We start from the raw sequence: 72,089 nt of genomic DNA, 5'->3' as shown, positions 1-72,089 counted from the left end.
TCCAGAACATGAAATAACATCAGATTGGTAGACAAAATACCCAGCTTCAGATTACAAAATGGGTCTGTTTTGATTGGAAAATTAGTTGTTTGTAAAAAGAAAAAAGAACCAGAAAGCAACAAAAACAAATACAGTAAAATAAAGCTGTTAGTTGATGTCTCTTACATAACAAAAGTTGCATTCATAATAATTTGAATAAAATAATTTCATTTTCAATAGTTCAGCCATTCCAGAAAACATACAATGATACCTTTCTGCAGTTTTGCTCAAATCTGATGTAAGCCACAGTTTAAATCATATTTAATATGTAATAACAAATTGATCTTCAGTTGAATAATTGCATGTGAAACCCAGTTGATTATTTATTTATTTATTTATCTATTTATTTATTGAATTGTGATATAATGAAGGAAAAATCAGGCTTCACTTAGAAATATATGATCTTATATTCAGCAACAAGGGACACATTTGTTCCCTGGAATCATCATTCCTTTTCTCAAGTACTGATATTATAACTCAGTTCTGGAGACAGTTTATGATATTAGCAGAACCCTCTGGTGGAATCAAGTTACATGTATTATTGGACATGCTAACATTAGGGTTACTATTGTCTATATATTTTCCACATTAGGTTTTGTTCGGTTTACTAATCAGTATTAGTTCCTGAGAGTCTGGACTCGCAGAGCTCTGAGGGTCAAAGCTAGCCATATTCTATTACAAGCACCATTACTGAGATTATTGATTTTTGAAGTGTATTTTCGCTTTTCTTTACTATTTAAATACATTATTATTATTGATGATTATGAGAAAGGCAAAAAGTAGATGTTGATTTCCCACCTTGCTTTATTCATGCAATATAGTCAGTAGAGTTAACATTAAAATCTCCATTAACCTCAGCAGTATTACTATCGATGATTTCGTAGAATATAATGGCAATGGTGATTCACCAGGTACAAGTTTATTTATTAAAAAAAATAAATAAATATGAAAGCTTTATTATATTAAAATTTCAATACCTTATAAGTGAGCATATTTCTATGCATTCTTAAACACTAATACCCTCAAATGTTAACCACAGGAATAGGCCAATTAGAAATAGTGATACCTCTTTTACTGGAGGAATAGATATTCTTGCTTCAGTTAAGAAAAATAAATGAAAGTTGAAGACATTCCAATCCTGCAATATTAGGAGCTGGAGTACTTCTTGGACAAATCAGTTGCTAAATGCTTGTTAAATTGATAGTGTTAATCTACTTCTCTGTCTCCATTTAGAAATAACCTAGAGCTTTAAAATTCCAACTCTTAGTCTAGTAAATCACAGAATCACAGAATCACAGAATTTCTAGGTTGGAAGAGACCTCAAGATCATCGAGTCCAACCTCTGACCTAACACTAACAGTCCCCACTAAACCATATCACTAAGCTCTACATCTAAACATCTTTTAAAGACTTCCAGGGATGGTGACTCCACCACTTCCCTGGGCAGCCTGTTTCAATGTCTAACAACCCTTTCGGTAAAGAAGTTCTTCCTAACATCCAACCTAAAACTCCCCTGGTGCAACTTAAGCCCATTCCCCCTCGTCCTGTCACCAGGCACACGGGAGAACAGGCCAACCCCCACCTCGCTACAGCCTCCTTTAAGGTATCTGTAAAGAGCAATAAGGTTGCCCCTGAGCCTCCTTTTCTCCAGGCTGAACAAGCCCAGGTCCCTCAGCCGCTCCTCGTAGGACTTGTTCTCCAGGCCCCTCACCAGCTTTGTCGCCCTTCTCTGGACCTGCTCAAGCACGTCGATGTCCTTCTTGTAGCGAGGGGTCCAAAACTGAACACAGTACTCAAGGTGCGGCCTCACCAGAGCCGAGTACAGGGGGATGATCACCTCCCTAGCCCTGCTAGTCACACTGTTTCTTATGCAAGCCAGGATGCTGTTGGCCTTCTTGGCCACCTGAGCACACTGCTGGCTCATATTCAGCTGACTATCCACCATCACTCCCAGGTCCTTCTCTGCCTGGCAGCTCTCCAACCACTCATCTCTCAGCCTGTAGATCTGCTTGGGGTTATTGCACCCCAGGTGCAGGACCTGGCACTTGGCCTTGTTAAACTTCATGCAGTTGACCTCAGCCCATCGGTGCAGCCTACCCAGATCCTCCTGCAGAGCCTTCCTACCCTCAAGCAGATCGATACACGCACCTAGCTTGGTGTCATCTGCAAACTTACTGAGGGTGCACTCAATGCCCTCGTCCAGATCATTGATGAAGATATTAAAGAGGACCAGCCCCAGCACTGAGCCCTGGGGAACACCACTAGTGACTGGCCTCCAACGGACTTGACTCCATTTACCACGACTCTTTGGGCCCAGCTATCCAGCCAGTTTCTAACCCAACGAAGCGTGCGCCAGTCCAAGTCAAGAGCAGCCAGTTTCTTCAGGAGAATGCTGTGGGAGACGGTGTCAAAAGCCTTGCTGAAGTCAAGGTAGACCACATCCACAGCCTTTCCCTCATCCACCCAGCGCGTCACTTTATCATAGAAGGAGATCAGGTTCATCAAGCAGGATCTGCCTTTCATAAACCCATGCTGACTGGGCCTGATCGCCTGCTTCCCCTGCAAGTGCTGCATGATGACACTCAAGAGGATCTGCTCCATGAGCTTCCCTGGCACTGAGGTCAAACTGACAGGCCTGTAGTTTCCCGGGTCTGCCCTCCGGCCCTTCTTGTAGATGGGCGTCACGTTTGCTAGCTGCCAGTCAACTGGGACCTCCCCTGATATCCAGGACTGCTGATAAATGATGGATAGTGTCTTGGCCAGCTCCTCTTTGAGTTCACTCAGTACCCTTGGGTGGATCCCATCCGGCCCCATCGACTTGTGCACATCCAAGTGCCATACCAGGTCACCAACCAGTTCTTCGTGGATAGTGAGGGCCACATCCTGCTCCCCATCCCCTTCCACCAGCTCAGGGTACTGGGTATCCAGAGAGCAACCGGTATTGCCGCTAAAGACTGAGGCAAAGAAGGCATTAAGCACCTCCGCCTTTTCCTCATCTCTTGTAACTAAGTTTCCCCCCGCATCCAGTAAAGAATGGAGATTCTCCTTAGTCCTCCTTTTTGTGTTGATGTATTTATAGAAACGTTTTTTGTTATCTTTAACGGCAGTAGCCAGATTGAGCTCCAGATGAGCTTTGGCCTTCCTAATTTTGTCCCTGCACAGCCTCGCTGCATCCTTATAGTCCTCCCTAGTGGCCTGCCCACTTTTCCAAAGATTATAAACCCTCTTTTTTTTCCTAAGCTCAAGCCACAATTCTCTGTTGAGCCAGGCTGGTCTTTTTCCCCGCCAGCTCATCTTTGGGCACGTGGGGACAGACCGTTCCTGTGCCATTAAGATTTCCCTCTTTAAGAGTGCCCAGCCTTCCTGGACCCGTCTGCCCTTCAGAACCGCCTCCCAAGGGACTCCACCAACCAGTGTCCTGAGCAGCTCAAAGTCAGCCCTCCGAAAGTCCAATACAGTGGTTTTACTGATCTCCTTCCTTGCCTCGCCAAGAATAGTGAACTCTACCATTTCGTGGTCACTCTGCCCAAGACAGCTCCCGACAATCACATCCTCCACCAGTCTTTCTCTGTTTGTGAAGAGAAGGTCTAGCAGGGCACCACCCCTGCTAGGTTCACTAACCAGCTGCGTCAGGAAGCTATCTTCCACGCTCTCCAGAAACCTCCTAGACTGCTTTCTCTGGGCTGTGTTGTGCTTCCAGGATATGTCAGGGAAGTTGAAGTCCCCCACGAGAACAAGCGCTGAAGATTTCGCAACTTCTGTCAGTTGCCTGTAGAACTCCTCATCCGTCTCCTCATCCTGGTTTGGCAGTCTATAGCAGACCCCGACCAGGACACTAGCCTTGTTGTCCCTGCCGATCCTAACCCAAAGGGACTCGACCTTGTCATTCCCAGCCTCGAGTTCTACAACATCGAAAGATTCTCTAATATAGAGAGCCACACCACCACCCCTTCTGTGCTGCCTGTCCCTTTTGAAGAGTTTATAGCCAGGCATTGCAGCACTCCAGTCATGAGGGTGGTCCCACCACGTCTCCATGATGGCAACCAAGTCATAGCCTGCCTGCTGCACGATGGCTTCCAGCTCCTCCTGTTTGTTACCCATGCTGCGTGCATTGGTGTAGATGCACTTCAGTTGTGCCATTGCCTTATCCCCCGGCCTTGCCATTTTTCCCCCTGGCACAGCTCCAACAAGCCTTGCTTCAGCCCCATCCCCCTTCTTACCTAGTTTAAAGCCCTCTCAATGAGCCCTGCCAGCTCCTGGCCCAGGATCCCTTTTCCCCTAAGAGATAGGGACCCGTCTGCGGCCATCAGGCTGGGTGCCAAGTAAAGTGCCCCATGGTCAAAAAAAAACAAGATTTCTGTGCTGGCACCAGCCTCTGAGCCATGTGTTTATCAGGTGGGTTTTCCATGTCCTCTCTGTACCCCTCCCTGCCACCGCAGGGATGGATGAAAACACCACCTGCACTCCCGCTCCCTCCACTAATCGTCCCAGCCCCCTAAAGTCTCGTTTGATAGCCTTGAGGCTTCTCTCTTCAATGTTGTCACTACCTGCCTGGACTATCAAAAGAGGATAATAATCAGAGGGGCGTACCAGGTTGGGAAGCTTCCTGGCAACGTCCCTGACCCTGGCCCCAGGGAGGCAGCAGACTTCCCTATGGGTAGGGTCAGGCCGACAAATAGGGCCCTCTGTTCCCCTAAGAAGAGAGTCTCCCACAACAATAACCCTTCTGTCTTTCTTGATGGAGGCAGTCCTGAGGCATGGAGTTGACCTCCTCGCCCTAGGCATCCTCCTAAGAACACTTGCTACCTCTTCCTCACCCACCGGTCTGTTGAGCTCCATAACGTATTAAAAATATATATATATTAAATAACATATTAAAAAAAAAAATTGCAAAGCATTTCTGGAAAGTGCTCTAACTGAAAATGTTACATCAAAATGAACAGGTAACTCTTTATATATGTATTTATTAGGGGAAAAAAAAAAAAAAAAGAAATAAAAAAAGAAAAAAAAAGATTAAAAAGATATAAAAATTCTGCTTTCCAATCTGGAGATGAAAAAAAAAAAAAGTTTTGTAAACCATAACTAGATTCTCAGACTTCAATATCTGTATGGACTACACATGTTTAAAATTTATGCTATGATCAATCCTTCATTTCAATAAAGACCCTAAACATACAGAGGTCGTGAAGGTACTGTAAATGTACCTGTTGTCTGAAGAGTTTTCTCACTGATTTACATGTTGGGATGTATGGAATGGGCCTTCAGAATCCCTGTCTTCAAAGACACTGAAAAGTGAAGGACTTATAAAATTCTCTATCCATCTATTTATTTACTTATTATTTTTTAGCAGAAAGTCTTATATTCTTACTCTTGTATGAAAACAAAAACTTCACTAAAATTAAGATTTATTATTATTATTATTATTATTATTATTATTATTATTATTATTATTATTTTGCCTGTATGAAGATGGATACTGCAATAGTTAAACATTCAGTAGAATATACTTTTGTGACAAAGAACACTTTTACTCATGATTAACAGTTTTAGAGCAGTTTGGTAGCTTTGTCACACATACTGTGGTAATTACTGGCTTCAAGAAAATACCAAGTGCCTAAGAATATTTGAAATTTGGAGAAGGACATTTTTTCATGGATTGTAGTGATCAAGGAGTATTGGCTTTAAACTAAAAGAGGTAAGATTTAGATATTAGGAAGAAATTCTTTATTCAGAGGGTGGAGAGAGGAGCAGGTTGCCCAGAGACGTGTGTGCCTCATCCCTGAAAGTGTTCAAGGCCAGGTTGGATGGGGCTTTGAGCAACGTGGTCTAGTTGGAGGTGTCCCTGGCAGAGGGGTTTGGGGGAATTGGAGGGGGATGATGACTGGAACTAGATGATCTTCAAGGTCCCTTCCAAACCAAACCATTCTATGATTGAGTAAGAACATACAGTCATTACTATTATTTCTTTACAAATGAAATAAAGATCAGTTTGTAAGGCAGGAAAACATGAAAACTGTGAAACGGAAAGAGAGTTAAGAGAAGATGCTTTACTCGATCACTTCCCTTGGAAACACAGATGCATTATTTTATTGTTTCATGTTCAGTAAGTGATTACAATTAATGCTTTCCTAAAGATGAGCACAGTGTAGATTACAGTTACACACATACAGAACTTCTCATCAGCTTTATCTCGATGGAAATCAGGAAGCTCATAAAATCAATTACCGTAAACAAAAAATACTGTTAGTCTTCAGAAAGATGCAATAAAATCACAAACAAAGTCTATAAAATTTGTTGGTCTTGAATAGTGTATTCTTAAAAAAAAATCAGTTAGAACATTGAAATATAGTATTCTTTTCTCCTTTCAAATTGCAGTTCTATAAGTTAAACCCAGTGAATATAAAAAGGTCACACATACTATGAAAGACAAACCTGTGATCAATCATTTTGTGGACAAACAGAATTAATTTATATAATTATGGTGGCTTTAATTTATTAAGAAAACCTCATCTCCAGTTGAGGATGTCAGATCACTACCAAACTAATTTAAAAAATTGTCAAACGTACATAGGCACTTAATTAATTCTTGTCAGATACAGTAAGTGGCTTAAATAACTCCATTTTGGCTGCTGTGCCCCTCTGTGCCCTGTGGTGGGGCTGCTGGAGCTGGCTGGGATCAGTTCTATCCAATACGGGCAGCCTCATCCTCTCCTCACAGATGCCACCCTGCAGACCCCCACTGCCAATACTGCCATGGAAATACAGTGCAGAAAAAAAAAAAAGGCTACATCTATAATAGCATCTTTGTTGGTGACATGGACTGTGGGACTGAGTGTACCCTCAACAAGTTGTGGATGACACCAAACTGAGTGGTGTGGTCAGCACATTGGAGGGAAAGGATACCATCCAGAGGGACCTCAACAGATTTAAGAGGTAGGCCTATGCAAACCTCCTGAAGTTCAACAAGGCCAAGTGCAAGGGTTAACCCCAAACACCAGTACAGGCTGGGCAATGAGTGGATTGAGAGCAGCCCTGCAGAGAAGGACCTGGAGGTACTGGTGGATAAAAAAATGAACATGAACTGTGCACTTGCAGCACAGAAAGCCAATCATATCCTGGGCAGCACCAAAAGAAGAACGGCTAGCAGGTTAAGGGAGGTAATTCTCCCCCTCTGTTCTTTTCTCATGAGATCCCATCTGGAGTTCTGCATTCAGCTCTAGGACTCCCAGCATAAGAAAGACTGGTTAGAGAAGGTCCAGAGGACCATGAAGATGATCAGAGGGCTGGAACACCTCTCCTTTGAAGAGAAGCTGAGAGAGTTGGGGTTGTTCTGCTTAGAGAAGAAATGAATCCAAGGAGACCTTATAATGGCTTTCCAACACTTAAAGGGGACTACAAGAAAGGAGAGGGACTCTTTAGCAGGGAGTGTAGTGATAGGATGACGAGTAGCAACGTTAAATTAAAAGAGGCTATGTTTAGACTAGGCATTAGGAAGAATGCTTTTCCTCTGAGGGTGGCAAGTCACTGGAGCAAGTTGCCCAGAGAAGTTGTGGATGCTCCATCCCTGGAAGTGTTCAAAGCCAGGTTGGATGGGGCTTTGAGCAATGTGGTCTAGTGGAAGATGTCCCTGACCATGACAGAGGGTTTGGTAATATATGATCTTTAATGTCCCTTAAACCATCTTGATTCTATGATAGCATATTAATCAGTCTCAGGGAACTTTCTCAGGCACCAGAATTTGTTTTTGAACTCAAGTTGCTATAAGGTCAAGGTCTTGGATTATGCCTAATAACAACCTGTGAAACCATTCCTGTGTGTGACTGATAGACACACAGAATCATAGAAATATTTCATGCAAGGCATTTGTAGTCCAGCCTCATGATTAAAGCAGGACCATCACCAATACTGCATCAGGTCACACCTTTGTCTGTCTCCAAGGGTGATGCCACAAATGCTGTAGGAAACCTTCTGCATTAAATTCTTTGAGAAGCTCTTTGCTCAGCCAACTGGGACCTCTGCCAAAATTCCCAGTCATCCTGCACAGTGGGGTAGTTTGCCCCTGAATTCCCAATATATTTTATTTCAAAATCAATTACTTCTCCTCGTTGCTTTTCTCCTACTTCCTGGCAGTTTCCCCAGGGATCACTTGCTTAAATAGTGTCTGTTCTTACTGAGTACAGCGACCTATCTCTGGTGCTTATCTTCCCACCCTTCCTACAAGGAAGACCATTTAACAGCCAGTGCAGCCTAGGTTGCTGTATCTGGGTGTATTTGTCACAACATCTCCCCTGTTTGTGAGCAGAGGTCAGGAGGAGCATTATACCTTTTTGGCCCCTCTAGTGATTGCATTGTGAAGCTGTCACCCACACTGTCTGGAGACTTCCGAGACTGCTGACATAACTCTGTGCTACACTTTGAGAGCTAGCACAAACCAGGAACCATTCTGAAAAGACACTTTGGACATTAAGCTGCTTTGGTTTAGTACATAAGATAGCTTAATAGTGAGGATGTCAGCCACATCAAACAACTGACCTCATCGCCAGAAAATAAATGGTTCTGGACACATCGCTTAATTAGAACAGACTACTAAGACTAGTACATTAACTTTTAAATGAATAAATGTTAATTTTAGAATAATAATAATAATAATAGTATTTAAGATTTTTCAAAATTTTCTCTTCCTCTAAAGCTGCCTAATGAAAGGTTAATACTATATATGCTGTCTCTGAAGAATTAAATTTATACTTAGATAATAAAAGTCTTTTCAACTAAACTGAATTCCTGGAAAAGCAATTTGATCCAAAAGTAGATATTAATTTTGCTTCTGCCATATAATTCTGTGAAATGGTAAAGGCCAATGTTTTCACCACTGTACTTAGTGATATTCTTCTACTGGCAAAATCAGATCTGATTTTCTGGACCAGAAAATACACTAGATTTGTATTTCTATAAATTCTGTTATAGCTCAAATAATTAAAAAATAAAAGACTTTGAATACCATATTTAAGCCTATCACTTTCACATAAATAAACAAGTAAATAAATAAATAAAATTCAAGAGCAGTTCCTCCCAGGGAAAATATCATTCCTGGACTGTTGCCAAGGTCATTTCCTGTTTGTATTATCTACTATATATGTCTCTGTAATTCACTGTAGCCTCATGCAGGGGTTATTTTAACACGCGCATTAGTCTGGTCAAAAAATGACGATTGCTCTTGAAACAATGTTCTTTCTTTCACAGTTCATTTATACATTGCCAAGTTGTGTTCTTAACAGGGATCAATTTTGAAAATTATCTGTTGAATTTTCCGTGAGGTAATAATTATGTTTATATAGAAATAACTATTTTAGATGTACTGTCTCTATAGGTATGTGGAAAACTGGGATCAAATTAAGAAGGTGATTTTAGTCTTGTTTTTAGTTTTCAGTATCCTATTCTGTTATTAATTGGCAATAAATTAAATTAATCTTTCCCAAGTCTTTTTTTTTTTTTTTTTTCCCTGTAACAGTAATTGGTGAGTGATCTTCTCCCTGTTCCTATCTAGATACATTAGTGGATTTGATCATATTTTCTCCCCTGTCTTTCTAAGGAGAGGAAGAGAAAGCGTGGATTGGTGTGTACCTGTTGACCAGCCAAGGTTAACCTACCACAGATACCTAGTTAGTAAAGACCATGAATCTTGGAGACACAGACATATTTGAATTCCTACACTGACCCCAAGGCAAATTATACAGACGCATCTACCCCAACAAGTGTATCACTGGCACTCTGTCTTCACCACAGGGTGAAGATACCTGCCATCATACATGTATTTTCATCCTGAGATGTTCACAAGCACTCAAGTGAAGTACATACACTTTCTGAACAGATAACTAGGGATGACTTCAAGAAACAGTCCAGAAATTTGATCTGTTAGTCTGGGAACTACCTAAGGCCAGTCAATAGGAAATGAGGCATTGGCAGTATTTCTGAAATTGAATCACTTGGAAAGTAGCTACCTTAAAATTATATTGCTCTATTTTTAATTCATACTGCTGAGATTTCTTCTGAAGCTATGCATATAAGAAATCAGGGCTTCTTTTTCAAAATATCCTCACATTTCAGATCACTTTACTAGGAAGTAAAACAGGCTTTCTAAACCTTACTTATGCACAGAGCACATCTGATCAAGGAAGCATAAATAGTAAGTACAATGGAGTCCACAGACCACAGTACATACATGCAGACCACAGTATGCGTGAAGACTTTTGCTCATAGACTTTAGGCAACATTCAAGTTTAAGAATTATTTGTGTGCCAATTAATGTTTTGAGAAAGATTTTAAGTATCTGTTGTCACTCTGAAGTCTGCTGATTTCAGTCACAGCTGCATTCTCAAGTTAGCACAAAGCTAATAGTGATTAATCATTAATTTAAAGAATCCCTCTTTTCTCCCTCTGGAAACATCTGTACCACCTTCAGCCCATGCAAGGTCAAATCTCATAATCCTGTTTTTTGGACATCTGATGGAAGGAGGCTTGCCAGTCAGGTTGCAAGTTATGAACTTTCTAAGCAGCAGCATTTATATGCAGATAGTTCCAGCCATTCCTTAAGAAGTTGTCTTGCATAAGCCTACACCACAGTGTACATGACAGTATTTTATATTTGATTTGACTCAATTTGAGTTATCCTTTGGCTGAAAATTTAAGGCAGCTGCAGAGCTTCCAGAGCCCAGCTTTAATCTGCCTGATGATGCTCTGTACTGAGTCTAAGCATCACTAATGCCAACATTCGTATGTGACACTACAGTGGCAAACTGTAGACATAAAAAAACTTGTGAAACATGGACCCTTAGACTTAGCAAACGGTCTATATTTTCAATAGAAAATAAATTGACATAGAAATTTGGATGTATAAGCTCTCTCTATACATTCTGTAAGCGTAACTGTAAGTATATTGACATGAAGAACAAAGTAGTAGACTTTAAAATGTAACTGATGATTTTGAAGAAAGCAAAATCACATGGTGTGAAATATCAAAAAGGGTGTTCCATTTCAAGTATCTATCTTTATTCCTTAATAATTAATGAATATATAACTGCATTTTGGAGTTTATATTGATAAAGTTCCTGTTCTGTCTATCTTCCAAAAGTACCATTATCTTTAAAAAAGATTGGGAGTGAGGTAAACCATACATATAAAAATTTTTAGTAATATTTTTTATTAGGCTAATGGGTTTAGGAGAGTAGTTCATGACTTGCTTTTTGTCTGTTGTTTATCGTAGTTGTATCAATAATAAAACAGCAACTGTGATTCTAGGAAAGAAATTGCTCTGTTCAAATATATTGCTGTGTTAAATGCCTGTTCTTTTGACAAGAGGAATGCCCTCAGCTAGCAAGGATAGTGATATTCCTAGAAAGATGGTGAAAAAATGATTGCTTTACTCTGGATTAAGTGGTGAATCTTTTCTTATTTTCGTGATAGAAATGCATGTAAGACTCTTCACATTGATGTCCTTCAGGTGCATACTAATCTTACATAAATGGACTAAAAAAATAGTTAATGTAATAAATAAACTGAAGGTAATCACTGAATAATTGAGGAAGTTGCAAATTAATTATCTCAATGGAGTAAGTCCATTTAAACCCTGTTTGAATTTAGTCCATTTTGTTTAAAGAAATTTCACAAATAAATTGAATCCAAACCAAACCAAACAAAATGAAAAATAATAATAAAAAAAAAGCTTTAAATATATGAATAAATAAATTGACTAACTTTGATGATAATAGATATTTATGGTGAGGCCACATGTTTCCTTAATGATTACCTTTTGGTCTTAATGTTCAAGGATAATCAAATAAGTATTTTTTTTTTTTTAACAGTCTTCTGTATTTTCACTCCATACACTATCATTTTCAGAATTAATCTACTTGGATAGATCCAAGATGTTTCTGAACTTAGTTAAAGCATTTGCTTGAAAAACAGGAGAGTAAAACTTTTCATTTTACCCACTCAAAGGATTTCTTTGCTTTTTAACAAACCAAAGCAAATGTTTAAAGTAGGATCTCTGCATTCCCTTGGAGGGAAGCAACATAAAAAAGAACTACAGAAACTGAGGCACAAAGGAGAAAAACAATACACATGCAAGAGCTTTTCCTTCTCCAAGTAAATTTCACAATATTTAAATGTGCCTTTCAGCATTAGCACTAGACTAATGCTATTATCATAATTTATTAACCAGATCTTTTGTTCTATGTAGTAATACACTATGTTTCTATGCTGTGTATTTTTTATCCTGTGACCTAATTTGCGTAAAAGGAAACTCTTATAACTCCCTTGTTGTAATAAATAAAATGTTAATGAAGAACTACAGAGAAATCCCCTTTGCATTAGTTCCTTATTCCCAGGAACATCATCATAAATTTGTTTGCCTGGTTCTGACAATGGTAGTGATGTTCAAGCTGTAGGAAAGCAATAGTAACACTAAATGGTTCTGATGGAAAAGTTAAAGATATTCAAGACACTGTCATCAGGGATGGACTACGGGAAGTTATCTTTTAGAAGAGAAAGAAGAGAAACCTGATGGATTTGGCCACAATCCAATTTTTTTTTTATTTTTTTTTTTTACATTTATTATCTGCATTGATAAATACACTATGTGATGACTTTTCAGAAAATGTAAATTACGAAAAAAAAAAAGTTGCAAATAAACTTTTTTTTTTCCTTCTTCAGGCATGGTAAATTGTAGATTAGTACACCACTTCACTGCATATTGGTTATATTACTCATTAACTTTTGACAGTGACATCTTGGTAGAAGTATTAAATTTAAATAATATAAATCATTACATGTTTGCACCAATTATAGATTACTTGTTAGTATCTGTTTCATATTTACTTCATTAGAAATTACCAGGTATTGTTAGCCTTTAAACCAGGAAAAAATGGTAACCATTACCATTGTTATCCTTTAGAAACTTTAAGAACAGATGGAATGTTAAATCAATCATATGATGATGATATTCCATTTAAATAATTCACCTTTCACTACAAAAAATATATATACACCAGTTATAAATTGTATCCTGACTAGTTTGTTAATATTTGTACAGAACTGAAAATATGAAGGTTCATTATAAATTATAACAATGTATGGCCTCACTGTCTGATAAATCTTCAGGATTTGCTTTAGACAGCTCTTTGGATCTGAGGCATATTCCAGTCCTGAGGCACTCATATCAGAGAATTTGTCATTTCCTCTTCTCTGTAGATTAACAAACGCATTCTAGCACCAAAGAGTTCTTTCTTTAGAATGATCATGTCACTTCCATTTCTGATATAATTATAAAAATACATTTGCAATATTTTAGCAGATTTAAAGCCTGTTTAATCGGTAAACAATTATTCCTTCTATATTTCCAAGAGGGAGAGTTATGGTCATTAAGATCAACGGCTTAAGCAGATTAAAAAGAATGCTTATAGGAGGAAAAGTGTGTGTAGACCTCTTATCAGTTGTAAGGTAGCATTTCATGTTATTGGTCTTGGTCTTGAAGTACATGAGTAGTACTTCAAGAGTAATACGCAAAACAACTCACAAAATGGATCATCTGTTTGCCTGGTCCTGTTCTAGCACTACAACATGACTACAATGGGTAATGAGTTTTCATGAAGAGAGACAGTCAGTCCAGCTATTTTAGAACAGGACTGTTCAGTTAGTTGTGCTGAATAGGCAAAGTAGATGTAAATTTCAGCTTTTACTCTACATACTCTTTTGCTCAAGGATCTGTATTTTCTGTATGTCTGAATCAATGAATAAGTGCATGCCACATCAGATTTTTAAAATACATGTAAAAAATAGTAAAATAAATATTAAAATAAGCATTTTATTGTTATGTTGTCATGAACACTTCCTCTAATTGCATATGCTTATAGAAATAAATGATATTCCATATTTTCTCCTGATTTTCTTACAAATCATTTCCTCAGAGTGGAATCATATTGTCTAAAATACATAAAAATGCATAACAAAGAATTATATTTGTTCGGTTCTGTTAGCAATCCTGTATGTGTTTAAAAACATTTTTCAGGTGAAGAAAAGGCATTCATCATGCCAGGAAAGAAGATATCACAGAACAGATATATATTCAAAACGTCTTTGTGAATTCATATCATTTCTCCTGTAGCTCCTCAGATATCCCCTTATGAAAGTGCTTAGATTATGTGGACCAGTATGTTAAAATAAATGAATACATAAATAAATTCAGATTCCTAGCTAGGAAATTTTTATATTGAAATCAGCAAAAACTGTAGGACAAAAGTCCAAATGCTAATGTAGTTTGAAGCTTCATTTCTGCATATTTTTATATTTCAGTCCTATGGCATTTTCATTATCTTAAATACTCCAGCACTTTGAAAGGAACTTCAGAAGTCTCCTGGGTTTCCTGTCATGCTTCAGTTTATTCCCTGTTGATACTGAGACCTCAACATATTTAAGTTTAGCTTCAATTTCTGCACTCTTTATGATATAGCATCTGAGTCCACAGTTCATCAGTAGTTTTGTAGAGGAATGTTCATTTGTATCTTATGAGTTACAGGAGAAATTCACTTCTATATTTGAGGTATTCAGACCTTTATTTTCTGCCTACTCAGAGACTGACCTGTGTCTATTGTGGAATACCTGACAGATTCCCCATGAAGTAAAAATGAAAGATTAATTTTGATTATATATAAGATGTAAAGCAATCTGAGGTATAGGAAGGGTAGTTTTGTTGCTGTGGTCCATTTTTCAGCATCTGAAACACATCAGAGATGGATAATTTATGGTGGTTTAAATATACGCAAATTTAATCTTTTACTGTCCATATTAAACTTTTTTTTTTTTTTTTTTTTTTCAAGAAAGAAAGCAAAGAACTTTCAGATGTCTATAATTTCTTGCATTCTGATCTTGTTACGATTAGTTGTGCCAGAACTATCTGGAAAAAGTAATACTGTATTTATAGAATTGTACTTGATATAATGTTATTGCTGTGAAATAACTGAGGTGATAACATAGAATACATCAGTAGTATTTTATTTTTAAAAAGGAAAAACTGTCCATTAGTTTTGTTGTTGTTGTTTTGTTTTGTTTGTGAATGGAGTTAGCTATAACAAACTCACTGTAATCTGGGACTTCACCTCATTTTTTGCTGATGTGAATGCAGCCTGCATACCTTACAGGGATAGAGTTACTTCAAGGATACATAAATGTTTAAAAACAAACAAACATATTACAGTGGCATAAATTTATTACTGATTATCTGCTATGAAAATGCAAATAATCAGAGAAATTGTGTGTACAAAAATGAAAATTGTGTAGCATGCCAATAGCTTTTATTTATTCTCAATTGACAACAAAATGCCATCATATTTGATAATATGTACTTGCACATGTACTTAACAATGGAAGAGGAAAATTTGATTAATAAGCAGTTATGAAATTACTGAATATCATATTATGAAGACAGAGCAAAGGATTTGAAGTGACCTTGCAGTTACTGAACCCTTCTTTTGGTGTTATAGACATCACATCAGATAAGCTGATTTTATAAATTGATGCAATGTTTTCTCAAAATCAATGAGTGCTTTGCTTCCCACTGCCACTATTGGAAGACTATCAATTCTGATCACTAAAAATCTTTTCCTAACTCTCAAGTTAGCCTTGTTTAAAATTAAAACATAGTCACTGATTCATGAAAACAACAGTCTTTATCTTACACAACAATTTTTCCCACCATTTTTGTGTTCCATTCTATTAGCTTGCTTATATAGAATTAACACAGTTTTTTCTTTATTTATTTTTATTATACTACTGTATTTTCTTGTATTATGCTGTCAACCCAATAATAGTTCAGCTTGATTTCTCTTAAGAAATTGAGCAGATAGATACAATAGTCCAGCATAACGCTCACTAGTATCTTATAAATAAATGACTCTATTAACTGCACAGAGCCTTTCCTGATGCATCCTAAGCTTTTTTAATACACCAAGGTACCCATGGCTATGTCTGCAGCATTATAAGCATTTTCTTCAAGAAGTAAATACTTATGTCCAGTTGAATCCATTCAAGACTGTATTTCATATGTTGAACACTCCTTCTGGTCTCACTGTGGATGTGAAGAATAATCTTTTTTTTGGGGGGAAGAGAGGGGAAGGAGGAGATGGATAGATTTTTTGCAGCCCCAAACCCATGGGAATTAGGGTTATGTCATAGTAAACAAGATTAATGTTTTTAAAATGTAATATTGAAGTCTTGTTAAATTCTTGCCAACCTGATGTGAAGGCATATAGAGCTCTTGATAGTACTGCTGTGACAGCACATATAACATGGAGTAAGCACAATTTGGTAGTCTTATTCTGTAACAATTCAAAAGAATAGCCTCTGGAGTGAGCTGAAAATAACTTCACTGCCTAGGCTCTTATCCTTTTTTTTTTGGGACAAGCTAAGTATTTTTCTCCAAGACACAGCAGGATATTCCAAAAGGCAGGTGAGCTAATGAAATTACTGCTTATAGCAGTCACTCTTACTTTGAACTCTTCCATTTCATTTTTCTTGCTCCAATCTGATTCATCTTTTTTTTCCTGCTGTATCATATTCTGGTCTTATATTGGCAATATTTTCCAGCTTTATGCCATTGGCATATTTCATTAGGAAGTTCTTAATTTTTATTCCAATGAAATGTATGTCAATGTATCTGTCACACTATCTACAGTCCAGTGCTTTAAAATCTCATTCCATCTCATCACAGGAAGGATGTTCTGTTTCACTGTCAGTTTTTGAATGTCATGACTATTCCTGTAGTATTTCTGGTTTGAAAGCGTGAGGGATCCTCATGGGGACATTCATTGTGCTGGAATGTGTCCAGACAGATCTGGCACAGTTATATACCCATCTTCAACATCATCAGTTAATCATTTACCTCCACATTGAACATCACTGTAAGCTGAGGTAATGTATTTGCCTTTGTACCATGCTTAACTTGAAGATATAACTCATCTCTGCAAAGTGACCATGCGTTTTTCATTGATGTTTTATTATACAATATAATTTCTTTTTCTCAAAGGTTTAACTCAGTTTGCCTTTTGTAAATTCTTTTTATCCTTTCATATCTTGATCTCTGAAAAGTTTCTTTGTTATCTTCAAAATTTCTTTGTTATCGTCTTGTTAGAGATGGTTTATCATTTGGTTATATAAAAAGCCTTTACATAAAACTTTTTTTCACGGCATGGAGCCATCTTCACCCTAAAGAAATTTGACTGGCTGATTTATACTCCTCTAAGTCTCTCTATTATTCATCTTTGGAAATTAGAATATTAATTACAAATTTGCATTCATTTACCTTTGTAATTTAAACCAAACAAGTCTGACTGTGAATACAAAATTTTATGGCTACTTCCCTTCTATAGCCTTCCTTACTGTAAAACAAACAAACAAACAAACAAAAATCTCTAAAATAGCAACAGTATCTGTTGGTTTAGTGATTATTTACTGAAGAAATGTCAATTGTCATCTCCAGATTATCTGAACCCCCACTGTAAAGAGAATGTGTTTTAGTTCTCTCGTCATATTTTTCAGTTTATTAGACTACTGATGTACACAACTACCTCAACACTTCTACCTTTTCTGCTCTCTGATATGGACAGATAAGATTTGTGATAGCTGTGTTCTCGTTCTGCCTAATATTTTACAAAATGTTTGGTTTCACTATAGCCAAGGTTATTTTCTAGCCTTCATTTTGCAGAAATAATGTGATAATAATGAATATAGGAGAGATAGGGAATTGGATATGAGCAGTAAGTCTGATATTTATTATATTTAGTGTTTATAACAGGTACCTGCAAATAGTCCTGTAGTTGTCTTCTTCATTTTACATTACTATGCCATTCCTTTTCTGTATCTGAAAACAAAAAGAAAATAAGCTTCCTCCTCATTAAAGCTTTTCAAGTACTAGAAACTTCATGGAGCAGTTAAGGATTTTCTTTCTTTTTAATTGAAGCTTTACTTTTAAAACCATCTATGTGTTAGTTTAACCTTGATGCATATGCTTAGCTAGAGGCTAAGAAAAGAAAGGTTCACTATTAAATGACTCTTATTAATCAGCTTTAAATCTGATGAATAATACTTTACAACCTTTTTGACATATGGTAGGGTCTGCAGCAAGTTTGGCATAATGGTTTCACTTAATAAACACCTGATTAGCATTGTTTAACAGGTTTGGATTGCATGAAAACAGAAAAATGGCCACATACTGTCTACTTAATTCCTCATTAGCAGCCTTATATTCACTGTGTTTGACAGACTATACCAGCTTTGACACAAGGTGACCTCTTGCATGGGCCTGTTCATCACCTTCACTCTGTCATAAATGGAGTCAGTATAAATGTCAAAATGAATGTGCCATCAACAGAGATTTTTGAGAATTAGAATCCATCTGGTATCATAAAGGTTATTTTTTTCAACCTTATCATTATCATGATAATCATCAACCTTATCATGATGAAATTATATGGAGTAATAGGTAAAAATGTAAGGAGATAAAGCTGAAGTAAAATGTCTGGGTGTAGACTTTTATTTAACAGATATTGTACAAGCTTAAAGTTCACAGTATACAATTCATTTGAGAAATTAGAGAAAAATAATCATAGTTTCTAAATGCATTGTTCTTGAATATTAAACAAATATGAAAATATTTATTCAGTTAAAAGCTGTGGGGAGTTCTTTACCAGTATAATTTGGAAAAATATATTTCTAAAATATAATCCTTTTTGTCTTCGAACAGTGACTAGAGCTTTACAGCTTACTCATTCTACTTCCTTCCAGGAATTAATCACATCGATTCCTGGTATGGGTAAAAGAGGACAATTTTAACTTAAATGAATGGAGAATCTGGCATAGTACATCTGTTCTCCAGTATGAGCTCATCCTAACTTCTCCATCTGATAAAGCATAGTGTGATATCAGGCAGTGCAGTGATCATGGATTACAGTCACCACCAAGTGGCAAGCATTACATCAAAGCAGGAAATGTCCACTGAAGATCTGCAACTGATAGAAAATCTCGAGAATTTGTCAAAACACAAATTCTTACCCCAGTAGTAGAGTTTCATCATGAAAACTCTGATTAAAAATGGTCATCTTTGATAAGTTATCTCTGAACTCAATATAGATGTTACTGGAAATATGATGATAGAATATATATTTGCCTCTGTGATAGTGGAGCCTTTTTTTTTTTTCTCATAAGGTATTATTATATTTTAATAATTTTAAAAATATGTTATTACCCTAAGGTTTCTATTATAAGTATTGTTATACGGGTTGGTAAAACAAAACATAGAGAACGATGGTATTTGCCTACAGTCCCAGAACAAATTTGGAATGATGGTTATAAATCTTCAACTGAGGATTTGGGTGAACTTTCATGAAGGAGGACTATCCATAAAGCATAAACTGTGGTAAAGTTTAGGCATGGCAAAGATACCTGGGGAGAAATATCATTCAGGACTTTTGTTTCAAAGTTGACATATGTCTTCTCCATGACTAGGATCTTTTCTGTCTTTAACATTACAGAATAAATCCACTACCAGTTTTAGAAAATTCTGATAACAGGCCAGCTAGTTGTTTTGAATATTTGTGCTCCTGCTACAAAGGAGAAGTACAAATATAAGCAGAAGTCCTTTGGATTACAAAAACACTTTATTTAAAAAGACTAACTAAACCTCAACATATCCTGGTGTCCCTGGAAATAACCATTCCACTAACATATGTTTGATAAACTAAATAGACACTTAACTGTTCTTTTAAAATAAAGCACTAGTATGGGCTCAAGCAGTATAATTTATAAGTCACAAAGGCTCGCTCCCCATCAATTCAGATGGCAAAGATGAGAATTATTCTGTGCTTGAATCTCTCTTTGAAGTTTTGAATTCAGTATCATAAAAATAATTGATTCAGCACACAGTAAGATTGCAGACACTACTGATAGTTTTTTTCACTGAATTACCAGTTAATAGAAGGAATGAATAGATCAAGCTCCACAGAGCTTTTTTTTTTTTTTTTTTGTGAAGTTTTCTAATTCTCTTAGAGTCTCCATCTACTATGATCATAATACTGTTTCAACAACTAAAAAACATCTAGCAACAAGAAAATGGTTATTCTTGAATGATATTTTCAATGTAATATTTAATTTTTATCATGAAGTGTCATGGGCAAATTTACAGGCAAAATGCATTGTAAAGATCAATTTCAAACTCTATAAACTTTCAAACCTATTCAGAATGCTAGCAGATTTTCCTCCAGGTTGCATATTCTGTGAAGTGCTCTGGTGCTCCTGACTCTCATATCTATCCTTTTGTACAATCTTGTGTCACTTCTGATATGCATGTCTGAGTTTTCTTCCTGCAGACAAAAAAGGTGAAGGTTCATAGTGTTATGTACTCGTTCTCCAAGTTTGACAAGAGAAAATGCTCAAAACCTTGTCTCAGGCTTTCAGATGAGCTACTAGATCCATTAAGTGCGACAAAGTCTGCATAGAGCAACTCTATTCTCCAGAAATTCACTTATAGAGTTTGATGTTGTTACAGGAGTAGTCAAGTGAGCAACTTAGTCACCTCTAGAAAAAAGGGTCAGCAAAACAGATCTTGTGTTTGAAGCACCTCTAGAAGCATTTCAGCTTTGGGCTGCAATCAGTGCATACCTCTGGTTTTCTCAGCTGTTCTCTGTCAAAATAATGGAATCTTTGCAAAACTTAAGTAATATTTATTTTTTCATGTCGGTATTATTTGGCTATAGTAAGAAAGTATCACAAATAACTTTTTAGCTTTCTCAGTGAATTCATCGTATGTCCAATTACAAGAGTATCTTTTCAGTAACTTCCCAAGTCAGAAATACTTCGATATCAACTTCATTGCTAAGTGATATAAATTCTATTCCAGAATCCAGGCAGCTAAGAATGAAGAAATATCTCATTAATGTTAACAACAAGAGCTGCCATCAGTTTCCTAAAAAAATGCTAACTGACAGGTAATGAGGCAAACATATTTTTTTTATTTTAGGATGTATATTCCATATCCATATCTAATAGAGATGTAAAAGTTGCCTTGGAATCACTGCAAACAATCCCATCCAGATATATTTAAATATCAGACAACAAAACAAATTTTATTTTGTCAGTTAGCAATACATAATTTTCTTGCATTTATAGATTTACTGAACATTTATTCTACAATTCTTCTAGAAAACTTAAATAGGAAATAGGAGGAGAAAATCTTTTCAGTAAGCCACCATTCTCACCAGCAACACAGCCTTTCCTTTTGAATGCTGAGATTCTATTATTATCTTGAGAAATAGCTAATGTTTGGTCAGTGTCAGATACACACACATATATATAATAAGAAGGCTGTTTTTTTTAATCTAGTCATTCAATATGTTGTCAGACCAGTTGAATCTCTTTTTTAACAAATAATGTATCATCTATCATTTCATTACAAGGAGTTTAATATACTTTAACAACACTCAACAAGCCAAGGATTTATTTTCAATCTATTTTAAGTAGGAGCATTTTCTGAAAAATTTCTACAACTCTTTCTTTAAATTATACAATCTTACAATGAAAACACAGGAACAGTAAGCTGAGCAATGGATTTCATTTTCAGTTATTCTTTCATTTGTAATAGCAAACTAGTGAGTCAAAATAATTGTTTGAAAAATCTTTTAAATTAAATATTACAAAAAACCTGCATTTGCTTGGATCACTTGCATCATTTAATATACTGGTGGTGAAATGCTTGTTATGGTCTCTGTATTGCTTTGTATGCTTTCTGTGTAAGTCCATATATTTATACATTATGTATATTAGCTCATGATATCCTTGGTCCATGGAATGTTTCTTATTATACAGTAATTCCTCATGCACATTTTATGGTTAAATTAGCCTCTGACAAATCTTGTTGTTGTGAAATATGTGTCATATATTAATTGGTCTAACTATTAGTTAATCAAGCTCACGTTATATTGTCAATTATGTCCTTACTTCAGTAGTATAATTATTTTTTTGTTTATTTTTTATTCAAATTATAAACAAAAATGTTCTAGATTTAGCATTTGTTGTTGTTGTTTTTGTATTTGTCTCTTGGCTGACCTTCCAGAATGTCTAAACATTACTGGACTATTACTGGAATGTCTAAACATAACTGTAGTTGACACAAATACCTTTATGCTTATAACTATTATAAATAAAAATATTTTTATTATTATCAAATATATACTATATACTATATTATTATGTTGTATTTATTATTATTACTGTTATATGTCACTTTTTTAATGGTAGACATGGAATTCCACCATTTAGCTCAGCATGACTAAATTCATGCTTAGTTGGAGTTTTGATTTCTAAGTCAAAGAGGATGTTTTCATATATCACCTAAGCCTTGGAGTCTAACTGAAGTAAAAAAACTCCTTAGGCATGAAAGGGTAGCTTTGTAACTCCTTAAAATCTGTCTTTTCCTTAACTTCTAACAATATTGAAGGACCACTATTTCTTATGTATGTGGAAAGTCTTGCTCTGAATACGCAACAAGTACATTCAACCCATTCTGCCTGCAGTGCAAAGCACACCACTTTGAGTCACGTCTGTCCTGGTTTTCACTGGAAGAGTTAATTTTCTTTCTGATAGCTGGCATAGGGATGTATTTTGGATTTAGAATGATGTTGATAATACACTGATGTTTTAGTTGTTCCTGAACAGGCTTACAGCAAGTCATGGACTTGTCAGCTTCTCGTACTGCCCTGCCAGCAAGGACGTTGGGGATGTACAAGAAGCTGGTAGGGGACAGAACCTGGACTGCTGACCCAAACTGGCCAAATGGATATACCATATGGTGTCATGCAATAGAACTGCGGGGAGTTGGCTGGGTGGTCTGCTATTCCTCAGGGACTGGTTGGGCAGTTTTTGGTTGGTAGTGGGCAATTGCACTGTGAATCACTGCATCACTATCACTGCATCACTTGCTTTTATTTTCCTTCCCTCCTTCCTTCCTTCCTTTCGGGTAAGTACATGACTGGCTGTGTGGTATTCAGCTATCTGATGAGTTAAATGACAACAACTTCCTATAGAAAGTATGGTCAACTGGTAAGCTGAAAAAGAGAAGAGTCATCAAAAAATCTGATGCTAAAAACATTCACACAAGAAGGGAAAAGAATGGGTTCTGAGATCTCCTTGGCCACTAAGACTTGTACCCAAAGGAAACCCACACCTTTCTTCCTTCAGCTATCCACTCCACTGCCCCTCCGAAACAAGAGGAGAAAACAAAGACAGAGGGAGAGAAAAGAAAAAGGAAAGTTGGTACGTAAAATAGGGTGATCAAAGAGAGTTCTCTCAGAAATGAGAAAAAATATGCATAAATACAGCCTAAAAGCTTAAATCAACATTTACTTTCTCAAATCTTCAGTTCTGAAATCCTTATTGGCACTCCTCTGTGAGATGTTATAAGACCTGTATTCGAGAAAGTACAGAAATATATACTACTGTCTCATCTTACATTTCTGTGTAGAAATGTAGAACAGACAAACATAAACTGAACAGGAAGGGAAAAAAAATAAAATAAAAAATAAAATATTTAAAAAAAAATAAAATAAAATAAAAAAAACACTCCACAGCAGGAAGTGAGTATGAGCTTATTATCTTATGGGGATTTCCTTGTGGTCTCTCATAAGGTTCTGTGTGCTCCAGAAAAAGGCTTGGAGATTCAGCATGTAAGATCATGTTGTCCAAGCAGTGTATACAATTTTAATTCACACCAGTGATAATTTCAGCCCTGAGGAGCCTCAGTATCATCAATACTCTTCAGGAATTCAACCTAACTCAGAGAGACAATGTCAAGAATGGTCACTAGATCCTGCTTATCTTTGTCCACCTGATTATTTTAATTAACTTGATTGAGATTAATTGTCTTAGTAGGGCAGATATCATGGCCCAATACATATGCCAAGTTTGCACAGTCTTTTGCTTTCAAATCCGTAATATTTCTTTGTTTTGACTGTCCATACCTATCCAGAATTGCTGATTTCCTACCTATAGGTCCAATATCAGAGTTAATATGGACTAAAAGAGAAGATGGAACTCTTACAAAAGATTTTGAGACAACAGTTACCTAATAATAATCACTGGCAGAATGTACAAAATAGGATAAAGCCAAATTGAATATGTGATACAATTTTAATTATGGGATATAGTCTTGGATGCCTATTTTTTAATGCTACTTTAATTCCCCAATAAAGAGCAACATTTAAAGGAAAGGAAAATAAGTCCATTTAGACTGAATGCAATGATTTCACATTGCTAACCCTTCAATTTAGTAGTTATGCTTGCAGGATTTATGTTCAATTAATGTAATTATTCAATTAATGTGGAATTATTCACATGCACAAATATAAGCTCGTACAGAATACTTTACAAAATTTAGAACAAAATAAGTGTATTAGTATATCAAGGAATGTATGCTTTGTTTCTGACAGGTCATGGTAAAATAGAAGAGTCACTTGAGGCATTTAGTCATGTCCAGTTTATATATATCAGACGTGAAGCTGACCTACAAAAAAAAACATATTTTCAATGGGGCTTCGCTGATTTCCATTAACTGAGGACTGAACCTCTGATTTTGAAAGGTGGTTTGTGATTAAGTTTAGAAATGACAAAGGTTAACTCACACATGCAATTTTAATGGCAGATAGTTGATCTGAATATATATATATATATATATATACACGAGATACACTTTATCAAAATTACTTTATTGTCTGTGACAATCAGTGGAACCCAAGGTCCTTTTACCTACACCATCATACCTATAGCAAAGAAGCAAGATCACAGTGGACTGTTTCACTCATTGTTTAGATGAAGGGATATCGAACAATAGACACTTGTTTATTATATTAACCGTACAGTTGGTTATTTCATGTTCATCATCCAGAATTTAAATTTACCCCAAACCTCAAAATTAGATTTATAGAATTACTATGCATTTTTACAAGTTGCCAGGGTAAATTTTCATCATTCCAAGAATTCTGATAAAAAGCAATCAAATTAAGTTTCCACAAATACCACTCAGAAATTTTCATATAGTTATATTATAAATGTATTAAAATATTATCATTAAAAATTAAAATTTTTAATATTAGTATTTGTTTTTCACTTTTCTATTTCTTCTAGCTGTAGGGTAGGGATAAGCCTAACTAAAAAAAAAAGCAAAACAGAACAAAGTTCTGTTAAAGAACTCAGTTAAGGTTCCAGATGAGATACAAAAAGTTCACATTTTTCTAATGTTTTGTAACCAAAAAAAAGGAAATTATGTTTTATTTTCATTCTTTTATACCTTACATTGTACTTGTTCTGCTCATCTCTATGAGAAACCACTATCGCAGTATTATACGTGCAAATAATTTGCATTCACAAGTAACTAGAAGTGATAATATTTGCATATCTGATTAAATTATATGTATCTGCACTAATAAATCACACAATTAATTAGCAGAATTTTCCAATATACACTAACACTGACTTGTACAGTTAGATATGGAGCTGCTTTTTTGAAACTGGAGGCTATTTAAATATCTCCGTATTATATGCATGATAGTCTTAAAACCATGTGCTTATATATATGAAATATATATATATAGTCTAAAACTTGCACCAGTGACTATTACTTTAAAAGGCAGAAGAATTGAAGTAAACTCTTTGTACTTTTTAATGATTTTCCCGCAGAACATAAAGAATATTTTTTCAATTAGCAATATAAAATATTTTTAAAATATTTTATTGTGTGCATGTGCATTTAAATAGGAATTATATACATATATATATAATTATATATATAATGTATAATGTATAATGTAATATAATATTATATATTATTAATCTCAGTTTTCTACTAATCCAAGACAGAGATCTATAGCACAATGTGTAGAAAAATTTTTGGTTTAACAAGTCAGATATATTTAACATTTAAATTCATATTTGTCATACATTTTGGATTCTTGGAGATGCAGTTGCTGTGTGCAAAAAGATTTGTGAAAATGGAAATCTTCATAGTCCATTGTTTCTTCAATCAAGCATATACAGAATGTATAGAAATTATTAACAGATACAGATATGAACAAGAACTACCTGTTCTATTTCATAAAATGAAGAAGCATAGACAATATTTACATAAACTTCTTTTTTTCTATCCTGACATCTGTTTATATCAACTATTTTCCTGTCATTAGCATATGTAGTTCAACTTCTCTCTTACTGTCAAGGTAAAAGTCTATTGTACAAGTCTAGGTCTGTCATTCTTCTTTTACACATCCAAAAGGTCTTCTTTTATGTGCCCCCCAACACCCACACTCTAGCCTTGATTATTTCAGGTTCTTTCAGGTTCTTCCTCTAGAAAATTTTTATTTTAAATGTTCTTGTGTTAACCACATTCTTCAAAGGTGGCATCTTACTAAACATTCAGAAGATTTGCTGTTCTAGCACCTATCAGATTTGCTGTTCTAGCACCTATCAAGTACAATTTTTAAAGCATTTTTATTTCTTTATTATTATTTTTGCTTATTCCTCAATGTTCTGTAGAAGTGCAACAAGTAAAATAGATTGTAATATGCACAGTATTTTAAGTAAGGTAATTGTTCTGATGTTAAACTTCAAAAACAGAATAATACCCATCAATCTAGTGCTTAGAGAAAGTACGGTTAGCCAGTTTTACAAAATTTATGTCTTGTCATTTTTTTAAGTACCAGCAGTAACTTACAAAGCAGAAATTAGTTGTGTGAAACTTTTTATACTATTTTTTTCCATACAGTTTACCATTATTTTTTCTATAACTTCTTGAATAAAACATGAAATATAATCAACATTTAATAAAAATAGAATTCAAGTTCTTACTGATATCTTTTTTACGTGAAGTCTCTACTCATCCATCTTGAACCCAAAGCATGTAGGAAGACATAGGTAGAAGTATATTAAATCTGACAAATGACCTCCCATGTGCAAAGGAGGAAATAAAGATTCATTCTCCGTGTTTGTGAGATCATTTTGATGAAGGGAAGGCTAATTGAGGATGACACATATTCTAAATCTAATTCAAATCAGCATTTTTACATGAAGACTCATCACATTTCCAATGGTACACTCTACCATGAAACAGCTTAGTAAAGACATTCTGAGTTTGATTCTGGAAATTTTTTTAAATGCTTCATCAGAACTGACATTTTTAGCAGTAATGAGTTTTCAATCTTATTACAAACAAGGTATCTGTGGTATTTTCTATCTAAGAAGAAGCATTTCTTCTTAAAACCATTAAGTCTCATGTTTTAGGGAAAATTGCAACTAATATGTGATTATGTTTAGAAAACATTGGGGAAAACTGCAATCACATGATTTCTTATCATAAAAGCAAATAATCTTGATATCATTGCATTGTTAAATTATAGACTTTTTCCCTGGTGTTCACATAGTAATTATATTTAAGAACATATAGTATTACTTTTGCTTTAAAACAAGAAAGAGTATTAAGTGCTACTTCTCAACTTAAATGGCACATATTCTTTGAGATCACTGTTATCTTATTAACAGAAACTTAATTGCTCAACTCCGTCAGAAGACTTAGGTCATCTTACACTATTAGTTTTGCTTTGTTAATACCACAGATTACAGCCCGTGGATGTAATACATACTATGAAAAATCATGACCTTTCATATTTCTCAGAAAGATGAAACTGCATTTTAAAGGTACTTAAGAAAGTATAGTATAAAACTCAGTGTGTAATTTTGGGCAGTAGGTGAACAGGACAGAACAGTTATGAGATTTGCTACCTTAATGAATGGTAATATTTCTCAACCATTTTAATTAAATTTTCATGCAAACATTTCTTATGCAAGGAAGGATGCAAAGACATAGTTGATAATAAGATATTTTTATTTATTAATACTTAGTTTTCACCTACATGATGATCCTCTGTTGTGATTAAAAATAAAATAATAAAATAAAAATATTTCTACCATAGCACTACTTTAGAGGTAGCAGAGTACTGAAATACAGAAATTTTGTCATATTAATTGTGGAATTGATTGCCTTGAAAATTCTAGCACTTTATTTTATTTCTAGCACTGTCATTAAATTTGGAAAATTTACCATCCATTGCTACTAAAGTAGACAATAATATTCAGAAGCATTGACTTACCGTTTTATGCATTGTCTGAAGATCTCAGATACAACCTAAAGGTTTTGGTGCTGTAGCCAGTGTCACTTTCTACATCTCCTCATCATCCTTGTTTGAGGTCATCCCTTACTGAGAGATCCTTAAGGTCCTTTACTTCCTGAAAGTGAAAACATAGCAGAGATATGTCAGATATGCGTAAGTCAGATATGCATGTCTAAAAAGAACAAGATTATTATTTTTTTTTCAGTAAATGGACAATAGAAGTTTTTGAAAAATGTACGTTACTTCACACTTGGATATATATCCTGTCTTTGTCTAGGATTGTATAATCCAATAATGTTGAACAAATCAATATCTATCATTTAGTGGATATATAGCAATGGAAAGACTATTCAAATCGCACCAAGGTAGTTTACTTCTGTACATACTTTCTGTGTAATCTTTTGCTTTTCTCAACTTCCCAATCCATTAATAACAATTTTGGATAAAAGGAGAGTGAAAGGGCCACTTTAGTATCTAACTCGGGCTCTATTGCTTGTAATGATTGTTTTCTTCCTTTAAGACTTCATTCGTTCTTGACAGAAACTATCAGGTGGAATAATTATATCAAAAGGTCTGTGGTATGCTGTGTTCATTTTGGGAAGTAAAGAACATTGCTTAGCTATTACCTAGAACATCCCTGGTATTGAAAATGTTCATATAATCAGGCTTCATTAACTTATTGTAATTTATTATTTAATTCAGATATTATAGAAAGCACGACTTGACTAACCAATACTAAAAAATAATGCAAGTATAACTCCAAAGCTGGAAGACAATTTAGAACTAGATTGGTATCTACATAAATGAAGATATTCCCAGGCATTTCCAGTAAGGTTCTATATAGGAACCTTACTGTATCTCTACAGGCCTCCAATATCATGAATTAAATAAAAAAGAACACAGATATATAAACTGCTGATCTCATATTCCATATTTTCCATAGAAACACTGAAAACAGAGAAAAACATTGCATTATTTTACCTGTGAAAAAATGAACTAACACCCTGAAAATCAGCAGCTGTGCATACAAGTATGTTAGAGAAGTGGTTTATTAATTAAAAAAAATAAAGATAATCCAGTCTCCCGCCTTATTTTCATCCAATGTTACTTCATATTTTTTCATGTGCTTCATTTATAAGAATGGTAGGTGGAATCACTGAAGTGTTAGAACAAACAATCTTTCCACAAGAAATGCTAGTGGTAAGCAATTTGCCTTTTTGGAAATACGCAAAGAACCTAAACGAAGAAAGGCCTGCTTACATTCACTTGAACAAAGTATTAGCAATCAAATTCTTAATGTATGCGAAAAACATTCTATTTAGTCTGGCTTCATGGAAGTCATGGCAGTACAAGAAATAATTTCCTGTCTCTTATACACTGGGACTGAAGATAGAGAAAAGAGGCTGGAAATATTAACCACTTCTTAAGTTCCATCTGTAAAGCAGAAAAATGTAACTCGTTTATGAAATTCAATTTTCTTCCTTAAAAACATTCCAATAAATTTGCATATTACATATAAATTCCTGGCAAAATGTTGAGTCGTATGAGGAAACAAAATAAAAAATTTTGAGGAAATAGATTTTTAAAATACCAAATAAAAATGTATGGCTTTAATAGAGCTATCTGTAAAATCATGATAATGTCTATTTCTTGCTAATGTCTTAGTTTGAAAGATAATGATTTCTTGCTATTCAGGTGGTCTGTTTACCAAAGCTCTGCTCTCTGGGTTGGAAAGCACAATATTTAAGTTACATTTTTTCTTGCTACAGAACATCTGTTTTCTTTATAAAAAGAAAAAAAAAAAAAAAAGTTCTTTGACACTTCCTAGTAAAGACCCTTCCATTATATTTTCCTCTGCTAAAATCCTTTTTTTGATGTCATCATCAATCATTAGTTATTAACTGACTTCTCCTTTCCTATCTCACAACAAGAAAAGAATGCCAGAAATTAATATTGTCTATTTATCTACACAGCCATATCTTTAATTTCGCACAAGCCTTTTAAAAGCTAAGTAGGAAAAGTAGAAGGGTGACTTATTCTTCTATGGGGCAAAACTCGATGAAAACAGAGTCTGGGGGAAGCTGGATTTACAGCTTTGATTCTTGAAGCTATCACAGTGAGAACTGGTAACAGCTCATAGCTGCATGAGGAATTAAATAGTTTATAGGACCCTCTCTGTTCTTAGCATGAAGGAATTTCAGGCAAATTTCAGTATGCATTCTCATTTTACCTTCAATGAAATCTGAGAAGAATTATTTAGAAGTTAGCTATGTCTAGGCGTTTTTTTGACGTCACTCTTAGTCTCTTCCTTTACCTTTCAATATTTTTACCTTTTTGTTTCCTTAATATTTTGTGGCAGGTTTTTCTCATCATCGCTGCAAATGGAAATATAGTGGAAATATAGTGGATCAAAATATGTGAAAGGTCTTATTTTTAAGACCTAAATGTACAGAGTACTTATAATTATTTTTCTACCATTTTGCCAAAAACTTATTTTTAATAATACAGGTGTATACAATGCTTCTTATAGATTTGCATGTCAAATATGAGCATTGAAGTATGTTAAAGCAATCTTTCACAGTCAATTTTGACATCAATTAGTTACTTATGCATAAGTAAATCTGATGACATTTACTTTAAACATTTTGCCTGTTGGTTACAGTCCACTGTAGCTAGATCTAAAATAATTAAAGTGGTTTACACTGTGACGTCTTAGTGAATTACATAAATTTCTTTCCTGTCCTTTATTAGAGAAAACAAACAATCAAACAAAAACTAACATCCAAAAGCACTGGATATGTTTTGCACAACCAAATTACTAAGATCAAGTGATCAAGTTATTCTACATGTCCTTTTAATAATACTTTTATATACGTGTATAAACAAACAAACAAACAAACAAAACAAACACCCACCAACTTGCGGTAAAACAGCAGCTGGGACATCAAGGAGTGAAAAACAGCCCCGCAGACACCAAGGTCGATGAAGGAGGGGAAAGGTGATCCAGGCACCAGAGCAGACGTTCCCCTGCGGCCTGTGGAGGAGCCCCCGGTGGAGCAGGCCCAGGCCAGACCTGTGGCCCATGGACAGGAGCCCTTACAGGAGCAGATAACCTGGCAGGAGCTGCCTCCCGTGGAGGACCTATGTTGGAGCAGTTTGTTCCTGTGGATGGACCCCGTGGTACGGAGCCATGTGGGAGCAGTTCTTGAAGAGCTGCTGCCTGCGGTCAGCTCCTGCAGGATCCGTTCAGGAAGAACGGCATCCCGTGGGAGGGACCCCACAGAGAGCAGGGGCAGAGAGTGACTGTGAAGGAGCAGAAGAGACGAAGCATTAGGGACTGACCGGAGCCTCCATTCCCCTGCACCGCTCGGGGGGGGAGGAGGTGGAAGACGGTGGAGTGGGAGGTTTTTTTTGTTTGTTTGTTTGTTTTGTAGTTGTTTTTCACTGCTCTAGCTTGTTACTAATAGGTAATATATTTTATTAATCTCCCTATGCTGAGTCTGTTTTGCCCATGATGATAAATTGCTGAGTGATCCCCGTCCTTATCTCAACCCTTGAGCCCTCTTCATTGTATTTTCTCTCCCTTTCCCTTTGAGGAGACGGAGTGAGAGAGCAGCTGAGGTGGAGCTCAGCTGCCCAGCTTAGTAAAAACACCACATTTGTTGACTATATATACAGCATATTGTGAATTATCTCTAGATACACCTAGACTGTTTTGAAGAAGAGAAGGAAGAAATGGATTTATTCTGATCACTATAACTACCAGAAAAAATAGATAAAGGAAAGGACCTGGAATGCTTTATAAGTTCAACTGAAACTTTCAAATATTTATGGTTTTGAATAGACATTCCTAAGGAAAACATTTGTTCAGAGGAAGAGGAAGGGGAAGGAGGAGAAGAAGAAGGAGGAGAAGAAGGAAGGTGGAGGAGAAGAAGGAAAGTGAAATACAAAGGATATTTATTGTTAGATAGGGAGTATTAAGGATAGGAGGCGTGTGCAAGAAAAGTTAAGAATTAATTATATTCTTGCAAGTCTCATCCATTGTTACCCTTTTTTTTTTTTTTTTTGAAATCTGTTCTTTCAAGTCTTTAGAACTAGATTCAAAGATGTCAATAGTAAAGATTACAGAACATAGGAAAAAGAATAACAGCATTTGGCCAGCAGTACATTCCCTTTATATCACCTGCAATCTAACAGAGCTGTTTTGAATCAAAAATGAATGTTGTTCATACTTTAGATAGCCTTTTTCTTTTTTTTCCCTAGTTTCCTCCCACATATTCTCTACCTACCTACACATCTCTTAGTCTGCTCCAAGCAACATTAAACCATAGATCCTTTTTTTGAAGCTGAACTCACAAATATATAATTGTATTTTAATGCAATGCCTCACACAACATAAAAAAGGTTATAACTAGATCCTCCCATGCAGACTGAAATAATATGAAGGAAATGTTTTGCAGCAGTATGCAAGTGTTATTACAGTTCAGATATATGTGTTTCCAGCATTATCTTTAACTCCCCACAGTTGACATAAAGTCAAAGGGTTTAATGTTTCTCATCACTTTCTCACAGCTTTTGGTTTCATTACCCTCTCTTCACTTCTGTTTGGTCATTTTACCATTAAGCACTTCAGTGGGCAAGTTTGTTACATGTTTTACCTAGTCTTCCCTCTCTGGCTTTTTATTGCCTTTACAGGAAAGTGTACCAAAGAACAACAACAACAACAAAAATTAGACTATATGAAGTATATGAAGTATAAATAATACCAGCATTTTGTAGAGGTAATTTAACTTGTGTCTACTTGATATCTTCTTACAAGAAATAATTGTACTGTTTGAAAATCTTAGAATATATTAAGAAGGCTTGCAATATTATGTATAAAATAACTTAGTTTCACATATAATTACAGAATATTTCATATAAGTAAATTGGACTGAGTGTTGCAGTTTAACAGTAATGAGTAGCCAAGTGCCACACAGACATTCTCTAACTCATCCTCAGCAGAATACAGAATATGATTAAAAATATAAATAAAAAGTCTCATTGGTTAGGATTAGGACAGGGAGATCACTCACCAGTTACTGTCACAGGTAATAGGGACTCGGCTTGGTCTCTTTCACGGACTGTAGGGGAAATTCTGCTCCAGTGCCTCGAGCACTTCCTCCCCCTCTTTCTTCACTGACCTTGGTGTCTGCAGGACTGTTTCTTTCTACATTTTCCTCACCTCTCTCTCCCAGCTGTTGTGCAGTAGTTTTTACCCTTTCTTAAATCTGCTCTCACAGAGGTGCAACTAGCATTGCTTGCTGGCTCAGCTTTGGCCAGCAGTGGGTGCCTATTGGAAGCTGTCTCTCATGTTGCAGCGTCTGGAGTCTTCTTACAGAGGCCATCACTGCAGCACCCCGATCTGCTCTACGAAATGTTAAACACATTGCGTGACACATTTGACCATATTTGATTTTCCAAAAATATTTCATTTGTACATTCCATTAAATAGTTTCCTGAATAGAAAAACATATTATATTACACTACAACATTATACACCTACTAAACCACAGAGACATGACCCATGGTGTTTTGAACAAGACTGATCTTTTTTTAACCTATCACTCTTCTAACTACGATTTCAATGTATCTATTTATATTGTAGTGGCATTTAAATTGTGGTAGTCACTGTGTAAATAATTAAATATTTACTTTATATTTAATAATGTATTCTGCCATCATTATGTGCGCAGATCAGATCAATGGCAGTATGCAGTTTCATAGTGCTGTGGGGAATTATGCTACAGCATGCAAAGTGCTAATTTCTTAATATTGTAATTAAAGTTTCTGAGTGACAAACTTTCAAAATTAGACATAAGTCTCTAGTGTTTAAGAATGTCTGAATCATTTGCCATCATGCTTGAGTACCTTTTTGCCTCAATGTATTCACTAAACTGACTTGGGGTGGGGTGGGGAAATTATGTTTGTATTTCCTGATTTGCCTTTGGTGAGTTAGCATTACATACATCACGTCTCAAAGGCAGCAAATTTGCTGCTGTCTCATGTGGATGCTATTGAAAGTACATCTACGTGTATTTTAAGGTTAGAAGGTACTGGGGACGGTAACTATAAAAACAGGAGTTTTTCTGAAACTTTTTCCTTAGGTGTTTTCACGCAAGTCCTGTCAGCTACATTATTCCTAAGATTTTTAAAACTTTAAGGTTGAATCAGAAGTGTCCTGAAAATTAATTTACCTATCTGTCTCAAACAGTTCTCAGTTTGGTGAAAATTAAAGATTCCATTTATTCCATTATTTTTATTCATTTCAGTCTCTTAAGAAGCAATAAATCATTTGAAACCAGAATATTTATTCTTATTCATAACAGTTTTTGAGCATCATGACAATTTTATCAAAACTGCATTCTCAATGGATAATTTAAATAATGTTTAAAGGCTTCCTATATAAAATAGTGAGTGCCAGAAAAATGTTACCTATGTTTCAATCAACCAGCTCAGTTTTCTGAGACATCCAGTGTGCCACCTAAGAAAGGAAATACTTTGTATGAATAATTTTCCTTCATGAAGGGAGTAAATTATGTTTACACCCATCTGTTGTCAGAGATATCAACAAACATTCATATCCTGAAATGAAAATACAGCCTATAATACTAGTATTACAAGCAAGAATTATTATTATATTACAGAGTTATTCTATGTGCTAAAAGGAGGTCAGAATCTCTGTAATATATTTACAGATATAAAAGTTTAGGTCAGGTATGTAATGATTTATAAGGGTTAGAGGAGGAAGCTTCGCAGCGGAGCCCCTATATGGTGAGTCTGGCCAGGGCCTTGATACTTATGAAGCTATGCCATGTCTTGTGTAAAGCCCTTGCATTTCTGAAACTTGCTTTCTTTTTAACGTTGTCTTAGACTTCATGATATGAAATATATGTAGCAGTAAAATATTCTCTTAGGGAACTAAATTATGAAAGAAAATCATATTTATCCCCCAGGAACACAGAAGATTGCTTGAAACTCATGATACCAAAGTTCAGATTTTCAGATTGGCTTCTGTAAAGCAGAAACTTGAGTTTCAAAAACAAAACAAAACAAAAAACAACAACAACAACAAAAAAAAAAAACAACCATTGTAGGAACGTTAAGAAAAATTACAATGGTCATATTAATTAAATCCAAAGACCTATCTATCTATCTATCTAAGTCTGCCTAGCTTAGTGTCTGGCTGTTAGCAGTGCCCAGAAAACTAGAGAGAAGTAAAGCTGACAAATGTATTCAAACTCCAGCAGTTCATACGTTACCTTTATACTTTTCTTCCTGAAGAGTAAACCAGCACATGTCCAGTCTCCCATTTTATTCACCTGAGTTTTTAGGAGAAAATGAAGCCCAAATATTTTAAGAATTAGTTGTGTTGGGTCTGTCTGAGCTGGAGTCACCTTTTCACTGCAGCAGCCCACACAGTGCTGTGCTCTGCACTTGCAGCTGGAACAGCACTGATATCACTCAAGTGTTGTGTCAGCTGCTGCATAGTGCTGACACAGCATCAGGACTCCTCTCAAGCCCCCAAGAGCCAGCAGACTGGGGGTGGTGTGGTGGTTTTACCGTGCTGGACAGCTAAACCCCACAACCGCTCTCTCACTCCCCCTCCTTTAGATGAGAAGGGGGAGAAGTAAAGCAAAGAACAACTCACGGGTTGAGATAAGGATAATTTAATTAAAGGGAAATAATAATAATAATTAAATAAAGATTATTATGAACTAAACAATTTAACTAAGGGGAAATAAAAAGGGAAAGGGGAAAAGGGAGGGGAAAAGGGAAAAATAAAAAGAAGGGAGGAAAACAAACACATAAAATAAATGAAGGCTATACGGAAGTGCAGAGGAAAGAAATTACTCTACTTCCCACAAATGAGCGATGATTGACCACGTCCTTGAATCAAGGCCTCAACGCATGTAGCTGGTGTTCGAGATGAGGACCGATGTTTTCCCAACAAGAGCCCACCCCTCCTCTTCTCTTCCTGTTTCCACCTTTTATTGCTGAGTGTGACATCACATGGTATGGAATATCCCTTTGGTTGGTTTAGGTCAGCTGCCCTGGTGATGTTTCTCTCCTCACTTTTTGCCCACCCGCTAGGAGGGTTAGAGAAAGGCCCAATGCTGTTCCACTGCTGCTCAGCAGTAGACACAACACTGGTGTGATAACACTGCTGTTCCAGCTACAAGTGCAGAGTACGGCACTGTATGGGCTGCTGCCGGGAAAGTTAACATTCCAGCCAGACCCAGTACAGGTGGGCAAGTGATGGGGAGGGGACATTGCCAGGGCAGCTGACCTAAACCAACCAAAGGGATATTCCATAACACCTGATGTCACACTCAGCAATAAAAAGGGGGGCTCTCGTGGGGGAGAGGGCTGTTCCTCCTGGACAACCACTACGCGTTTTGAGGCCCTGCTTCCCAGGACATGGCCGAACATCGCTCGTTGATGGGAAGTTGAGAATAATTTTTTCCCTCTCTCTGTGCTTCCGCGCGGACTTATGGTTTCTTATGTTTCTTTTTTCTCCCCATTCCCTTTCCCTTTAATTAAACCTTTCTCATCGCAAACCTCGAGTTCTCTGTGTTGTATTTTCCTTCCTCTTTGAGGAGAGGGGGAGTGAGAGAGCAGTTCTGGTGGAGCTCGGCTGCCCACCTGAGTAAAACCACCACATTAGTTAACTTCAGTGGCATGAAAATCATTTATCTATTTTTTTTTTTTTTTTTTTTTTTTTTTGTTGGTTGTTCATTTTGGTCACCAATATACAAAATTTAGATTTGAGCCATCATAAAGTTTTAGGAATATTTGGATTCTACTGACAAATTGAAATCATTAGGAATTTCAGGAAAATGTAGGGAAAATATGCTAGGTATTTATAACCTTTTTTTCCTATTAAAGCTCTAGAACAACCTCTTAAACCTTTCTCAATCTTTCAATACCCAGTAAGATTAACTCTGCTTATTAGATGAATAACTTTGGTAGAATGTTTTACCTGAAGACAGTTGTATTGCCTAAGCACTTCTAACATTTATTAATTTATAGTGTTTCATAAATTAAATTTCATCATGTGCTTTTACCCACTGTGAACATTTTTTCTTTCACACTCTTCAGCACCAGTTGAGCAAGTCCATTGTGAGAATTAGTTCTGGATAGTCTAAGAAAAAAAGTCAAGTATTTTCTAATATATGTTATATGAGTTTGGAATTTTTAGTTATAGTTCTTTGGAATTTCATATGGTTGAATTGCATTGAGATAAAAAGATATGTTATGTGACAAAATAGCAATGATTTTAATTTAAGAGTGTTTCCTGTTTCATTACTTTGTATTTTTCTGTAGACCAACAGAAGACTGGACATGAAGTTGCAGGAACTGAGTGTTAAGCTTATACATTTAGGAGCTTACCATATTTCCTTCAATCTGTAGGTTAAAAAAAAAGAAAAATAAAAGTTACTATTTCGAATTTTTGGAAGTTTATGAATATGTTTTGTATGTTGCTATCCCCTGTTCTTCTGTTCATTATCTATAGTACCCAGCCAGGTGATGTGAAACAGGTTTAGTGTTTCATTATTGCCAAATGTAGAACAGAAAAAATAGGCATTGCTATACACAACTAAGCAATTGCTGATTCTAATCTAACATAAACTGCTAAATAATTTTAAACTCTAGGCAAACAAAAGCTGATAAAGGAGTGTTTTCTTTCTGTTTTTTGATCTTTATTTTTGGTAAGAAATATACAATGACCATTAAGTACAAAATAAGTATAGGTCATCTTATGTGATATTTAAAAGAGACAAATGCGGTTTCTTTTCCTCAGGAACGTGTTTTGAATATAGTATTTTCAAATGTTTGAAAATGTTTGTATGGTACATACAAACATACCTTATCAATGTTTGTATGGTACATACATAGGCCATATGCTAAATATATGTTTTGGGTTATGTTTTTAAATAGTGAAAGTTGTAAAAATTAAACAAAAGAAACTCATCTTAAGGAATAAAATCAATTAATAATTAAGTAAAAAAACAAATATATTTCAATTAATTAATAAGCATGCAAAATATATTTTTCATAATGTTCTCACTATATTTTTCCAAATCCACTATCACTTTCAACTGCTGTTATTGCAGGACTTGTTTTGACTTTTTTCAATTCATCCTCTAGACGGATTTCTTTAATTCTTAAAGAAGAGTAACCCAAGGAAAACAAACAAATAACTAAAACCCACCAACCAACACAATTAAATAATGTCAGCTTGCTCCATTTTTTAATGCATTGTCAATGAATTTTTGATTATTTTTTATAGTAATCCACATCTAGGATGTCAAACATTTTGCTGTTATCTTCATGTCATTCAGTACCTTGCTGCTGCAGCGGCTGCACTTCAGAGACAGATTTTTATTTTATACTTTTTATTTGTCTTAAATTTAAATATCTCCAGTTAGGTATGATCACCTGAGCTTCTAGCTTATAGTTAACGTGTGTTTATTTTCCCATGTGGAGAAATGGGTGAAGTTCATCTTTTTCCTAGGATAGATGTTTAAAATAGGAACAGATGAGAAAAGACCCTACTGCTCAATGCAGGCAGTGTATGAAAAGAGGACAGTTCAGTCATACATAAATGTTTAAAATTAGGTGAAATGAATTTCATTCTCGATTCATTGGTGGAAAGGCAAGTATAAAATAAAGACTGCCTGAAATCAGTAATTTTGATTTGGTTAGTACATGGCATAGTTTCCTGAACAAAATGGTGCAGATAGCTGAAGGAGTGCAACACCTAAAGATAAAGGTTATTATCTAAAGTTCTGATTGGTCTGCTTTGTATGTTATATTAAATGAACGTGTAAACAACATTTACAATAGCTCAGAACTGAATGTAGGACTAAGCCAGCAACTAACACACGGTGAAATAATAAAGACAAGTTATTTGCAGTGGGAAGAAAAGTAAGATCAATGACACACTCTATTGAAGAGAATGACAATTAAGATAAATCATATGCTATGGTATTTAGCATATTTTCAACGAAATATATTATACACAAACTTACATACATTTTTCTTCTTTTTGACAGTTGGTTACCGTGTGCTTTGTGAAGCTATGAACACTGTTGGCATAGATTCTCTGGATCTCCTCTGGTTTATTCTTTTTTTCTTTCTTTCTTTTTTTTTTTTTTAAATCACATTACTACTAAAGCACTCAAACTAAGTGCTGAATATGTAACTTGTTTCTAATTAGATAGCCTCTGTTTGCAAAATTTGCAACCAAAAAAAAAAAAAAAGAAGAAAAAAGTGTTTTTCTAAATCTAATCTGGATAAAGGCAACTCATTATGAATAGCATGTGATCTGTCTAAAGGGTCTATCAAACAAAAGGAGGTGTTTTCATGCATTCCCCTGGAGCCTTGCTATCCTGATGGTAATTTTAAATTTGAAATATATTATCATTTAAAGAGCGTGAAAGATGTAAAGAATTAATTCTCTCTACTAAAGTCAACAAATAATTATGAGTGCAGGATTAGATTGATCGATTAGTGGCATGGTAAATTAAAAGTAAAACAGGAAGGGATATATTAAATCAATCTAGCTACTTTGAAATTCTTTATTATTACCCTATTTGGGAATTTTAAAAGGCTAATATTCATGACACAGCTACAGCATCTGTGGGGATCTAAAGAGGTTTAAATATATAGCTTTCTTTTTTTTTTTTTTTCTTGATATTTATGCATTCTAGCCTTATGAATACTGTGGCATTCAGTTTACTAGGTTTTTGGGTTTGAAAAGAACCACACTTTTGAATCTTACACTTATAGCTCTCGTTCAAACCACAGCAATGTCTTTGTTTTGGATGAAAGTAAACCAAGAGATATTTCCACTAGAAAGGAACCTAACATGATACAAATACAAATGGGACTATACTAGAGAAAACTGGAAGTAAAAGCTTCTCAATGTGGATGCCAGCTCCTCAGCACTGACTGTTTTGCTTCTCGTTGTGCTGTGTGGATGGCTAATTAGACATTAGATATGTTTCTGGCACAACTGGGGACCTCAGGGAAGAAAGGATAAATCCGGTCTCCCCAGCTCTTGGGTGCTGATGATCTTTGTTCTTCTTGTGGCTAAAACAGTACTTCAACCAAAGTCATTTTCTGCACATCCTATTTTAACATTTAAGCATTACATAGCATATCAGAAGCAAAATTATGTGGTATGGAACCATGACTGGCATTGCTGATCATGATTTCACAGAGATTCACTGATCTCTAGTTCTCTTTGCATGTTGCTGCATCTAACTTGCCTCTGTTCATGTCATGACTGAAACAATGAACAAAAGAAACCAAACATTTTGACTTTGGCTCAATGTTTTTTGTGGTGTTTATGAGTTGTGAACCTGTGCAAGAATCAAAACTGAATCCATAACTTTGATATTTAGGCTACTATTTTATTTTATTTATTTTTTTTTTTTACACTATGAATAAGCTGTAGAACTTGACAAAGCAATGTCTCCTTTTACTCAGTCAAATGGAATCCTTATGCATTCCGATGACATGCTGTTGGCATCTGCCAAGAGACATTATCACTTTGCCCTTTTAGCAGTTTGAAGTGAACTGGAACTAGGATATGGGATGAAATACAGCCCTGCTCAACAAAGGGCTTTTAAGAAAAATCTTGGATGTTAGAAAAGACTGTGACAAAGAGAAGGTGCGCCTGAAAGGGTTGCTGAATGCTTGAGTGGCAGCTCTCTGTATGACAAGTCTTGGGGGATTGGATACTTAAATCTTAATTACAAAAAACAATCATCATCAGGTATTAAAAACCTATAGGGAAATTGAAGGACTCAGAGAAGAGAATCCCAGTAGTGGAGATCTGCTCTACGCAAATTTAATTGACTCATATTATACAAATAAACCTGGTAAATTAAAAAAAAAAAAAAAAAAGTGTCTGCAAGAATGTTGAGTGATTCTCCTATAGAGCAAATGCTATGCAAAAGACAGAGAAGACAGAGGGTGAGATTTTCAACCTGAAGAAATTCAGTTACTGCTTAATGAAAAACCAAATGCCACAGCTGACCAACTTTTTAGCACAATCTGTAATGCAGCTGAAAGCAGAAAATCTTTTTGGTCACTAAATGCCAAGCATTTTAAAAACATACAATGATACAATAATATATAATTTAGTGTTTTACATGTTTTTATGATATAAACCTATAATTAAAAAAAAAAAATGGAGAAACCACATTGGTAGAAATTAAAGTGTTTTTAAGCAACAAAAATGTGTTTCATTTCAGAGGTCTAATAAACGTAGGTTGTACTATAATTCCTTTAAACTGAAGAAGAGTAGTCACTGATGGATTTTGTGGTAGCAGTGAGCAGGAATGCAAAGTACGATTCAATTTGGAGGAAATGATTTTCAAGCTAAATAGTGGCCAATTTTAGGTCTTTCAGAAACAATAAGGTAGTTCTGTCACACTCAATTCAGAGTATAATTAACAATGACTTTTTTTTTTCATACCTACTAAGCACTTCTGTTATTGTACATTACTGACCTAGCAGAAAAGATAAAGTTTATAGATTATTGACATCAAAAGTTCTGCTTAACCTATACTACATTTATTCAGTACTTTATTAACCCTACTGACAACAGCAACAGTCATAGTGACAAAAAGATAGTTGCCTGTGTCTAATAGTCTAATAGTCTTTGAAAAGAAAATTTTTCTTAAAATTTTCTTAGGTTGAAATTCCTTTCTCCCCCCTCCTTTTTTTTTTTTTTTTTTTTTCTCCCCAAGTGTGATAGCTGCAAGATGAGAGGAACTGGGCCTAATGTATCTATTCCTCTTCATTCTCATTAAGGAAATTTAGGATGACAAGGTTATTTGAAGTCATCTACTTTGTGATACATATGTATGGTCAGATAAGCTTCAACTTCAGGGTTTTAAGAAGTGATCTAAATGTGAGATACTTGCAGTTCCAAAAAGGATGCAAAATTAGCATTCAGGATATCAGCCTACTCAATAAATAAAGAAATAAATAAAGATAACTGTTCCTTTTCAATGATTTTATCTCTGTCATATAAATTATTGAAAATATTCATGTAGGGCAACTAAACCCTACATTTGGTTTATTTTCACAATTCCTTTAAAATTTCAATTACACTATTTCCTTAATTTATTTTTGTTTTGTGTTCTGTTCAGTTTAAGTTACATACCTTTATACTGTGTCTGGCTGTGATGGAGTAAATTTTCTTCATCACAGCCAGTATGGTGCTGTGTTTTACACTATCGACCAAAACTAATATTATTGTTTTAACTGTTGATGAACAGTGCTTGTATAGTTTAAAAACTTTTTTAGTTTCTCAGTCTGCCAATACAACGAGTAAGCTGAGGTGGACAAGAGACTGGGAGTAGACACAGCTGTGACTGTTGATCCAGATCTACGAAAGAAATATTCTATGTATTGTCATGCTCAGCAATAAAACTAGAGAAGAATATTTCATCCAGAAATATTCTTCCATAATCTTCCAGATCCTCTCATCCAGATCCTCGATAACGATATTAAAGAGGACCAACCCCAGAGATTCCCCCTGGAAACCGGCCCTAAAGAGGATTCCCCCTGGGGAATGCCACTAGTGACCAGTCTCCAACTGGATTTGACTCCATTCACCATGACTCTTTGGGCCCAGCTATCCAGCCAGTTTCTAACCCAACGAAGCGTACGTCAGTCCAAGCCACGAGCAGTTTCTTGAGGAGAATGCTGTGGGAGACGGTGTCAAAAGCCTTGCTGAAGTCAAGGTAGACCACATCCACAGCCTTTCCCTCAACCACCCAGCGCGTCACTTTGTCATAGAAGGAGATGAGGTTTGTCAAATAGGACCTGCCTTTCATAAACCCATTCTGACTGGGCCTGATCACCTTGTTGCCCTGCAAGTGCTGCATGATGACAGTCAAGATAATCTGCTCCATGAGTTTCCCTGGCACTGAGGTCAAACTGACAGGCCTATAGTTTCCCGGGTCTGCCCTCCATCCCTTCTTGTAAATGGGCATCACGTTTGCTAGCCGCCAGTCGACTGGGACCTTTCCCGATAGCCAGGACTGTTGATAAATGATGGATAGTGTCTTGGCCAGCTCCTCTTTGAGTTCTCTCAGTACCCTTGGGTGGATCCCATCTGGCCCCATCGACTTGCATACATCCAAGTGCCGTAGCAGGTCACCAATCATTTCCTCATGGATAGTGAGGGCTACATTCTGCTCCCCATCCCCTTCCACCAGTTCAGGGTACTGGGTATCCAGAGAACAACCGGTATTGCCGCTAAAGACTGAGGCAAAGAAGGCATTAAGCACCTCTGCATTTTCCTTTTGTAACTAGGTTCCCCCCCCCCCACCCCCACATCCAGTAAAGGATGGAGATTCTCCTTAGTCTTCCGTTTAGCGTTGTATTTGTAAAAACATTTTTTGTTGTCTTTGACGGCAGTAGCCAGATTGAGCTCCAGATGAGCTTTGGCCTTTCTAATTTTGTCCCTGCACTGCCTCACAACATCCTTATAGTCCTTCTCAGTGGCCCGCCCTTTTTTCCAAAGATTGTAAACCCTCTTTTTCCTCCTAAGCTCAAGCCACAATTCTCTGTTCAGCCAGGCCCGTCTTCTTCCCCGCCGGCTTGTCTTTGGGCACGTGGGCACATGTCTTTGGACAGACCGCTCCTGCACCATTAAGATTTGTTAGACATTGGAACAGGCTGCCCAGGGAAGTGGTGGAGTCACCATTCCTGGAAGTCTTTAAAAGACGTTTAGATGTAGAGCTTAGGGATATGGTTTAGTGGGTACTGTTAGCGTTAGGTCAGAGGTTGGACTCGATGATCTTGAGGTCTCTTCCAACCTAGAAATTCTGTGAATCTGTGATTCTGTGATTTCTTTGTTGAAGAGTGCCCAGCCTTCCTGGACTCCTCTGCCCTTCAGAACCGCCTCCCAAGGGACTCTACCAACCAGTGTCCTGAACAGTTCAAAGTCGGCCCTCTGGAAGTCCAATACAGCGGTTTTACTGGTCCCCTTCCTGGCTTCTCCAAGAATGGAGAACTCTACCATTTCATGGTCACTCTGCCCAAGACAGTTTCCAACCACCACATCTTCCAACCACCAGGCCTTCTCTGTTTGTGAAGAGAAGGTCTATTGGGGTAAAGAGGAGAACTAGTGGAGGTGAAGAGAAGGTCTAGTGGGGAAATGTCCCTAAGCACCACATCCAACCTTTATTTAAACACCACAAGGAATGGTGACTTCACCAGTTCCCTGGGCAACCCATTCCAATGCCTAACTACTCTTTCTGAGAAGGCCTCTGGCCTTCTTGGACAGCTGGGAACCCTGCTGGCTCATGTTCAGACAAGCATCAGCCAACACCCCCAGATTCTTTTCCTCTGCACAACTTTCCAGCCACTCTGCCCCAAGCCTGTAGAGTTACATGGGGTTGTGACCAAAGTGCAGGACCCAGTACTTAGCCATGGTGGACCTCATCCCATTGGCCTCCGCCTATTGATCCAACCTCTCTGCAGAGCCTTCCTAGCCTCCAGCAGATCAACACTTCCACCCAACTTCATGTCATCTACAAACTTACTGAGGGTGCCCATATTATTGATGATTCTCTCATCAATAAAGATATTAAAGAGAATGGGTCCCAGGAACGACCCCTGGGGTGACCAGTCACCAGTTGGATTTCATTCCATTCACCACCAACCTGGCCACCCAGCCAATTTTTAATCCGGCAATGTGTGCTTATCTAAGTCATGGGAGAATGGGAGGGCTTTGCTGAAGAACATAATGAATATATAATCTATTGTGAAGTACAGCAGGCCAAACTTTGTGAACTATTGAATAAATTTTGAAGAATGATTAAAAAAACAAAGTCCCAATCTTTCTTGCACTTTAATCTCTGCTTATAAATAAATAAATAAATAAATAAATAAATAAATAAATAAATAAAATAAGTGAGTAGTAATAACACGGAAGTAATTGATTTGATGCAATTTCTTTCATAGCATGAGGTTACTTTAAATATACTTACATGAAATTCTTGGAAACATCACATAGATTTTTGTTAATTAAATCATTGTATGTTTTCTTATAAAATTATTAAGGATTGATAGCGACTTTGGACATATCAGTGAGCTATTTTCTGCAAACTGTCCCATCAACTTTTAACAATAACCAATCTATATGCTTAACTGTCACCTGTGTTTTCCATTAATGCAAAGACAGCTTTGTAATATTACTAGATAAAAGCTATGCAGCATTAGCAATTAATTAATTCAAAATTACCTCATTTAAGGAAGTTCTTTACCATTGTGATTCATACAAGAAATGGAAAATCAGAATTTTGATCTTGCTGTGCACAAGCATTAAAGTTACTCAGAAAAGTGCATACTAGAAAAGTGTTTAAGTTATCCTATTGCTATCTTTGTAGATAGCAATCTAAACCTGCTAATGTCATGAACCTGCTAATAGAAGAATATAAGTTCGAATAGTCCATAGCTCTTTCTTACTGTTAGCCAACCTCTACCTGACACTTTCAATGTAATAATAAAAAGCCCTGCTAAGTGCTTGATTGACCTCATAGTGGTGCGTCCTTGCTAGCTGTGCTTGACAACATTTTTGGTGGAAACCTTCCATTAAGAGGCCTTAAAAAATCTGCAGGGGGTCACGTCATTAATTTAGAGGAATTTTTGCAAAGCAAAGTCAAAATATGATGCTTTGATCATGCCAAAATGCTTCATTTCGATGTGTCCATTTTTATTTATTTCATAATGATGATGTATACATTATGTTTGAAATTATACTAATTATACTAATACTGGTTGTACTACTATGATGTTAGAACTTCAGATCAAATAAAATAAAATGCATAAAATGAAATGAATAAAATGTAATGATATTGAAAATAAATGACCAACTGACTCAAACTAAAACAGGAATCTTAAGTTTCACTTGAGGGAAAAAAAAAAAAAAAAAAATTCTCACCTAAACTGGAAGAAAAATAAACAAAAATATTCCAATATTGAAATTTTGCACAGCCTGGAAAACAGAAGACTGAGGGGAGACCTCATCAATATGCATAAGAATCTGAGTGAGGTTGTTGAGAGGATGGAGCCAGTTGTGCCCAGTGAGAAGACAATACAATGGGCACAAACTGAAACACAGGAAGTTCTGGCTGAGTATGAGAGGACACTTTACTATGAGGGCAACAGAGCACAGGAACAGGTTGCCCAGAGAGGTTGTGGAGTCTCCTTCTCTGGAGAGATTCAAAACCCACCTGGATGCCATCCTGCACAATGTGCTCTAGGTGATCCTGCTCAGCAGGTGGGTTGGACAAGATGATCTTCAGAGGTCCCTTCCAACCTTGTCCATTACATGATTCTGTGATTCCTGTGATTTTGATTACACCAGAGTATTTCAGTACTTTGCTCAAACACATTCTAGCTTAACTGAGAAACAAAATAGCAAAAGCTTCTACCACTGTTACAGTGGTAGAGCAATTCAAAAGAAGACAGATGACAGCTTTACAAAAAATGTTTGAGTACGGAGAAAGGGGGAAAGTTGAAAAATCTGGAGAAAAGCAAAGATGGAAACACTGACATGGGGAACACTAATATTACATGAAAAGTCACCTTACAATCAATTGCAAAATTTCATTTCGTTTTTGGTTAGGATGGACAATATTACTCTTTAACATTATCCCTGCTCTGAATTTACCCAGGAGGAAAAATGCTGTTTACTGAACAACCATTAGTGTAGTATACAGCTGATTCTAATTCAAGAATGGTTTTCAGCTTTGAAATGAACTGATAAAATTCTTCAAAGTGACTTTGAAAGAAAAACAGAGAATTATTTTGTCATTGGATTTATTATTTTATAGATTACTACCTTAAAGCCTTTAGAGGAATGAGAGCAATGAGGGTTCTGTTGCATGCATTATTATTATATTATTTGTTTTGTTATCTCTCTACAACTTTTTTTTTTTTTTTTTGGGGGAGGGGGGGTGGAGGGAACCAGTTTAAAAAAAAAAAAAAAAGCCTGTTTGCACTCATAATTAAGAAAATTGTTAAATCTGCTGTCAATTAACTTAATTGATTTAAAAAGTTGATGGGCACCTGGAATGGAAGTATTTTGCCTGCAGCTGATCTGAATACAAGAGCAATTTATTTTAATAATGAATGGTGTAGGAAAAATTGAGCAGAAATACTTTGCAGGAAAGCCTTAGAGGGTTAAAATAAACGTGTATATTTATTTTAGCACCATGTAAATGGTGCTAATGGTTTTGATAGTGAACTGAGGTTTATTAAACTCTTTACAATTAGCACAGTAGAAACAGTTTTAAAATAGGATAAATACATTTTGGAGTAAAAGGCGTCATCTTCCTTGGAACTGTTGGAGTCAAACTTAGTTGTGAAATAGAGAATGGCAGCTGACACAATATCAGTTGATCAATAAAATACTATTTAATATTGAAGAATAACTAGGTAGCTGTTGACAAGTCAGTTCTTCCAGTTCCTGTATTTTAAACAAATGATCTAAGATAAATAGTGTTTTGAGTATCTGTGGGTTCATATTTCATGTAACTGTGACCAGAACACTGTCATTGTTATTTGGAGGTAAACTAAAAGGATTATGTCTCTACAGATTGTTCCAAAATGCTTTAAATTTTGAATTAATGTAAATTGGACCTTTTTTTTTTTTTTTTTTCTCTGTCTATTTCACTGAGTAGCCTTTTTATATCCAGTATATAATATATTGCCTTTTCCCCCCTCCCCAAGGAATATACTACTTGAAGAAAGAAAAATGATCAGTGTTGGGCTTCAATGTCAGGCTAATATCAGTCATAGAATTATAGAATGGCTTGAGTTGGAAGGGACGTTAAAGACCATCTACCTCCAACCCCCCTGTTTTAGGCAAGGGCACATTCCAATAAACCAGGTTGCCCAGGGCCCCATCCTATCTGGTCTTCAACACTGCCAGGGAGGGGACATTCACAGCTTCTGTGGACAGCCTCCTCCAGTACCTCACCACCCTCAGAGGAAAGAATTTCTTCCCACTATCTAGTCTAAATCTATCTTCTTTTAGTTAAAAACATTTTTCCTTGTACTATTATTATACTCCCTGACAAAGAGTTCTTCCCCAGCTTTCTTGTAGGCCTCTTTTAAATATTAGAAGAATGCTATTCATCCTAATCAAAATCCAGTGAGACATTCTGACTCCAAAGCTGTAGTCAGCTTTGTACAAAGCTGCAATAATTTCAACAGCAAAAAGGCTCCATGGAGCCTTCTCTTCTACAGGCTGAAGAACCCCAACTAACTCAGCCCATTTTCATAGGAGAGGTGCTCCAGACCTCTGATTGTCATCATGACCGCTCTCTGGACTCTTTTTCATAGGTCCATGTCCTGAGGACCCCAGAGCTGAACACAGTATTCCAGGTAGGATCTCATGAGAATAGAGTAGAGGGGGAGAATCATCTCCTTTGACCTGCTGGCCACACTTCTTTTGATGCATCCTGGGATATAGTTTGCTTTCTGGGCTGCAAGTGCACATTGCTGAGTCATGTTCAGTTTTCCATCACCAGGAAAGATATTAAGTAATACTTGTCCCAGTACTGACACCTGAGGAGCACCACTCATCACTGTTCTTCACCTGGACATTGAACCATTAAGAAGAATCTTGAATAAGCAGTTCGTGAAGGAAGAATTTGAAGTCAAATGGAGAAGACAATATTAGCCTCAAATAAGTTATGATTGAATATGATCTCTGTTCAAAAGCTCTTCAAAGTCCTTCATAAATGAAAAAAAAAAAAGACCATGGATCAAGAGTCTGAGCTGATCAATACATGTCTAAAATGAAAAAAAAAAAAAAAGAAAAAAAAAAGGAAAATGTGGTGGTGTTGCATAAGTTCAAGTAATTTAGTGGTGAAGTAAATGCTATAGATATTTATTAACAGACTTTTTTTCCTAGATATTATGAAAGATAAAAGGGTAACCTAAATTAAAACGAAAAGCATATAGCAATTCCCCAGAAGGACACAATCACTTTATTTCTCTGTTCCAATACAAAGGAGAGTACCTGTGGTTTTATATGTGTGTTATTGTCTGCACAATTCTACTTTTGTCAGTTACATCCTTGTATACTATAAATATAGATTAATATGTTCAAAGGAAGACATTTAAGAAACCAGATGTTGTGCATTCAGCACTTTTGAGATATATTAGTTCATTATATTCAGTTTAAGTGCTGTCTATTGTAAGGGTATTAGGAAGTCTTCAATGCATATTTCACTTTGTTCTTTCTGAATTTGATGGTAATACAGAAAAAAAAAAAAGCACATAACAGTTAGTAACTATTAAAAAAAAAAAAAAAAGCAGCAGTGTATGGTTTTAAATGTTTTGGATATTGCTTTACATTTTCTATGTGAATTACTCTTTGGGATTTCAGAATCATAAAGGAGGAGTACTTTGCTATGTCAAACAATGACTTTTTACAATTTATTCCTGTTCGTTATTAGATATATTCATCCTAATCAAAATCCAGTGAGACATTCTGACTCCAAAGCTGTAGTCAGCTTTGTACAAAGCTGCAATAATTTCAACAGCAAAAAGAAACAAATTCATGTTTAAGAAAATTAATGATATTACTAGGGCAATATACCTTTCCAGTATGTAAAAGCAATGTTTAGAATCTTTTAACAACACCAAATAGGCTCATTGTGAAGGGTAGTTTAGTCAAGCTATATGATACAAAATGCACTGAAAGAAGGGAGCATTACCAGGCCAAATGGATTGGCTTAAACATTTTCGACACATGCCACAAGTTCACATAGTCAGCCTGAGGCAGTGGGAAACATAAAAGCTAGTGTTTCTTACAAATATTCTTTGAATTTTATTACTTGTCTCCCACATGAGGCGTAATAGTTTCAATGTTCTAATTAGTACTTGTGTATATTGCTATTACTTTGTCTCTTTAATCACATTATTAAGTCTGTTATAGAGATTCCTTATAGAATCACACTTTATAATAGTGTTTCTAATTTGAATATGTCCTTTTTTATGTTGTCTGAATCTGAAACATCATAAACTCTTTTTATGGGCCCTTTGATAGTAGTCACTTTCCTGTTTTATGCTTGATTAGAACATACAGTACTAAGTAATAAAGAAACTTCCTGAAGCCTTGGAGTTTTAGTACCAGAAAACATTTCAACTTCCTCAGATTTTTTTAATCTCTGACACTAGGTCAAGTAAATATATCTCTTCATCCATTTTAAAGTGTTAAGCAGGAAATATGTAAAATGAAAGAGTTTTTGTTATATTATAAAAGATTTATACACTATCCGAGACTGTTTTTTCAAGAAAGAGACTGATTTTCAATTAAGAAATTTTGATAATTTTCCCAAGTTGTAAATATAGGTGGATATAATTCCAAAAAATAATTTATTCTGAACAAATATGTTTAAATGACAGTGAGAAATAATAAATAATATATCTCTCCCATGCTAACTGTCTCTGTCTTTCTCTCTCTTTCCTTTTCTGAAGAAATAAACATGAAAGAAATAAATTAAAGGAAAAATTGTACAATTTTAAGGGACTTCATTGTACTAGCCGAGTAATCAATTTGATAAAACAGGAAATTAAGTGGGATTTTATATATATATATATATATATATATAAATAAAAACACTTTTGTAAAACATTAAAACAACTGAACAATACAGAAATTGTAAATTATATGCACAAATGATTAAAATTGACTAAAAGACTTCATATGAGTTAACTATATTTGAAATAAGGTTTACATAGCAAGAAGTAACAGTTTAAGTAATAGTCCCATCTGGTGTTCTCACTGAAAGTCTCTGAAGTTATAGTGAAACTGCAGTGAGGTTTGGATCAGAAACTAATTGTCAGTAGACCTCACAGGAGCTTTACCATAAACTCTCATGAGCTTCCTTTGGCTAGAAAATGTAAAGAAATTGGTGTAATTCAAAGAACAGCATATGTGATGAAGCATTTATCAGTGGAGATTACACAGAATCACAGAACTGTAGGGGTTGGAAGGGACCTCGAAAGATAATCGGGTCCAACCCCCTGTACTGGGTCTGGCTGGAATGTTAACTTTCCCAGCAGCAGCCCATACAGTGCCGTACTCTGTACTTGTAGCTGGAACAGCAGTGTTATCACACCAGTGTTGTGTCTACTGCTGAGCAGCAGTGGAACAGCATTGGGCCTTTCTCTAACCCTCCTAGGGGGTGGGCAAAAAAGTGAGGAGAGAAACATCACTAGGGAAGCTGACCTAAACCAATCAAAGGGATATTCCATACCATGTGATGTCACACTCAGCAATAAAAGGTAGAAACAGGAAGAAGAGGGGAGGGGTGGGCTCTCGTTGAGAAGACGTCGGTCCTCCTCTCGAACACCGGCTGCGTGCGTTGAGGCCTTGCTTCAAGGACGTGGTCAATCATCGCTCATTTGTGGGAAGTAGAGAGTAATTTCTTTCCTCTGCACTTCCATATAGCTTTCATTTATTTTGTTTGTTTGTTTTCCTCCCTTTTTCCCCTTTCCCTTTTATTTCCCCTTAGTTAAATTGTTTAGTTCATGGTAGTCTTTATTTAATTATTATAATATTTCCCCTTTAATTAAATTATCCTTATCTCAACCCGTGAGTTGTTCTTTGCTTTACTTCTCCCCCTCCTTATCTAAAGGAGGGGGAGTGAGAGAGCGGTTGTGGGGTTTAGCTGCCCAGCACGGTAAAACCACCACACCCCCCTGCCAAAGCAGGTTCCTCAGAGCAGGCTGCCCAGGTAGGCGTCCAGACAGGCCTTGAATATCTCCAGAGAAGGAGACTCCATAGCCTCCCTGGGCAGCCTGTTCCAGTGCTCCATCACTGTGCTTCGTCACTGTGAAGAAGTTCTTTTGCATGTTGGTGCAGAACTTCCTGTGCTCTAACTTGCAGCCACTGCTCCTTGTCCTATCCCCACAAACCGCTGAGAAGAGTTTGGCTACATCCTTCTGTCCCCCACTCCTCAGGTATTTATATACACTGAGGAGATCCCCTCTCAGTCTTCTCCAGGCTGAACAGACCCAGTTCTCTTAGCCTTTCCTCATAAGGAAGATGCTCCAGGCCCCATATCATCTTTGTGGCCCTCCGCTGGACTCTTTCCAGGAGATCCCTATTTTCTTGTACCTGGGAGCCCAGAACTGGACACAGTACTCCAGGTGAGGCCTGACCAGGGCAGAGTAGAGGGGGAGGATCACCTCCCTTGACCTGCTGGCCACACTCCTTTTAATGCATGCCAGGATCCCATTGGCCTTCTTGGCCACCAGGGCACACTGCTGGCTCATGGTCAACCTGTCCTCCACCAGCACCCCCAGGTCCTTCTCCTCAGAGCTCCTCTTCAGCTGGTTGTCCCCCAGCCTGTACTGATACTTCGGGTTGTTCCTTCCCAAGTGCAGGACTCTACACTTGCTCTTATTAAATCTCATTTGGTTTCTTCCTGCTCATCTCTCCAGCTGGTCCAGGTCTCTCTGAATGGCAGCACAGCCTTCTGGTGTGTCAGCCACTTCCCCCAGCTTTGTGTCATCGGCGTACTTGCTGAGGGCAGACACTATTCCCTTATCAAGGTCATCGATGAAGATGTTGAACAAGACCAGACCCAGCACCGACCCCTGGGAAACACCGCTAATCACAGGCCTCCAGCCAGACTCTGCTCCTCTGATCACCACCCTCTGAGCTCGGCCAGTCAGCCAGTTCTCAACCCACCTTGCCGTCCACTCATCTATCCCACGCTTTCTCAGCTTTGCTAGCAGGATATCATGGGAGACAGTATCAAAAGCCTTGCTAAAGTCAAGGTAGATGACATCCACCGCTCTCCCCCCATCTACCCAGCTGGTGATGCCACCATAGAAGGCAACGAGGTTGGTCGAGCACGACTTCCCCTTGGTGAATCCACGCTCACTACTCCTCATAACCTTCTTATCTTCCAATTGCTTGGAGATGGCATCCAGAACAAGCTGCTTCAACACCTTTCCAGGGACAGAGGTGAGACTGACTGGCCTGTAGTTTCCCGGATCCTCCTTCTTGCCCTTCTTGAAGACCGGAGTGACATTGGCTATCCTCCAGTCTTCAGGCACCTCACCCGTTCTCGAGGACCTTTCAAAGATGACAGAGAGCGGTTCGGCGATCACATCTCCCTTAGCACACGCGGATGCATCCCATTGGGACCCATGGATTTGTGTGCGTTGAGCCCCCTCAGACGCTCCCGAACCACTCCCATGTCCACCGGGGGGAGCCCTCCATTTCCCAGACCCTTTGTCCTATTGCCAGGGGCGAGGAGTCCCGGGGGAGTGTCCTTGAAGCAAAGACTGAAGCAAAGAAAGCATTCAGTATCTCTGCCTTCTCAGTGTCTCCCGTGACCAGGACACCCCCCTCATTCAGCAAGGGACCCACATTATCCTTAGTCTTCCTCTTACTGTTTACATACTTGAAAAAACCCTTCTTATCTTTTACCTCTTTCGCAAGCCTCATCTCTAGGTGGGCTTTAGCCTTCCTGGTCACATCCCTGCAGGCCCTGACAACACATCTATACTCCTCCCAAGAGGACAGGCCCTTTTTCCACATTTCATGGACCATCCCCTTCCTTTTGATTTTATTGATGAGCTCCTTGTTCATCCATATGGGTTTCCTGCCCCCCTTCCCTGATTTCCTATTCCTCGGGATGCACCGATCCCGAGCATGGAAGACATGCTGCTTAAATGTCACCCAGCTTTCACAAGCACCGTTGCTTTCTAGTAATCTAGAAGGTGATTGTCCCACTCTACTCTGCGCTGGTGTGGCCTCACCTCGAGTACTGTGTGCAGTTCTGGGCACCACAGTACAAAGACATTAAACTATTGGAGAGTGTCCAGAGGAGGGTGACGAAGATGGTGAAGGGCCTAGAGGGGAAGGCATATGAGGAGCAGCTGAGGTCACTGGGCCTGTTCAGCCTGGAGAAGAGGAGGCTGAGGGGAGAGCTCATTGCAGTCTACAGCTTCCTCACAAGGGGGAGTGGAGGGGCAGGTGCATATCTATTCTCTTTAGTGACCAGTGGTAGGACCCGTGGGAATGGTGTCAGGCTGTGACAAGGAAGGTTCAGGCTGGACATCAGGAAGAGGTTCTTCACAGAGAGTGCTTTTGCACACTGGAACAGGCTCCCCAAGGAAGTAGTCACTTCACCAAACCTGTCAGAGTTTAAGAAACGTTTGGACTGTGCTCTTAGTCATATGGTGGGGTTAACCCACTTGTATTTTCCTCTGATCTTTCTTTCTTCCCTTGAAGATAATGCCTTCCTGCATGGCCCACATGCCTCACTGTGCTCCACTCATTCCTGTTATTTAGGTAGTTCTGAATCTCTCTGATCTTTCTAAATATAATTTAAAAAATCCAATATCATTACAAATAAAATAAAAATAAATACCACAGTAGAAACCTCTAGAGTTTTGTGCTGTTTTCATGAATACCATGTACAGGTGTAAAAACTTCTGGTATCCTACATCTCTTTAGATTTCACAATCTATAAAGGTGATGTTATTCCCTTGGATACAACTTTGCATGGGGATCTCATATGACTAGCTACTGTGTTTCACAGAATCACAGAATCACAGAATTGCAGGGGTTGGAAGGGACCTTGAAAGATCATCGGGTCCAACCCCCCTGCCAAAGCAGGTTCCTCAGAGCAGGCTGCCCAGGTAGGCATCCAGACAGGCTTTGAATATCTCCAGAGGAGACTCTACAACCTCCTTAGGCAGCCCGTTCCAACGCTCCATCACCCTCATGGTGAAGAAGTTCTTTCGCATGTCAGTGCGGAACTTCCTGTGCTCTAACTTGTAGCCGTTGCTCCTTGTCCTATCCCCACAAACCACTGAGAAGAGGTTGGCTACATCCTTCTATCCTCCACCCCTCAGATATTTATATACACTGAGGAGATCCCCTCTCAGTCTTCTTTTCTCAAGGCTGAACAGACCCTGGTCTCTCAGCCTTTCTTCATAGGGAAGATGCTCCAGGCCCTGTATCATCTTTGTGGCCCTCTGCTGGACTCTTTCCAGGAGATCCCTGTCTTTCTTGTACCGGGGAGCCCAGAACTGGACACAAATCAGCATGCACCAATCCTGAGCATGGAAGAAGTGCTGCTTAAATGTAGCCCAGCTCTCACAAGCACCCTTGCCTTCTAGCAACCTATCCCATGAAATACTCCCAAGCAGGTCCCGGAAGAGGTCGAAGTTGGCTCTTCGGATGTCCAGGGTAGAAATCCTGCTTTTAGCCTTACTTCCTTTGCCTAGTTCCATGTGGAACTCCACCATCTTATGGTTGCTGCATCCCAAGCTGCCCCCAACCTTCACATCCCTAACAAGCCCATCCCTTTTGGTAAGAACGAGGTCCAGTAGCACCCCCCGCCTTGTCGGCTCCTCCACCACCTGTGTCATAAAATTGTCCTCAACGCATTGTAGGAACTGTTTGGACTGCTCGTGCCTGGCCAAGTTGCTTACCCAGCAGATGTCTGGGTAATTGAAGTCCCCCATGAGGACCAGCGCTCGTGATTGTGAGGCTACTAGCAGCTGCTCATAGAAGGCCTCATCGACTTCCTCCTCCTGATCTGGAGACCTGTTGTAGACCCCTACTACCGTGTCTCCCATACCAGCCCACCCCTTAATTCTTACCCACAAGCTCTCCACTTGTCCCTCACCCTCACCCTCCCCCAGCTGTTTTGCACTTCCCCCAATCTTGACTCTCTTCTCGGGGTTGCTTCCCGGGTTCGGACTACTGTCTAGACCCTCAGCCTCTTCCACAATCTCCCTGAGAGCCTCAAATCTATTTCCCAGGAACACCGTGGGGGTAGGTGGCACCATGGGTGTCGGGGGCAGACATCTCTTGCAGACAGTCAGGCCCTCTGTTCCACATGTGTTCAATGGGGGCAGCCTCTACCCCTTGTCAGGACATAGGAGAGGGCTGCAGAGCAACAGCAGGGGTGGGGAGGCCCCTTCTATCTGTCAACCTCAGAGACTCCCTCAGGCTGCCGATTTCCTGCTGCAGCCCAGCAGCAATTAAAACATTAAAACATATATTCTGAAAAAATGAAAGCAAGAATTTAATGATGAAGGCAAGAATTTATAGTTGCTATCAATTGCCTGAAAATTAGCAAGTGAGTGGTAGCTTAATTCAAAACTAAAATCTGAGAATCAAAACTAAAATCAAAGAAAAATAATAAGAAATAATCCTTTCCATCAGACCTTCATTCTACAATTTCCTTCTCAAGTAAAGGAGAAGCTGTCTGTTCATTACAAATATTTTTAAAATGTGAAAAAAAAAAATATCCAGTGCAGATATAAACAATTATTCCTGGTTATTATTATATTATTATAGTTATGCAAATTTATGCAACTTTAAATTCCCAGAAATATTTTAATGTCAACATTATGCATCTGAAGGTCCATGCTTTACTATTTATTTATTTTTTTATTTTTCAGAAAACCATAATTATAATTTCATTGTCTGGTAACAGTAACATACAATATGTAGTGGTTTTCTCTCTTTTTTTTTTTTTTTTTTTTTTGTAGCTGTTGTTTTGTTGTGTGTTGTGTCTTTCTCTCTATTACTAACAATGGTATTACAATGAAAGTAAGTCAAGTGTCAGCAATTGCTTACTCCCAGAATTCAAATTTGGCATAAAGCTCACTATTTCCACCTCATCCTCTCCCAGTGTATTTTTTTTTCCCCTGACAGGACAAAAAATGAAAGGGCAATCCATCTTTAACAATGCTTAGGAAATGTTGGCATTTTCAAGCATTCTTTTGGGATTTTCTCAGCTTTTTTTAAATAGAAAAGTTTAGAAAACAAAAGAGGGTAAAACAGAGGAAGAACAGTTCTGAAGTTTCCCTTCTCTGCTTTTTGAATGGTTTCTGAGAAAAACACTTATGAATTAAAATGAGACACTACTGTTCTGGGACTTTCTTCCTATTTTCTCACTTTATTGGAAACTTGCAGTTTCCACTGGAGTATTTCAGATCAGCAGTCTATTTAGATTGAATTCTCCACTAGAATATACATATATCTGCTTATCTGTGTAAAAAAAGTGACACATTTGAATTTAATTGTGAAGTTTTTACTATCAATGCATGTAAAATTATCCCATGCACAAGAGTTTAGAAAGCTTCTCTTATTTTCCACGTTTCATGTTGAATAAAAATATACTTGTTAGTTTCACATAGCTTTACTATCTTTCATTCTTACTTTGATTGTAGATGAAACATCTTTATAAATTGTGAAACCACTATCATCTATTGTAATTCCATTGCAAAAGTAGAAAAATTATGAAACCACTATCATCTATTGTAATTCCATTGCAAAAGTAGAAAGATTAGCATATGCATAAATATACTGAAGTATACACTACACATAATAAGAAAATCATATACTTTTCAGTCTGTCAATAGGAAAGAAAAGATGCATGTGTGGAAGTGTTAATATATTTTCTTTAATTTGTGACAGAAAATAGAAAAGCTTCTTCCAAGACAAACTATTTTGTGGGAATAAAATAAAATAAAATAAAATAAAATAAAATAAAATAAAATAAAATAAAATAAAATAAAATAATTTTTGCTTTCTCACTGCAAATTTAGATCAACTCAGTAGAAAGTAAGGTTATCTACAGAACTGAAAGAGAAATCATAATCAGATTCATATATTGTAAGACAAGATGAAACAAAGGACAAAGGGGAACATTTTCAACAGTATTCTGGCTTCAGTAAGTGGTGGCTTAAAGCAAGTGTGAAAAGACAAATCTATCTGAATAGCTATTGGGATTAAAATATTGGAGAGTAGTTCTAGCCACAATCCAGATTCAAAGTATAAACATCTAAGTTTAGGTGGCAACAAGTGAAGTAGGTGTCTAAGCTCCCTTTATAGAAAGTGAAGATCTAGTTATCTATTTGCAAATTTAAACACAGGCATGCAGTAACATGTGAGATGTCCAAGATATCGACACTGTGTACACATGACCCAGGACAGTATATTTAACTTTATATTAAAGTATTGTCTTGGCTTTGATTAGGCAGATAACATGCTGACTGGAAGCTGGCCAATGTTATACCCATCTACCAAAAGGGTGTGAGAGAAGACCCAGGAAACTACAGACCTGCCAGTCCCTGGAAATTTTATTGAAAAGATTGTCCTGGGGTATACTGAAACACATTGAAAGAACAAAGTCAGTCAGGCATAGTTAACATGAGCACATGAAGGGAAAGTCCTGCCTAAGTAATTTGATCTCCTTCTATGATAAGGTCATGCACTTGGTGGATGAAGAGAAGGTGCTGGAAGCAATCTTTCTGGATTTTAGTAAGGCCTTTGATATTGTGTCTGTCATGGCATTGTTCTGTATAAATTGTCCAACTACAAGTTAAAACAGGTTCACAGTACTCTTGGTGATTAACATGTTTAATGGTAGGTCCCAGGCAGTTATACTGAATAGAGCTACATCTGTCTGATGGACAGTCTGTGGCAGTGTTCCCCAGGACTCAGTTCTAGGGCCAGTCCTATTCAACATTTTTTATCAATGAACTGAATGCATCCTAAGCAAGTTTGCTAGTGACACTAAACTGGGAGGTGCTATTGACTCCCTGGAAGTACTAGAGGCCTTGTAGAGGGATCTGGATAGGTTGGAGCATTAGGTGGTCAGCAGTAGCATGAAGTTCAACAAAGGAAAACGCCAGGATCTGCAGCTGGAACAGACTAGTGCCCATACACAGCTACAGACTGGGAGGTGGGTGGCTAGAAAGCAAATCAGCAGAGGGAGATCTGTGGGTTGTGGTTGACAACAGGCTCAACATGGGTCAGCAGTGTGACATTACAGCAAAGAGGTGCATTAAACACAGCACAGTCAACTAGTCAAAGGAAGTGATTCTTCCAATTATATTTAGCAGTGGTGCAACCTCACCTTTTATGAGGTGCAGTTCTGGTCTCTGCAGTATAGAAAGGTTGTTAAGGTACTTGAAAGTGTCCAGAGGAGGGCAAGAAAGGGCTGGAAGGCATGTCCTCTGAGGAGTGGTTGAGGTCAATGGAGTTATCTAGTCTGGAGGAAAGAAGGCTAAGAGGCAACCTCATTGCTCTCTGTAACTTCCCAAGACGGGAAAATATGGAGAGGGAGGTGCAGATCTCTTCTCCCTGTCAGCCAATGACAGGACATGATGGAATGGTACAAAGCTGCACCAGAGGATGTTCAGACTAGACATTAGGAAAAATGTCCTTACTGTGAGGGTGTTCAAACACTGGTACAGGTTTCCTAGGGATGTGGTTGATGTTGCATTCCTATCAGTGTTCAAGAGGCATTTGTACAATGCCCTCATTAATATGCTTTAAATTTGTTTAGCCCTGTTTTGGCTACTAATCAAGCTTTGAGACTAGCAGATTTGTTGCCATATCCTTAGAAGGAAAGGGTGGCTGCTCCAAACATACCAAAGTATTAAAAGCTACGTCATTCGTATATATATATTATGTTTGTACATACAAGCACACTTGCTTTAGGTGGGTAGCAGATGGCAATATCTTTCACTATGCTCTAAAATATATAGGATTTATCCAAGCTACAAAATAGCATGTATAGCATGTATAGAATAAATAAATAAAAAAGCTTAATGATTAAGCTTTATCCTGTATTTCAGTGATAGAGAGAGGAGATTAATCCCACTTTACTTTAAAATTTATCTCGTAGCTAATCAGATAAATAGTACATATTACTTTTAAAGCTAGTGATCAAAAATAGTTGTTACCAAGAAAGCGTTCTTGACATAGATGGTCAAAACAGGTTAAATGTGTTGTATTCTAGAGGTGCTTGTGGGTTTTCTATGGAGTAGCTCCATAAAAAAAATGTAATCCCCCTAGAATGGGAATACAGGGAGTTATTGTTTTACCAAACCCATTTTTAATTAGATATTTCTTCCTCAATTCGTTAGACAGAAAAAAATACTTTTCAAAACTGACTTCAAAATACCTCTTCTAATTCTCTGCATATCATTAGTATTTCTCCGTATTTTCTTCATTGAACAGAAATTTCAACCAAATGTCTGACAGTGTTTGACATTGATACTGAATTAAAAATATAAATAATGAAAGGTATTCAGTGCTTCTCACATAATCAGCATTAATTCTAAATTCCATACCACCTTATCTATCATGGTTCCCATAACATTTTACTTTCAAGTCCCAGATTCATCATGGCTGGGGAATAGATCTGTTGTCTTAACTCTAGCAGATTAAATATATTTAATTTTAATCAAGTACAAAAAATACCCACAATTATTATAGAGTTGATTTTTAACTGAAGCGGAGAAGGACTGAAAAGACAGCTCAGGAGAACAGTGGCTGTAGGATAGCACATTTAGTGGAAATTTTCATAGTCTGAGATGAATTCAGCTGATACTCCTCCTCTGACTGAAGAAACAGAATTCAGTATTGGTTGTCCTGTTGCCTGTAACTCTGCTTAGGAATGGATAGTGGTGAGGAATGACTGTCATACTGAATAATCCTGTTAATGACAGTTGAGCTGTATCTCCTGTGTACTCTTTATTCCTTCTGGCAACTGAGATATCTGGGAACAACCTAGTCAGCAGAAGGGGTGAAGGTACAGTGTCTCTGTACTCAGATACACTGCCTTCCAAATGTATTTAGGAGACATGCTTACCTCTTGAAATTGTGGTATTAACATCTCCTGGTGTAAATATGGACTTCACTATAAGGCAACTAGCACAGGACTCACTTACATGTAGCACTTATATTTAATGCAGTTATCTGGGATTTATCTAAAGTTTAGGCTTCACATTGACTCATTAACTAAGGATAAGTCACCCAAAGAGCCAAATTATAGCTGACCAAAGTATGGGCCAGACCTTTGCAGATTCTAGAAGAAATGGCTCTTTTAAAACTCTTTTTTTCATTTATGGCAGCTATGATTTGGCCATGAGGACTTCTTTATATAGTTTTTGTTTCACTTTATTTGTGTTCACTTTATTGAACATGTAAAACATAGGATTAATCCATAACAGGGCTAAATTATTAGAACATGAGCTAGCCACAGAGGTTAATGAAAATATAATTAGTACTGCTTGTGCTACATGCAGTTGAAAAGAGGATCATAAATCCTATTAGTCCTTCTCAGTTTGGGAATTATTGACCTGAAAGACCATAATGGGTATGGGCTATAGTGTCAGTGAAGTTGAAGTGTAACCAGACGATACATTATGTCTTCATTTGTTTGATTCATTTTGAATATGGGAAGGGGGAAACTGAAGTAGTTTTGCATCATCATGATGAAGTATAACCAGAGGAAATGGTGAACAACAAATGTTTAGTATTCATTGACACACATGTGATTCATAGAATGTACAGTTCATAGAACTGTAACTAAATGTCACACATATTATTCAGAGACAGGCACATAGTTAAGACATTTTATGTATTTTTTTTTTACTGCAATGCAAAAGTAATAATACCCCATCCAAGTGGAAAAACAAAACAAAACACACACACACATAAACAAACAAACAAAAAAAACACACTAAACCACAACACAACAATCCATCTTGTGAGAAATAAGTATGCTAGATATATAGATGTATATCTAGCTAGCATCTAAGTATCCTAGATATGCTAGCATATGTAGAATACTTATATATATGTATGCTAGATATGAAGACATTTGCCATAAAAATTTATTGAAATAAAAATGAGAAAGAAAAAAAAAAAAAACAAACAGACCATCAAAAGGGACTTTTTGCAGCACTTCTTCCATGCTCGGGATCGGTGCATCCCGAGGAATAGGAAATCAGGGAAGGGGGGCAGGAAACCCGTATGGATGAACAAGGAGCTCATCAATAAAATCAAAAGGAAGGGGATGGTCCATGAAATGTGGAAAAAGGGCCTGTCCTCTTGGGAGGAGTATAGATGTGTTGTCAGGGCCTGCAGGGATGTGACCAGGAAGGCTAAAGCCCACCTAGAGATGAGGCTTGCGAAAGAGGTAAAAGATAAGAAGGGTTTTTTCAAGTATGTAAACAGTAAGAGGAAGACTAAGGATAATGTGGGTCCCTTGCTGAATGAGGGGGGTGTCCTGGTCACGGGAGACACTGAGAAGGCAGAGATACTGAATGCTTTCTTTGCTTCAGTCTTTGCTTCAAGGACACTCCCCCGGGACTCCTCGCCCCTGGCAATAGGACAAAGGGTCTGGGAAATGGAGGGCTCCCCCCGGTGGACATGGGAGTGGTTCGGGAGCGTCTGAGGGGGCTCAACGCACACAAATCCATGGGTCCCAATGGGATGCATCCACGTGTGCTAAGGGAGATGTGATCGCCGAACCGCTCTCTGTCATCTTTGAAAGGTCCTCGAGAACGGGTGAGGTGCCTGAAGACTGGAGGATAGCCAATGTCACTCCGGTCTTCAAGAAGGGCAAGAAGGAGGATCCGGGAAACTACAGGCCAGTCAGTCTCACCTCTGTCCCTGGAAAGGTGTTGAAGCAGCTTGTTCTGGATGCCATCTCCAAGCAATTGGAAGATAAGAAGGTTATGAGGAGTAGTGAGCGTGGATTCACCAAGGGGAAGTCGTGCTCGACCAACCTCGTTGCCTTCTATGGTGGCATCACCAGCTGGGTAGATGGGGGGAGAGCGGTGGATGTCATCTACCTTGACTTTAGCAAGGCTTTTGATACTGTCTCCCATGATATCCTGCTAGCAAAGCTGAGAAAGCGTGGGATAGATGAGTGGACGGCAAGGTGGGTTGAGAACTGGCTGACTGGCCGAGCTCAGAGGGTGGTGATCAGAGGAGCAGAGTCTGGCTGGAGGCCTGTGATTAGCGGTGTTTCCCAGGGGTCGGTGCTGGGTCTGGTCTTGTTCAACATCTTCATCGATGACCTTGATAAGGGAATAGTGTCTGCCCTCAGCAAGTACGCCGATGACACAAAGCTGGGGGAAGTGGCTGACACACCAGAAGGCTGTGCTGCCATTCAGAGAGACCTGGACCAGCTGGAGAGATGAGCAGGAAGAAACCAAATGAGATTTAATAAGAGCAAGTGTAGAGTCCTGCACTTGGGAAGGAACAACCCGAAGTATCAGTACAGGCTGGGGGACAACCAGCTGAAGAGGAGCTCTGAGGAGAAGGACCTGGGGGTGCTGGTGGAGGACAGGTTGACCATGAGCCAGCAGTGTGCCCTGGTGGCCAAGAAGGCCAATGGGATCCTGGCATGCATTAAAAGGAGTGTGGCCAGCAGGTCAAGGGAGGTGATCCTCCCCCTCTACTCTGCCCTGGTCAGGCCTCACCTGGAGTACTGTGTCCAGTTCTGGGCTCCCAGGTACAAGAAAATAGGGATCTCCTGGAAAGAGTCCAGCGGAGGGCCACAAAGATGATATGGGGCCTGGAGCATCTTCCTTATGAGGAAAGGCTAAGAGAACTGGGTCTGTTCAGCCTGGAGAAGACTGAGAGGGGATCTCCTCAGTGTATATAAATACCTGAGGAGTGGGGGACAGAAGGATGTAGCCAAACTCTTCTCAGCGGTTTGTGGGGATAGGACAAGGAGCAGTGGCTGCAAGTTAGAGCACAGGAAGTTCTGCACCAACATGCAAAAGAACTTCTTCACAGTGACGAAGCACAGTGATGGAGCACTGGAACAGGCTGCCCAGGGAGGCTATGGAGTCTCCTTCTCTGGAGATATTCAAGGCCTGTCTGGACGCCTACCTGGGCAGCCTGCTCTGAGGAACCTGCTTTGGCAGGGGGGTTGGACCCGATTATCTTTCGAGGTCCCTTCCAACCCCTACAGTTCTATGATTCTGTGACTTCTGGGGACTGGGACGGTGTCTGGATGGATTGGGTGCACAGGTGGTGTTTTCTTCTAACCCTTCAGTGGTAGGGAAGGATACTGAGCGGACCTAGAAGGCCCAGCTGATCAATATATGGCTGAGAGGCTGGTGCTGTCACAGGAATTTGTTTTTTTGTTTTTGGTGATGTTGATGTTTGCTCAGTGCCTGGCCTCTGATGGGACCCACCTGTCTCAAAGTGGGAAATGGACTCCTGCCTGGGATCTAGCAAGGCTCATTGAGAAGGCTTTAAACTAGGTGTAAAGGGGAATGGGGGAGGGGAGAAATAAGTCTTAAATAGGTGAGCCTAGGGGAGCAGTCCCAGGGTTGAGGGTGCAACTCAAGTGCATCTTACACCAATGCATGCAGCATGCGCAACAAACAGGAGGAGCTGGAAGCCATTGTGTGGCAAGCAAACTATGACCCAGTTGCCATCACTGTAACGTGGTGGAACCATGACCACACCCAGAGTGCTGCAATGGATGGCTACAAGCTCTTCAGAAGGGACAAGAAGCTAAGTAGCGGTGGTGGTGTGGCTCTCTATATTAGAGAGTGTTTTGATGCTCTTGAGCTTGGGTTTGGTAATGAAAAGGTAGAGTCCTTGCAGGTAAGGATCAGGGGCTTGGCCAACAAGGTGGACATCCTGGTGGGGTCTTGTTATAGACTGCCAAACAAGGATAAAGAGACATATGAGGCATTCTATAAGCAGCTAGCAGAAGTCACTCAGTCACCAGCTCTTGTCCTCATGGACATATACTGGAAATACAATACAGCCCTGAGGAAGCAGTCCAGGAGGTTCCTGGAGTGCGGGGAAAACAGCTTCCTGACTCAGTTGGTTAGTGAGCCTACCAGATGGGGCACTAGACCTGCTCTTCATTAACAGAGGAGCACTGGTGGGAGATGTGGTGGTAGGGAGTTGTCTTGAGTAGAGTGACCATGACATGTCAGAGTTATCTATCCTTGGTGAAGTCAGGAGGAGGGGTCAGTAAAACCGTTCTACCTTTGACTTCCAGAAAGCAGACTTTGAAATATTCAGGACACTGGTAGGGAGGGTCTCCTGGGAGTCAGTCCTGAAGGGTAGAGTGGTCCAGAAAGTCACAAAGGCACAGGAGCAGGCTGTCCCCGTGTGCTGTAAGAAGAATGAGCAGGGAAGAATACTGGTGTGGCTAAACAGGGAACTTCTGCTGTGTATTTGGGAGAAAAAGAGAGTTACATGTATGTCCAGTGGAAGAAGGGGCAGGCAACTCAGGGAGAGTACAAGGAAGTTGACAGCATATGCAGAGAAAAAATCAGGAAGGCTAAAGCCCAGCACAAGCTCAACCTGGCCACTATGGTCAAGGATAAAAAAAAAAATAAAAATGTTTTTATAAATATATTAATGGCAAGAGGAGAGGTAAAGAGAATCTTCATTGTTTACTGGACAAAGGGCGGAACATGACTACTAAGGATAAGGAAAGGGTTGAGGTTCTTAATGCCACTTTTACATCTCATCTGTCTAACCAGACCACTTATCCTCAGGGTACTCAGCCTCGTGACCTGGAAGACTGTCACAAGTCCATGGGGCCTGATGGGATCCACTTGAGGGTGATGAGGGAGTTGGCAGATGTGATTGCTGGGCTGCTTTCCATCATCTATCAGCTTTGATGGTCATCCAGAGAGGTCCTGGATGACTGGAGCCTTACTAATGTGACACTCACCTATAAGGAGGAACTGGGGAACTACAGGCCTCTCAGTCTGACTGCGGTGCCAGGAAAGGTAATGCAACAGGTCATGTTGAATGCAGTCACACAAGGTGTGTGGGACCACCAGAGATTCAGGCCCAGTCAACATGAGTTTATGAAAAGCAAGTCCTCATCCAACCTGATCTCTTTCTATGACTGGGTGACTTGCCTGGTGGATGTGGGAAAGGCTGTTGATGTAGTCTACCTAGACTTCAACAAGGCCTTTGACATGGTCTCCCATAGTATTCACCTGGAGAAGCTGGATGCCCATGGCTTGGAAAGGTACATTCTTTTCTGGGTTAAAAACTGGCTGGACAGCCAGTCCCAGAGAGTGGTGGTGACCAGACTGAAATCCATATGGCAAATGGTCACGGATGGGGTTCCCCAGGGGTCAGTGTTGGGGCCCATCCTTTTTAAAATCTTTATTGGTGATCTGGATGAGGGAATTGAGTGCACCCTCTCTAAGTTTCCAGATGACATGAAGTTGGAGGTAGAATCAGTCTGCCTGAGGGTAGGGGGGCCCTGCAGAGGGACCTGGACAGGTTGGATCAATGGACAATGACATGAGGTCCACCATAGCTAAGTGCTGGGTCCTGCACTTTCACCAAAACAACCCCATGCAACTCTACAGGCTTGGAGCAGAGTGGCTGGAAAACTGTGCAAAGGATCTGGGGGTGTTGGTTGATGCTCACCTGAACATGAGCCAGCAGTGTGCCCAGGTGGCCAAGAAAGCCAAGGGCATCCTGGCTTGTATCAGGAATAGTGTAGCCAGCAGGACAAGGGAGGTGATTGTTCCACTCTACTCAGCTCTGGTACCTCCACATCTCAGGTGCTGTCTTCAGCTTTGGGCCCCTCAGTACAAGGACATTGAGGTTCTGGAACTTGTCCAGAGAAGGGCTACAAAGCTGGTGAAGGGTCTGGAACACAAGTCCTATGGGGAGTGGCTGAGGGAACTGGTGTAGTTTAGTCTGAAGAAGAGAAGGCTCAGGGAAAACCTTATTGCTCTATACAACTAACTGAAAGGAAATTGTCGGGAGCTGGGGGTCAGCCTCTTCTCAGAGGTAACTAGTGACAGGACTAGAGGTAATGGCCTCAAGTAGTGCCACGGGAGGTTTAGGTTAGAAATTAGGAGACATTTCTTCTCAGAAAGAAGTCAGGCATTGGAACGGGTTGCCCGGGGAAGTGGTGGCATCACCGTCCCTGGGGGTATTTAAGGAAAGTTTGGACCCGGTGCTTAAGGATATGGTTTAGTGGGTGACATTGGTGGTGGGGTGATGGTTGGACCAGGGAATCTTGAAGGTCTTTTCCAACTCTAATGATTCTATGATTCTAATACTTACCAAAACCAAAAAATAATAATATATATATACATAAAAAAAGTTGCAAATTAGAAAAGCAAACAAAATGAAACATAGCTTTGTCTGTAACTAAAGCTAATAAATACCTAAATTAAATATATTCTTGTTTGTGGGCTTCCTGCATGCCTAATCCACAGCCTTTCTTTCTTTAGATTTCTGCTGACTACTTGTACCTATCTTTTTGATTATTCATTAAGAATTGTCTCTTGTAGAGTAGCAATTAATCTGAGAAAGCTAATACATTGTAATGGCTAATCTAGACATTTATACTAGTATTTGTTAGGAATAATTTTAGAAATAAGTAGGTGAGACTGAATATAGATTTTTCTGAGTTCACACTCTTACAAGTGTTAACTACTAAGAAGGAGGCAGTGATATTCTTTAGTATATTCCCAAACACAAGAAAAAAAATGCTGACATAAAGCAATGTCCTCCTTCAGAATTTCATGTGTGTTTTAGAGGCTATCAAATTTGCTTGTATAGTGTTCTAGCTATTTTATGCAGTTTATGAAACCTTGCACCATTCACAAAAATAGAGGATTCTCATATAATTCCCCAGAAGCATCAGCTAGGTTTTTAAGAAAGATATAAAATTTCATGAATTAATTAATGAAGTCATGGGATTTATGTTAAGAAATACATTAGATAACACATTTAGATAACACACTTGAAAGACTAGCATAGATTGGATTTGTGCCTTTAAATGTATTTGCTTGTTGTGGTCAAACCAAGGGAGGAATAAATAGTTACTGAAGAAAATCATCCCTATGAAATGTAATAAAAGTTAAATATATCCTCAGATAGTAGTACAATGTTAAGTTAAAAAGTTAATGCCTTGCTGTATTACTGCTCAGTAGGACAAGAGCAGTATTATGACAATGCAAATTGCAGCAAGGCAGAACAGTGCATGCATTAGAAACCACTATTTTTATTTTTATTTTTTCTGGACCTATATTCTTTATATTCTTTAATGTTTTGTTTGGAACCAGAAATGGCATAATAGCTTAAATCATTTTTTTCCCCACGCAGATTGTTCTGAAAGTGATATGATGAATAAGACAAATGCATCCATTCTTTTTTTATTCTTATTTATTACATCATCTCTGTGTTGCAGAAAGAGATAGACCATAGCAGAGAGCTGAGGGAAAGTATTAATGTTCTTGTTAAAATTAAGATTTCAGAGGCTGCTAAACAGGACTGCAAGTTGCAACCTAAACAAATCTGGTTCCTAGTCTGTACTACATGCCTAAGCACACCATTTTGTGTGTATGTAGTTTTCTAAGTAGTGTTAGATTAAAGTTTACCCAGTCTGTATGGAAACTTCAAAACCTCTGATCTGCAGATTCTGCAGTCACTTCTTTCTCAGTATATTAAGCAAAGTTTTTAAAAGGAGATTTATTTCTTCCCCAACAGCAATGAGATGTTTGTTTCATTAAAACAAGTTAAAGAATTACTGAAACAGCATTTTGTAGGCAAAGTTTGAAAATGTGGTGTTCCTTTCCTTTCCTTTCCTTTCCTTTCCTTTCCTTTCCTTTCCTTTCCTTTCCTTTCCTTTCCTTTCCTTTCCTTTCCTTTCCTTTCCTTTCCTTTCCTTTCCTTTCCTTTCCTTTCCTTTCCTTTCCTTTCCTTTCCTTTCCTTTCCTTTCCTTTCCTTTCCTTTCCTTTCCTTTCCTTTCCTTTCCTTTTTTTTTTTTTTTTTTTTATGCTATTCGCAATTAGACTGATGTCTAACGTAACTTCTTGGTTCTGAAACTTTCCTCATCTTCTTAGTTATGACTTTTCTAATCTCTTTCAAAATCCATAGAAATGAAAAAACTCATAGAAATGTCACCTAAATGGAATGGAATTGAAGTTAGACTATGCTCTGAACATATGAAAAAGAAGTGTGAGCCCTAAACATATTCAACTTTTCAGGTTTAACTCCAGGTGCTACTATAAAATATAGGTCTATGTTCAGTCCACATCATTCAGAATAGAAACAGAATATTTATATTCACCCATTCTTAAAATATTCCATTCAGTTGTATTTTTTTTTTTTTCCTCTGCGGTCTTATACTGTGTGTTTATTTAGCTATCCAAACTATTCTAGTCATTGCTACTGGGAAGCATATGTTCTGTTTAGACCTTCCAAATTAAATCCTTAAAATTAAATACATGCCATGAGCTGATGCTAAAGGCTGATTGAACCCAGGGTTTTAAGGAAAGCAAAGTAGAAGTAGATACTACTAAGAATCCTCTGATCCTCCTCATCTCCAGTCAGCTTAATACATCACTGTTTATGCTCACATTAAAGAATGGATTGTAATGTTTTGGTGAGAGGAACAGATTTCATTTGAACCATAGTCTATATGTTGTAGAAGATCAAGGCTTAGGGATCTTGCTGTGATCCAGCAGGTTGCTTCTAATTTTTATGAGAAATTGCATCCCAAATTTGTTAGTACAAAAATGCTTCTATTTGCCATACTATCTTATTTATCACAGAATCACAGGGTTACAGAATAGTTGAGGTTGAAGGGAACCTCTGGAGATCACCTAGTCTAACCCTTCTGTTCAAGCTGGGTCACCTAGAGCATGTTGAAAAAGATCACATTGAGGCGGGTTTTGAATATCTCCAGAGAAAGAGACTCCATAGCTTCTCTTGGTATCCTGCACCAGTGCTCTGTTACCCTCACAGTAAAGAAGTTTTTTCTCATGTTCAGATGGAACTTCCTGTGTTACATTTTGTGCCTGTTGCTTCTCGTCCTATTCCTGTGCACCACTGAAAACAGTCTGGCTACATCCTCTTGATACACTTCCTTAAGATATTTATATACATTGATAATATACTGATAGGGCTTTAAACTATATTCAAAGAGGAAAAGAGATGAAACTGGGTCTGTCAATGATAAGCTATAGGACTACATGCCAAAAATTGAGGGACTGCGTACTAGAAAGACCCTTCAATCTACCCCACGAGGGGCTGTGTTTAATGAAGCACATCTGAAATGTTTCTACACAAATGCACACAGCAAGAGAAATGAGCAAGAGCAGCTAGAAGCCTTGACCCAGTCCCACAGCTATAACATCTTTGGCATAAGCAAAACTTGGTGGGAAGAGACCTGTGACTGTTGTGTTAGGGTGGACAGTTACAGGCTATTCAGAAGGGATAGTCATGGCAGGTGAGGCGATGGGGTGGTGCTCTATGTAATGGAGGCACTGGACTGTATGGAACTTGCAGTTGGAGACAATCCATTTGAGAACCTCTGGGTAAGGACTAAGGGACAAGTAAATCAAGGGGATGTCACTGTGGGAGTTTGCTATAATCCACCCAGTACTATAAACAACACTGATGAATTATTCTTTATGGAATTTAGAGAGACTTCTACAACAGCTGCCCTTGTCCTTATGGGGGACTTCAACCTGCCAGATGCCAGCTAGGAATATCACATAGCTGAGACAAACAGGTCCAGGAAATTCCTTAAGCAACTTGATCATACCTTCTTGGTGCAGGTAATAAGAGAGCTGACTAGGAAAGGTTCCCTCCTACACCTGTTTCTTGTAAACAGCAGGGGCCTTCTGGGTGAAGTTACCAGGAAAAGGAGGACCAGAGCAAACATTGGTCTAATACTTGATGAAGATGGTCAACACACAAACAAGTACATAGGCAAAGAGGATAAGTTTAATGCATTTTTCACCTTTGTCTTCAACACCTGTGATGGGCTTTGGGACTCCAGCTGCCCTGAGTTGGAGGAATGTGACTGTGGGAATGATAAATGCCCATCTAACCCTGAACTTGTGCAGGATTTGCTGTTCTACCTGGATGCATACAAGTCCATGGGGCCTTGTGTGACTCAGCCCAGGGTGCTCAGACAGCTGGCTGATGTCATCACAGGACCTCTCTCCATTCTTTTTCAATGGCTTTGAGAATCTGGAGAGGTCCCAGCTGACTGGAAGCTGGACATGTGTTCCCAATATTCAAGAAGGGCAAGAAGGAAGATTCTGGCAATTACATGACTGTCAGTCTTCCTTCAGTGCCTGGTAAAACTTTGGAGAAGATTATTCGAGGAGTTATGGAAAAACACCAGAAGGACTATGCAGAGTGGTCAGAGCCAGCATGGGTTCACTAGGGGAAAGTCATGTGTAACAAACAATTTTTTTCTATGAAAAGATCACCCATCTAGTTGATGAAAGGAAGCCAGTCAATGTAATCTTTCTGAATTCCAATAAAGCTTTCAATACTGTCTCTCGCAGTATCCTTCTGGACAAAATGACCAGATGTATGTAGTGGGTTTACGTGGCAAGGTTTTGGTAGCAGGGGGCCATAGGGGTGGTTTCTGTGAGAAGGATCTAGAAGCTGCCCCTTGTTTGGTAAGGGCCCCACTGTTGACCAGAGCCGAGCCAATAAGCGATGTTGTTTTGCACCTCTGTGAGAGCATATTTAAGACAGGGAAAAAAACACTGCGCCACACAGCAGCTGGGAGAGTGAGAAGAGTGAGGAACAGCCTTGGAGGCACCAAGGTCAGTGTAGAAGGAGGGGGAGAGGTGCTCCATGCGCTGGAGCAGAAGTCCCCTGCAGCCTGTGGTGAGGACCATGGTGAAGCAGGATGGCCCCCTGCAGCCCATGGAGTACCACGGTGGAGCAGGGTTCCACGCTGCAGCCCGTGGAGGAGACCACGGTGGAGCAGGTGGACCTGCATCGATAGAGGCTGCCGCCTGTGGAAGACCCCTGCTGGAGCAGATTCCAGACCTGTAGCCCATGGAGAGGAGACCATGCAGGAGCAGGTGACCTGGCAGGAGCTGCTGCCTGTGGCGGACCCAGGTTGGAGCAGTTTGCTCCTGAGGGA

The 72,089-nt window shown here is 38.1% G+C and overlaps 1 long non-coding RNA gene across 1 annotated transcript; it reads right to left on the bottom strand.

Annotated features, from left to right (window-relative positions):
* Positions 1-20,329: 20,329 nt before the first annotated feature.
* On the bottom strand, positions 20,330-33,656 carry LOC311429915. The gene is made up of 4 exons (XR_014688470.1): positions 33,368-33,656; positions 31,208-31,595; positions 28,272-28,407; positions 20,330-20,444 (listed from the first exon to the last, which is right to left on the bottom strand). It is a non-coding gene; the product is annotated as an uncharacterized lncRNA (long non-coding RNA).
* Between the last annotated feature and the right edge of the window lie 38,433 nt (positions 33,657-72,089).

Source organism: Aythya ferina (genome assembly GCF_964211825.1).
Source record: "Aythya ferina genome assembly, chromosome: 1".
NCBI lineage: Eukaryota > Metazoa > Chordata > Aves > Anseriformes > Anatidae > Aythya > Aythya ferina.
Note: the sequence above shows the minus strand (reverse complement) of the source record. Positions and strands in the feature narration are given on the sequence as shown.